General features: G+C 42.7%; 1 protein-coding gene across 4 annotated transcripts; it reads left to right on the forward strand.

Moving 5' to 3' along the window:
* Positions 1–1,019: 1,019 nt before the first annotated feature.
* KPNA6 (karyopherin subunit alpha 6) lies at positions 1,020–59,901 on the forward strand. 4 transcript variants are annotated; one of them, XM_059136403.1, is made up of 15 exons: positions 26,406–26,466; positions 34,465–34,550; positions 42,844–42,977; positions 44,031–44,123; positions 44,534–44,633; positions 45,504–45,598; positions 46,798–46,929; positions 48,499–48,587; positions 49,535–49,634; positions 49,956–50,119; positions 50,263–50,341; positions 52,068–52,193; positions 52,741–52,868; positions 53,895–54,073; positions 54,670–59,901. In XM_059136403.1, the coding sequence occupies exons 3-15, from the start codon at positions 42,849–42,851 to the stop codon at positions 54,855–54,857; spliced, it is 1,602 nt and encodes a 533-aa protein (XP_058992386.1). In that variant the 5' UTR covers positions 26,406–26,466; positions 34,465–34,550; positions 42,844–42,848; the 3' UTR covers positions 54,858–59,901. The 4 variants fall into 4 exon arrangements, with proteins under 4 accessions (XP_058992385.1, XP_058992384.1, XP_058992383.1 ...); XM_059136402.1 differs by lacking the exons at positions 26,406–26,466; positions 34,465–34,550 and adding an exon at positions 1,020–1,153; XM_059136401.1 differs by lacking the exons at positions 26,406–26,466; positions 34,465–34,550 and adding an exon at positions 2,030–2,078.
* The last annotated feature ends 1,047 nt before the right edge of the window (positions 59,902–60,948 follow it).

Consider the following 60,948-nt stretch of genomic DNA (forward strand, 5'->3'; position numbering starts at 1 on the left):
ACCACTGAAGAGCAGGCAAAATAGACCCAAGAGAAAAGAAAGAGGTCTGATCTTGAGCAGGGGTAGTAGGAAGAGAAAGATAATGCTCCCTTTCCTGACCCTGAGTTCCAAAGTTGACTTTTTGAATTGTTTCCCTCGATGGACCAGGCACAGGCCAGACACACTAGAGAAGGCAATTTGTTCCAACAGAACCTGGAAACCCAGGTCCCTCATTTTGCTTCCAAAAGACAATTCCCTGTCTGACCAGTGACTTGAAGACATACCCCACTCCTGTTTGTTGAGGTGGGGGACCAGGACTGGCTTGTCATTATGCAAAAAGCGAGGTCTGATATGCACCAGCCATAAATTCCATGGTTACAGAAGGCACATGAACGCTTAGCCTCAATTTCCTCATCTCTAAAAAGGGAGATCATTCCTCAATCTCTGGAAGTCACAGGCCTATTCGTTTGTTGCTTATTCACTAAACAGTTACTTTTTTGGCACATATCATGTGCCAGATCCTGTGCAAGGTCCTGTAGATGTGGTGATGGTCATACAGAACCCACCCCTGCCCTCAGCTTTCTAGGGGTGGGGGTGGAGGACGAAATCGCTCTGTCAGCTATAAAGCCTTGCACCAGTCTGGTCATTTTTCCACTTCTTATCTCCCAATAAGGTTGTAATCGGGTTAACTCTTAGCTTCTTTATTTCCTTATCTCCATATCCTTAAGCAAATCTCTTCCCCCTCTCGAGAGGATTCCTTATTCCCTATATCCAGCTCAGGGTCTATGATTGGCTTTAACTACGAAAGGAAGAAAATTTTCTAGGGGAGGAGACCTCACTATAAAAGAGGAAATAGGAGCAGAAAAAGCTGAGAACTCCTCAGCACACTTGACTTTCTTTAGTAAGTATCCCCTCCTCATCTCTCTTCGCTACTCCTCTTATATTTCACCCCTATTCCCCGCCTTCAGTAGCTGCGGTCTCTTTAAATGCGCTCCTCCCTATAAAATGGGCTGTGGGGCGGAGAGCGCGTTTCTTCCCCGGGTTGAACGTTAAGTTGTTTGACCGTTTCGGGCTGCCGTCCTGCAGATCCGCCATATTGTCTGCTGAAGCTACCGCTGAAGCTGCCGCCGCTGCCGCTGCCGCCGCCAAGTAGGAGCGAGCGGAGCCGCGATGGGTGAGTAAGGACGCCAGGCAATTGGGGACTCGAGCTGAGGCGGTCCTGGGGTTTGGGGTCTAGCAGGAGCCTGTCTTCGGTCTGCAGGAGATGTCTGAGGTCCTCTCCACATAGGTTTGAGGGGAGAAGCCAGGCCGGCGGAGACGCTCAGGCCAGTTTGGGGCCGGGCTAGGGCCCTGGCGGGAGCAGTCTTCGAGAGCTGGTTCCGGGAGCACCTTTGCCACGCCTGGAGCCCCCACGTGGTGTCCCAGGGCCGGAGCCCACGCGTTCCCGAGGGCCCTGCGCCGAGACCGGGGCTGGGGGCGAGCTCCCGGCGGCAGGCCGGGGCGGCGTTGAGGGAGCCCTCTCCAGGCGTGTGTTTGACCGACGCGCATCTTGACTGGATTCTGGGGCTCCTCTGAACTCAAGGGAGATCCTGCCTGCGTCGCAAGTAGACTCCTCTGGTGAGGGAACGCCACGCGAGCCGGCTCCAGGCCCGTAACCAGGGGCAGCCATGCCGTAAGCAGCCCGGGCCGCTGAAGGCCGGCAGAACTTGCCGAGCCCCGGCCGGAAATGGGGTGGTTCGGTTGGACTCAGAGTGACAGCCTCGTAGTAGAAAACCACAGGCCAAGACCTGGGGGCCATATGTAGAAGATTGGGGATTTCGGGTGTGGGCTTGGCCCGGGTTAGGAGAAAAGGAGCGACCTGTTGCTCTCTGAAGGGACTCCCCTGGCAAGGCCTGTGCGCGGAGAGAAACGATGGCGAAGTCTTTGGACTTGGCGGCAGAACCATCATCAGCGAAGAGCTCTTTCCTCTTAAGCATTAAAAACTATCCATTGCTAAGCTGTTCCTACGCGTGGGCATTGTTCTGGCTGCTTTTCATGTCACGTTTTATTTAATATGCACAACTTAATGAGACAGATACAACTGTTACCCCATTTTACAGGTAAGGAAACTGAGACTTAGAGGTAAAGTAACTTACCCAAGGTCACACAGTTAGTGGCTAAACCAGGGTGATCCCTCCAAAGCCCTAGTGTAAAGCTGCAGTTCTTTATAGCTTGGCCACCTAGTGGTTGGGCTGGAAAGGGGGAAAGAACGCTTTTGACCCTAGGCAAAGTTGTAAAGGTGTTTTTTTGTGCTTGTGGGCCCACTTTAAAATCTTTAGTCTGAATGAAACTGAAAAACTCCAAAGTGAGTTGCTAACCCCAACAGTTGTATGCGGAGGGGTGAGCTAAATGAGATTCTGGGATTGAGTTTTGTTAAGAACCGTGATCCTGAGGAAACGTAAATTATTCCCTGGAGCTGCAAGGCAGTAGCTTTAGAATCAGATCTGGTATTGCAATCCTGTCACTTTCTAGGACTCTCATCCAGAGAAGTCAACGTAAATATCAAATGCAAATATCAAATGCGGTAGAAGGCATCTAGCACAGTCCACAGAAAATGTTATTTTCCTTTCCGGTTCTTTCTTTTCCTCATCATTTTCCCCTAGGAGGGGAAAGGGAATGTTATCAAGATGTTTGAGGACTGAGATAACAGTGTTCAGAGCCTACTGAGGGCTCCATAGGCGTCGGAACAGGTTCTTTTCTACCTTCGGTAGCATTCCTTTCCCTTAACGACTCTGGTTTCCAGAATCTATTGTCAAGCCTGATAGGCTTATCTTTCTTTGTAACTGCAGCTTTATGTTATCAATGGAATTTTTAGGGTACTTTTCTCTTATAAATTTTTCTGTTGGCTTTCAATTTTAGGAACACTGGTTCCTCAAATGGAAGGAGCTAATGTTAAGTTTATTCAGCTCAGTGAAATAAGTTTATAGATTGGGAGCCACCTCAGGAAGATAACATAGCTAGTAAGCAGCACAGCCAGAAATGAGATCCTTACCCATTTTGCTGTACACAAGCCTTTTAGAAGAGTTAAGATGTGAAGTAAAATTAGTTCTTTTCTGGTAGACTTTGAGATGAAGGTTCTTACATGGAGCAACAAAGCCTTAGCAGGGTCCTGACGGGGATTTTTAGTCTAGAGTCAGGTGGCCGTCCTTTCTCTCTCCAGCTCCATTTTAGATACCTCTCCCCTGTCCCATTTGGTCTTTCTGAATGTCCAGCTATTGGTGTTTGTGGTTTTTGCCTGATCCTTATACATATGATGTGAGTGAAACTAGGATACATTTAATCCTAACATGGAATCAGAGGTAGTTTGAGTTATCTGCATTCATAAATGAGTAAACTGAGACTTTAAGAAGGTTAGGTGACTCATCCAAGGCTGATGATTTAGGCCCTTTGTGTTCTGGGAACACTAATACAGCCCTCACCACACCTCCATAAATCTAGAACCTCCTGTATTTCTCTGCGCTCTCAGGTGTGCTCTACTCAAGGCCTGGCCTAATTCGTATACTGTTTGTCATGTGCCAAACTTCATTAGCTTTAACAGACTTTTGTAGTGATTTCACTGCTATTAGGATCCTGTAAGGGTGATGCTTGCCGGCTCTGGAAATTACTTACTCTGACCCTCCTTAGCAGAGACCAAGGTCTCTTAAGACTAAGCCTTGGCAGATGCTGGTTGTTTTATCACCCATTCCTGCCATCTTGCTAACCAGGAATCTGGCAGCCCCTCCCCAGCCCCAGGGATAGGTCTTGATTAATATAAACTATAAACCAATCATTGTAATTCTATCTCCCGAGGCAGTGATTGATTTAGGCTTGGGTGTATGAGGCAGCTCTGGCTAAGTAGACAGGAAGGGGAAGCCTGGGGGACTTCTGGAAAAGACTTCCTTATTTAAAAGAGATTTGCCAGGTTTTATTTTATTTTATTTTTTGCCAGCTTCTATTTTAACTTGGGTATCACCAAAGTATGAGAGAATAAATAAATAAATAAAGATGGGCAAGCTGTAATAATAGCCAGCTCTTAAATAGAACTTGCTATGTGCTAGGTACTAAGTACTAGAATATTAACTCCTTTACTTCTCAGATTCTCAGGTTCTGGTTAAGGAAACTGAAGCATAGAGAAGTTTAGTAACTTGTGCAAGGTCAGAGCTACTAAAACTTACTCGGGTAGTATGGGTCTAACCAGCATATGGGCTATTAAGGGCTGTGTTCTGCCTCTGGAAAGGAAACAGCCCTTTTCTGACTCTGAAATTGGTTTTAGTAGTGCTGGGGTCCTGAGGCAGAATTTATAAATAAGAGGAAGCAGTTCTGAGGGTGAGAGTAGAGAAGATGGGAAGAATCTGATGTTTTCTTGATGTTTTTGAGCCACTGAATTAGGCAGCTTTGGAGCCACTGAATTAGGCAGCTTTGGAAGTGTCCTATCTCTTGGTTTAACTAGATACTGAAGGCCACTTCTAGTTTGGTTTTTGGCTGCAAATAACAAAACCTTTCTAACTGAAATACTTCCTGGTCAAGAAGTAATTTAGCCCATTTCTTCTTTTAGTTTCCCTCCAAAGTTGCCCACCCACTCGTGTGTGACAGCTACTTGCAGAGCTGCCACCTAATCATCAGTCACCACCTAAGTGTCCCACAAGCCTCACACTTACTCCCCTTTTCTGGCCTACTTTTCCTGCATTTTTTAAATACTAGAGCCATTAGCCCAGACACTGGGGCATCTATCCATCTTTGGTTGCTCACTCTTTTCTTCCCTTTCTGTATTGGCAGTTGTTAAAGACGGTGATCATATTTACTTCTGAATTGCTTTGTGTAGGTTTTTCTCACAGCAGAGACCCACAAAGAGTAGTAATTCTGTGCTCTTTAACCTTACCTAATCTCAGGCTCCTTAAAGTGGAAATGTGGATGGGGATGTCTGGGTGGCACATTTGTTTGGATGTCCGACTCTTGGTTTTGGCTCAGGTCATGATCTTGAGGTTAACGAATCAGGCTTTGCATCAGGCTTCACACTGAAGTTTAACACACACACCCCCCCGCCCACCTGCACATGCTTTCGCTTTCTCAAAATGATAGATAAATCTTTAAAAAGTGAAAATACGGGTAAACACTATTAGTATTAATGAAGATTTCGTGAAGTACGAGATATCAAAAAGAGTGTAAATTGTAAAGGTATTATTTTAGAAGTCCTCCAGATCTCTTCTGTAGCTTCCTGTACCACTGCTCTAATTCTTTCCTATAGCAGTTTTGCTAAAACACCCATTCGATCTTGTCACTCTGCGCCTTAGTTTAGGAACGTTCATGGACTTAGTATCTACAAGATAAAATCATAACCCATACAGTTTGGTATTCAAAGCCTTCCTAATGATTTTACTAATCTTACTCTATTTAAAGATTTACCTACATATCTTGCACTCCACTCAGACTACCTCCTTTGTATGTTAGCATCACTAGCAATAAAGTAACAATCCCTTCCTTACCTGTCTTTTCCTGTGGGAATCTTGCCTGGTTTTCAAGGTCTAATTTAAATGCTACCTCCTTTCTGAACTCTTGAATACTTCATACCTCCCAAACTGGAAGTGAACGCTCCTCTGAATTCTGTAGCACTTTGCTCTTGCCTTTCATACAGCCCATTTCGTATTCTTTCTTGTGTTACAGTTACTTAATCTGTAATACAGGGGCATCTGGGTGGCAAAGTAGGTTAATGGTCTGCCTTCAGCTACTGTCATGATCCCGGAGTCCCAGGATCAAGCTCAGCGTTGGCTCCCCGCTCAGCAGGAAGTCTGCTTCTCCCTCTGACCCTTCCTGCTCTCAGTTCTCTCACTGTCTCTCAAATAAATAAAATCTTAAAAGAAAAATCTGTAATATAATTTGTTCTTCAATCAGTAACTTCATCTCCACAGCCTTTATAGTTCTCATCTCTAATATAGGGATAATATCTACATCAGAGGAGTGTTAGGCAGATTCAGTGTGCAAATGCATGTAAACCATTTTAGCATGGTGTTTATTATCATCTGAATAATTACAGTAATTGCTTTTAGTCCCTTAGTGAATAAATGAAGGACTTACTATGTTTCAGGCCCTATGCTAAAAATAGATTAATAGATTAAATAATTTGTCTTTGAGGGGAAGGCAGTAACACATTATGAAAACTTGTCAGAAACATACTTTTAGGGGCCAGGCAGGCAATGGATATTCACCAGTTTTAGCAAATGTTTATTGAATACATAGTATGTGCAGTGACGGTTCTGCTCTAGGCCCTGGAAATACAGTGGTGAACAAAACAGACAAAAATCTGTCTTTCTAGTGAAATTTCAGAGTTTATATTCCTTTTTTTTTTTTTTTTTGACAGAGATCACAAGTAGAGTGGCAAGCAGAGAGAGAGGGAGAGGAGGAAGCAGCCAAGCAGAGAGCCCGATGTGGGACTCGATCCCAGGACCCTGAGATCATGACCTGAGCCAAAGGCAGAGGCTTAACCCTCTGAGCCACCCAGGCGTCCCTCAGAGTTTATATTCTAATGGGTAATCAACCACATGGAAACTGGCAGGCCCGCTACAGAGCTCCATGTGGTCTATGCAGCTCTAGCCAATTTTTGCCAAGGGGACTGGAAGTCTAGCATTGCCTAATTTCCCATTGCTTTTCACAGTTCCTCTCCCCTTGAAGTTAGAAATCCAGATTTTCATGATATTATTGGATTAAACATTTGTAAATGTTACAAGTTAACTCAAAAGCTAAAAAGCTGGAGCACCTGAGTGGCTCAGTAGTTAAGCCTTCGTCTTGATCAGGTCTCACTCAATCTCATCATCCTGAGTTAAGGCCCCCGTATTGGGCTCTATGCTGGGCATGGAGACTACTTTAAAAAAAAAATTTTTTTTTTTAACCTTAAGCTAACCAAACATCTGGATATTTGAGGCCAAGTATAGTCCAAGAATTGCGTGACTTATAAAATAGTGGAAAATAATATTCTATATATTTTATAAGCTATTTCTTCATCTGTGTATTTTTATTTTTTATTTTAAAAAAAATTACTTATTTATTTATTTATTTGACAGATTACAAGTAGGCAGAGAGGCAGGCAGATAGAGAGAGAGGAGGAAGCAGGCTCCCTGCTGAGCAGGGAGCCCGATGCGGGGCTCCATCCCAGGACCCTGGGACCATGACCTGAGCCGAAGGCAGCGGCTTTAACCCACTGAGCCACCCAGGTGCCCCATCTCTGTATTTTTATTAAAAATTTTTTTTTGAAAGGATGAAGACAGGCTCCTAGATGGTGTGATCAGTTGGATATCTGACTCTCAGTTTTGGCTCAGGTCATGGTCTCAGGGTTATGAGATTGAGTCCCATGTCTCAGACTCTGTGCCAAGCATGGGAGCATAGGATTCTCTTTCCCTCTGCCCCTTCCACCTGAGCACTTGTGCTCACTTGCTCACTCTCTCTCAAAATAAATAAATCTTTTAAAAAAAGAATGCTGCGGTGCCTGGGTGGCTCAGTCCTTAAGCGTCTGCCTTTGACTCAGGTCATGATCCCAGGGTCCTGGGATGAAGACCCGCATCAGGCTCCCTGCTCAGTGGGAAGCCTGCTTCTCTCTCTCCCACTCCCCCTGCTTGTGTTCTCTTGCTGTGTCTCTCTCTGTCAAAAAAGTAAATAAAATCTTAAAATAAAATAAAAAAGGATGACGACAGACATTTTTAAAGTCTTGCTGATTACAATAGCATTATGTATTTAGTAGGTTTTCTTTTTTTTTTTTAAGATTTTTTTTTATTTGTCAGAAACAAAGAGACAAGCAGGGGGAACAGCAGGCAGAGGGAAAACTAATACATATATTAGTATATTAGCATATATACATATACTTTTTTTCTTACCTCCTAGTTAATCTTGTGTACCACACTTTGGAGACCAGTGAAAATGGTAAATATTTGGATGAGGCAGACCAGAATGCTGTGGACCCATATAGTAAGGGGGTACACCCTAGCCCAGGGAATCAGGGAAGGCCTTTAAACTAAGTGAGATCTGACCTATGGAATAAGAATTGTCAGTGGCAGGGTGGGAATGATTATTTCAGAACCAAAAGTTTGGTAGACTAAGTGGATTAGTAGCATGTAGGGAATGATATTTGGACTTTATCCTGATGATAGTGAAATGCTGTTGAAGGGTTTTAATCTCAGAAGTGATCAAATTTATTTATTTATATCACTTGGACAGCTCTAGGAGGATGAATTTGGCTTTAATAAGATTGCAGAAAGAACTGACTAGGAGGTTCTTTAAGTGGTTGGTTCTTAAGAAGTGCAGGAGTCCTGGCAAGAGGTGATGATGGCGTATGAGGTGGTAATAGTAGGGAAAAAGAGAGTTAGGAATTTGAAAGAGCAGGACTTGGTTATTAATTTCACATGGAGGCTGATGGGGCCAGTGAGGGAATTAAGCATGACTCCTAGACCTCTTGCCTTAAGCAGCAGAGTGTATAGTGATGCTGTTAACTGAGATGAGTTTAAATTTTGACATTTTGAGGTGTCTCTCTGACCTCTAGAGGAAGATGTTCAAAAAGCAGTTGGGGGGCACCTGGGTGGTTCAGTGGGTTAAAAAGCCTTTGCCTTCGGCTCAGGCCATGATCTCAGGGTCCTGGGATCGAGCCCCGCATCGGGCTCTCTGCTCAGCAGGAAACCTGCTGCCCCCTCTCTCTCTGCCTGTTTCTCTGCCTACTTGTGATCCCTTTTTTTTTTTTTTTTTTTTTTAAAAAAAAAAAGTAATTGGATAGAGAAGTGTGAAGCTCCAGGAGTGAGGTCTGGGGATGGAGATAGATGTTTGATCATCTCTTGATCTGTATATGGAAACTAAAACCATGGAATCACTGATGTATCATGGGAGATAGGCTGAAAAGAGAACCCCAAGGTGCATCAGCCATAATATGCAAGAAGGGGATAAGCAGCCAGAATTGGAAGAAAACTGATTGTCTCAAAAACCAAAGAAAAAGAGTCTTTCTTGCCTTCTGTTTTTTTTTTTTTTTTTTAAGATTTTATTTATTTGACAGAGAGACAGAGAGGGAACACAAACATCGGGAGTGGGAGAAGGAAAAGCAGGCTTCTTGCTGAGCAGGGAGTCCAATGCAGGGCTCGATCCCAGGATAATCCCAGGACTCTGGGATCATGACCTGATCTGAAGGCAGACTCTTGATAACTAAACCATCCAGGTGCCCCGAAAAAGAATATTTCAAGAAGGAAATGGTCAGGGTTGAGTGCTGCAAAGAGGACCAGCAAAACATGGTCTAAAAAGATTGGTTGAATTTAACATCATACACCTGATCAGTTGCTTTTACAAAAACAGTTTTGATGGCATGCAAGCAAATTGGAGTGGGCTAAGGAATGAATGAGGAGAGGCAAACTGTTTCAAGAAGTTTGGAGTATATGGAGAAAGAAGAGGTTAATGAGGCTCTTACAAAGTCTACCGAGAAATCATGATGACCTGAGTTAGGGCAGTTGGCAGTAGGAATGGAAAAAGAGAGTGCAAAAATAATTAGGAAATAAAACTGGTATTTCTTATTAGTTGGATGTTGGGTAAGGGGAAAGTTGTCAAGAGTAACTCCTAAGATTTTGGCTTGAAAAGCTGAGAGAGATGTTGGTGCAGACTGCCTAATTCCTTGTATCGGTATTTTCTCAACCTTTTCTTTAATTATCACCCTCCTAAAGAAGGAGGAATTTAGAAAAATTAAATTAGGAATTTAGAAAAAATTTTAAAGATTTTTTTTTTTTTTTTTTTTTTTTATTTTGAGAGAGAGACAGTGAGAGAGAGCATGAACGAGGAGAAGGTCAGAGAGAGAAGCAGACTCCCCATGGAGCTGGGAGTCCGATGCGGGACTCGATCCTGGGACTCCAGGATCATGACCTGAGCCGAAGGCAGTCGTCCAACCAACTGAGCCACCCAGGCGTCCCAGGAATTTAGAAAAAATTTTAAAAGGAATTTATTTTCTAAATAAATTCTACTAATAATTAATAAATTAGAATACATAATTCTAATAATAAAAAAAATTTCTAAAGTTTTTTTTCCCAAAGCATCCCTCCTGTGAAATTTTCACACAAAGATACACTTTTTATTTTTTTTATTTTTTTAAGATTTTATTTACTTTTTTGACAGAGAGAAATCACAAGTAGATGGAGAGGCAGGCAGAGAGAGGGAAGCAGGCTCCCTGCTGAGCAGAGAGCCTGACTCGGGACTCGATCCCAGGACCCTGAGATCATGACCTGAGCCGAAGGCAGCGGCTTAACTCACTGAGCCACCCAGGCGCCCCCAGATACACTTTTTTATGTACAGTAGTGTATCTGTGCTTTATACATAAAAAGAGTAGACATAAAGCTTGGCTTATTCAATATAAGATTAAGAATGATGAAACAAAAATTTTAGTTTGCATTTAAGTTTTGTAGCCATATTTACTGAATAACTTTTTTTTTTTTTTTAAGATTTTTATTTATTTATAAGACACACAGAGATCACAAGTAGGCAGAGAGGCAGGCAGAGAGAGAGAGAAGGAAGCAGGCTCCCCGCTGAGCAGAGAGCCTGATGCGGGACTCGATCCCAGGACCCTGAGATCACGACCTGAGCTGAAGGCAGCGGCTTAACCCACTGAGCCACCCAGGCGCCCTGGACCTTTGTTTTTATACCTAACCAAACTGTTCTTGTTCCTCAAACCAACCGTGGGCTTTCTGATCACCTAACCCTTGCTTCTGGTGAACTGCTCTCCCCATCTCTTAAATTACCTTCAGAAATAGATTTTTTTAAGATTGTGTTTATTTGACACAGAGAGAGACAGCAAGAGGGAATACAAGCAGGGGAAGTGGGAGAGGGAGAAGCGGGCTTCCCAGTGAGCAGGGAGCCTGATGCAGCACTGGATCCCAGGACTCTGGGATCCTGACCTGAGCTGAAGGCAGATGCTTAATGACTGAGCCACCCAGGCTCCCCAACCTTCAGAAATATTAACCATCTAATGGGGTACCTTGTTGGCTCAGTTGGTTAATGGTCTTGCACACTTGCTCTTTCTCTCTCTCTCTCTAGTATGCTCTCTCTCTAATAGATAAATATATTTAAAGAGAAAGGAAGGAAGGGAGGAAGGAAGGAGGGAATGAACAAACAAATGAACGAACGAATATTAACCATCTAGCCTTCAAAGACCCCTGTAGAGCTTATACTCAGCACAGATAGTTCTCACTCCCACCTTCTGAACTCATTGATCACCTAGATTTATGGCTTTTATATTTTCTATTAACATATAATGTATTATTAGCCTCAGGAGTACAGGTTTGTGAATTGTCAGGCTTACACACTTCACAGCACTCACCATAGCACATACCCTCCCCACTTAGGGCTTTAATGTTCTTGATGCTATGAGAGTAAAGTAAGTTGTAAAACTTCCTAAAGGCAGAAACCTTTACACAGTACCTGGCACACACATTTTTTAAAATGAGTAATAAATCACTTGTCTATTTGAGTTAGTTTAGAGATGATTATTTGGAATATATAATTTTTTAAAGATTTTGTTTATTTTAAATTCACTTAATTAACATAATGTATTATTGGTTTCAGAGGTAGAGTTCAGTGATTCATCAGTGTGATAAGATTTTATTTATTTGGGGGTGCCTGGGTGGCTCAGTCGGTTAAGTGGGCTGCCTTTGGCTCAGGTCATGATTCCAGGGTCCAGGGATCAAGTCCCGCATTGGGCTCACTGCTCAGCGGGGAGTCTGCTTCTCCCTCTCCCTCTGCCTGCCACTCTGCCTACTTGTGTTCTCTCTCTCTCTGTGTCAAATAAATAAATAAATAATCTTAAAAAAAAAAGATTTTGTTTACTTGGCCGCCTGGGTGGCTCAGTTAAGCCTCAGGTCATAATCTCAGGGTCCTGGGATCGAGTCCCGCATCAGGCTCTCTGCTCAGCGGGGAGCCTGTTTCCCTCTCTCTCTCTTTCTCTGCCTGCCTCTCTGTCAATAAATAAAATTTAAAATTAATTAATTAATTAATTTAAAAAAAAAACAAGCAGGGGGAACAGCATGGAGAGAGGGAAAAGCAGGCTCCCAGCAGGGAGCCCAGTTTGGGGATGGAACCCAATGTTGGGCTCCATCCCAGGACCCTGGGATCATGACCCAAACCAAAGGCAGACGCTTAACCGACTGAGCCACCCAGGCACCACAAGATATTATTTTAAAGTAATCTGTGCATCCAATATGGGGCTCGAACTTAGAACCTCAAGATCAAGAGTTGCACACTTTACGGACTGAACCAGCCAAGTGCTCCTATTTTTTTCTTGATTTCCTTGAACACTGTGAGTGGTTAGAAGATATTCAGTGAATATTTTGGGGCTGGCCTAAATGGAAGTTGAGCTCTTTGATTACTCTACTTTAATTCATCTTAGTTCCTTGTAGCACCTAGTGGCAGTGGCAATAAATTGTCCCGAAGAAGTTGAGAGCTGCCAGATTCTGTACAGTCTACAAAGGATAGTTGAAAATTTTCTTCTGGAGAAGCTGAAACTGTAGCTATCCTAGTCCTGTTCTGTGTTTCTCACTACCCCTTATTTCCCATCCCTGGGTCTGACCATTACACTTACATACAGACTCAAGGGCCAAAAGGACTAGTAAATCTACGGGAGAATTAGGATTAGAGAGCTAGTCTTTGGGGCTATCAGCATCTGATTGAGTTAGTACCTCAGTGTGCCATACTTAACTTAGACCTTGAGCTTTGAATACATAGTTGTGTATGCAGATATTTTGTCACATGGTCTTTTAGCCAAACCACCTAGTTATAGATTTAGCTTTGTTTCCTAGAGTGATCACTGCTCAGCCCAGTCCCGTGAGGATCTGCCAGATTAGGAGTAGCCTTAATATGGCCCCATTGTGGACGGACCCACTTGTCCCCTAGAAGAGCCTCTCCCATTGTCTTGATGACTAGCATTTCTGACAGGCTGGCAGATAACACCCTGAGAGCCTCATGCTGTCATACCTGTTTATATACTGTTTTGTTTGCAGTATTTTCCTGGTCATGAAGCTAGGGGAGAAATTCCAGAAGTTTGAAAAGCTATTATTACCAAACCTAATCCAAAAGTACTTTTGTGGATATTCTCATTTATCTTCATAACTCTGAGGTATGAGACAGGGCAAGGGTAGGAAAATCAAGATACAGATAAATGACACCCACGGTTGTGCATTTATTGAATAGCAAGACCAAAACTCAGGTTGTCTAGCCTTGTAGTTCCTTTCACCAGTACCACACTGTTCCTAGCATGCCTTTTTGTGGTTCATCTAGCACAACTGCCTTCTCTCAGCCTAGCTATTTCTAATACAAACCCTTGAAGATACTCTGTCCATTTATATAATGTTGAACTTTTAAAAAACATTTATTTGTTTTATTTTTTAAGATTGAGAGAGCAGGGAGAGGAGCAGAGGGAGAACAGTGGACTCCCAACTGAGCATGGTGCCCAGCGGTGGGCTCTATCTCACTACCTGAGGTTATGACCTGAGCTGAAATCAAGAGTCAGATGTTTAACTGAGCCAACCAGGCACCCCCATAATGCTGAACTTTTTAAAAACCATTTTCAAGCCCTACACCAGAGTTCAGTGACATTTATGTCAGCTCATGGTATTTCCCTCATCTTGATATCATCAGTGTCCCTGCCGCCACCTGTCAGTCCCTACATTTTTCTACTTCTGTTGCTATCAGTGTTATTGTCATCTAATATTTGTATTCCCCATTCCTGGCAAGAATTGGATCATACCTCATTGAGGGATGAATCAGGCAATGGTTAGGGTAGTAGAAGGAACATTGTTGACTCTCCTTCCAGAAAATAAGAAGGGAGTCCCCATGTGGCTAGTATGCTTTAAGTAAGGTATATGTAATGGAGAGAGCATTGGTTTTTAGAAATACCTGGATTAGACCCATTTAATTGAGTGGGTCCTTCTGCAAGTTATGCCTTCGTTTCCATACCTCTAAAATGGGGGTTCTTTTTTTCTTTTTTAAGATTTTATTTATTTGAGGGCGCCTGGGTGGCTCAGTGGGTTAAGCCGCTGCCTTCGGCTCAGGTCATGATCTCAGGGTGCTGGGATCGAGTCCCACGTCGGGCTCTCTGCTCAGCAGGGAGCCTGCTTCCTCCTCTCTCTCTGCCTGCCTCTCTGCCTGCTTGTGATCTCTCTCTGTCAAATAAATAAATAAAATCTTTAAAAAAAAAAAAGATTTTATTTATTTGAGAGAGTATGAGCGAGAGAGCAGAAGCAAGAGGAGCAGCAGAGGCAGAGGGAGAACCAGGTTCCCCACTGAGCAGGGAGCCCAATGTGGGGCTCAGATCCCAGGACCCTGGGATCATGACCTGAGCCGACTGCAGTCACTTAATGGACTGAGCCACCCTGGTGCTCCTAAAATGGGGGTTCTGTACGAGTTGTGCCTTAAAAGCTAAGCAAATCATTACTTAATTATTACCATTCAAATTTGAATTTTCCTTGGGAATATCCCCTCACAGAGGTTAGACACTGACTTTGGGATATTTCAAAGATCTTTCAAAAGGGGTATTTTAGGGCTTTTACTCTGGATTTAGATAAAACCTTTTGACCATGGCTAGAGACTTTGGAAAGCATTCTGGACTAAACTCGAAGACTGTTTCACACCTAGCAGTAAAGACACAGATGTGTGATTTTTCTTGGCAGGAGCATCATGATTCTTGCCTTCTTTGGAGCCTGACAGAGGTCTCCTAGAAAGACACAGAACTAAGAAGCCTGAACTAAACCAGAACTAAGAAACTTGATAGAGGAGAGGCACTTGCTGTATACTGCAGCAGTTTTTTGGTTTATAGACTGGTTTAATCAGAAAAACTATTACTTTGAAGGCATCACAACTAAAAATAAATTCATTAAGAAAGGACTTCTGGGGATCACTGGTTTGTTTTGTTTTCCTCATGTGCTAGGTATTATATGTAATACCTAAAATGAATAGGTATCCATTTACAAAAGAATGAAGTTGGATATTCCCACCCATCCCCCCGCTCGACCTTACAGTATATACAAAATTAACTCAGTGGATCAAAGACAAATATGAAAGGCTAAAACTATAAAACTCAAGAAAACAGTAGATCTTCATCACCTTGGATTAGACAATAGTTTCTTAGATACAACAAATCAGCACAAGCAACCAAAAAGGAAAAACATAAAATGGACTTAGTCAAAATTTAAAACTTTGGGGTGCCTGGGTGGCTCAGTGAGTTAAGCCTCTGCCTTCGACTCAGCTCATGATCTCAGGGTCCTGGGATCAAGCCCCGCATCAGGCTCTCTATTCCGCAGGAAGCCTGCTTTCCCTCCCACCTCCACCTGCCTCTTTGCCTACTTGTGATCTCTGTCAAATAAATAAATAGAATCTTTAAAAAAACTTTTTTAAACTTTTGTGCTTCAAAAGGCACTATCATAGGGATGCCTGGGTGGCTCAGTTGATTGGGTGTCTAACTCTTTATTTTGGCTCAGGTCATGATCTAGGGGTCTTGGGAGTGAGCTCCAAGCTCAGTGAGGAGTCTGCTTGATATTCTCTCTCTCAACTAAATGACTCTTTTATTAGAAAAGGCACTGTCATGCATAATGAAAATTATGTAAGTGTTCACTCATTGCATTGTTGGCTACCAGACAGCTAACATGACAAAATGCAACTCAATTTTTTTTTTCAGCTTTCATTTATTTGAGAGAGCACACATGCGGAACCAAGCACAAGTGGTTGGGAGGGAGAGGTAGGGGACCCCCCACAACTGAGCAGGGAGCCTGGTATGGAGCTTGATCCCTGGGCCCTAGGTCAGCCTGAGCCGAAGGTAGATGCTTAACGAGCTGAGCCACCCAATTGCCCCAAAACGCAACTTGGTTTTAATAATTGATTCTTAGCCTGCTATCTATATATATTTTTTCCCCTGTTTTCTTTTTTAAGATTTTATTTGTTTATTTGAGATTGAGAGAGTGTGAGCAGAAGGGGGCTGAGGAGCAGAGGGACAGGGACAAGCAGATCACACTGAGCATGGAGCCCAGTGTGGGGCTCCATCTCATGACCCTGAGATCATGACCTGAGCCAGAATCAAGAGTCAGATTCTCAACCAGTGGAGCCATTTAGTTGCCCCTTATCTTTCCCTGTCTTATATACAAATTGGTATATTCCTATTCCAGATTTTTTGTTTTGTATTTTTATTTTTATTTTATTTTTAAAAGCTTTTATTTATTTATTCATGAGAGAATGAGTGAGAGAGAGCATGAGAGAGGAGAAGGTCAGAGGGAGAATCAGACTCCCCAAAGAGCTGGGAGCCCGATGTGGGACTCGATCCTGGAAGTCCGGGATCATGACCTGAGCCGAAGGCAGTCATTCAACTAACTGAGCCACCCAGGCGCCCCTGTATTTTTATTTCGTTGAGTTTGTTGTTAACTGCTTTGAATCCTTTGGGAAACTTAAGTTTAAAATGTTGGATGGAACATTTGAGAGCACGTGTGTGATGTGCACTGTGCCATTGATTCCTGCTCTCAAAGATTTAATGGCTTAGAAGTGAGAGGAATGAGTTATAAATTAAAACTGTCATTGCAGGTTGTCAGTGGGAACAAATTTGGGTAACAAATCAGAGATAAAGTGGCCACTAATTAAAATGACAAGGACAGATTTTAATGGATAATATACTATTATAACAGGGAAAAGTGTGCACTGAATTCAACTTCGATTTCTGTAGGGTTAACTGGGCATTTTAAAGGGAGGATAGAAGAATGGGGGGACAGAGAACAGGGACTTAGAAGAGTCAGGGAAGTGAAAAATTACAAAATGTGAGAAAGGAGGATTAGTTCATCTGAAACCCACCTGGGTTTGCTTACTGGTGCTTATTGACCTTAGGCTCCTACCCTGCCACAAAGCCTGGGAAATGGGGTCCTATTTTCATGTATTGGTGGAACAAACTGTAAACTCTTCTGCAGTCTTGAGATTTTCTCAAACGGAACTATGTTACTGTTTTGTTCAAAGGTTTATAGGCCGTCGTTGAGGCCTAGTTGAGAAAAGGCTCAGAGGAAGCTGGATAGACTTGGGTTAAAGAGAGACTGGCACAGGTAGAAATCAGTTTATCAATCTGTTAAAGTTTGGGGAGGAGGAAGTTCATGGCTGACTCTAAGGCCAAGTGTATGGTAATAGCATTAACTGAACAAGGGAAGAAACAGGCAGGAGGCAGTAGTAACAGTAGAGATTTGGTACTTGACATAGAAGTGGAGGTTGAGGGCACCTGCGTGGCTCTGTGGGTTAAAGCCTCTGCCTTCGGCTCAGGTCATGATCCCAGGGTCCTGGAATTGAGCCCCACATCGTGCTCTCTGCTCAGCAGGGAGCCTGCTTCCCCCATCTCTGCCTACTTGTGATCTCTGTCTGTCAAATAAATAAACAGAATCTTTAAAAAAAAAAGTGGAGGTTGAAGAAAGGGTGATTGTCCACACTGACAGTGAGAGATGGGCACTGAAGAGAACACAGTATGAAACCTGAGGAGTGGCAGGAAAGGTAGAAGTGGGAGAAGGTGGCACTGTCAGAATCATGGGTAGAGTTTCAAGAAGGCAAAGGTGATCATAGGTGATGAATTAGGAAGTCTAATAGAATCAAGGCAGACAAGGTCACTGGGTTTAGTAGGCTAAAACGTATTCTTCTGAAGCACTTGTGTGTCCTGATTTACAGCTTGTTTTTTATTCAGTTTTCATACCAATTCTGGAAGAAATCTATGGTTTCAGGTTTCTAGGAAGAAACCCTTCTAAAATCTGCCTTTGGAAGTTGTGCTCCACTGCAGTCACAGGAAGATTTCTTTGTTGTACACTTTTTTTAAAAATTTTTTATTTTTAGATTTTTATTTATTTATTTGGCAAGCAGAGAGGCAGGCAGAGAGACATCAATGTGGGGCTTGATCCCAGGCTACCCTGGGATCAGGACCTGAGCTGAAGGCAGAGGCTTTAACCCACTGAGCCACCCAGGCACCCCTGCTGTACACTTCTTCTGTGACTTACACTTCCTGGGAAATGTGTATTATGCAGCTATTACAGCTAGGCCTTGTGTCTGAGGCAGTGTAGGTGTTCAGTAAATATTGAATAAATACTTGAACAGCGATTCATTAATAAATACTTGTATATCTATGATACTGTAGATGCTGGAGATATAAAAAAGGTCTGCCTTTGCAGAACTTAAAACATCCTATGGAAGAGAATAGACACAAACTGTAAAATAGTGTAATGAAGGAAGTAAAACAGGTGTTCTGACAAAAATAAGAGTAGTTTACTTTGGATTAAGGTAATGAGGAAAGGACCTAGCGATTCTAAGAGCTAGGGAAGAGCACTGTGGACAGAGAGAAAACAGGAAGTATGAAGACTGCAACCAGAAATAGCCTCCAAATAGTGATGGGGCCATTGTGACAGGGACATATAATGATGAAGATACAGAGTTGAATGAGATGAGATGAATATATAGGCAGGACCTTGAATTTGGAAGAGGTTTTTATTCTACATGGGAGTAGTGGTGTCTCTGGTTTTGTTGTGTGGTGGATGGGGGGCGTAGGGGAAGAGAGGAAGAGGTAGGCTCTTTAGTAGCCAGGTGAGATAGTAGTGACTTGAACGGTATGGGGATCAGGAATTAAGACATGTAAATACAATCAAGACATATTCGGAGATAAAACTGAGACAGGTTTGGGCAGTAGATTAGATGAAAGTGGAGACAGAGGGAATCAGGAATGGCTTTTTCCTTAGGTTTTGACTTGACTAACTTGTAAATGTTGTTGGTGTTGCTTTTGAGGGGGGAAGAATTTGAGTTAGTTTTGGATATCCCAGATAAGGATTTTGATAGGTAGTTGAATATATGGATCTGGAGCTCAAGGGAGAAGGTTTGGCTTAGGACATAAATTTGGAAGTTATCATGGGAATGGATAAAATCACCTTGTAAGAGAATGTAGAAACCAGTATGTAGGGGTGCCTGGATGGCTGAGTCAGTTAAGCAGCTGCCTTTAGCTCAGGTCATGAACCCAGGGTGCTAGAATCGAGCTCCGCATTGGGCTTCCTGCTCTGCTGAGAGCCTGCTTCCCCCTCTCCCTCTGCCTGCCGCTCTACTTGTGCTATCTCTCTGTCAAATAAATAAAATCTTAAAAAGAAAAAAAGATAGAAACCAGTATGTAGATGTAGGGAGGAGGAGCCATTAAGAGGACTGAGAAAACTGGATGAGGTTGAGAGTGGTGCCAAGACAGCAGTGTTTCTGAGAGAATAGGGGGATTAGTAATTACTCTGAGAGTTGAAGAAGGGGACAAATTCCTCTCCATTAGATATGGCAACAGGGAGGTTGCTGGTGACCTTGATAAAAGCAGTTTTCTGTGGAACAGAAGAAATAGAAGTCAATTTGAAGAGGTAGAAGAGTGAACAGAGCACCCAGAGATTCAACAATAGTGGTAGTGCCTATTTTTAAAAGTTGGTCATTTTACCGTGCGTTATATCTTACACATATAATATGTAATATTCAAGAAACATGTCACAAGAAAATTAAAGTGGAGACTTAGGGTATGTAGATGACTTTCAAGAGAGATTGCCATCATTATCAAATTTATTATCATTTGGACAGCCTACCATTATATGCCTCTTGATGGGGTAAGTATGAAATGCACAGCATCGCCTTAACGTATTATTGCCAGAAACATATCGTGAACCCAGAAGGCCTGGGTGGCTTAGTCGGTTAAGTTTCTGCCTTTGGTTCAGGTCATGATCCCAGAATCCAGGGATTGAGCCTCGTGTCAGGCTCTCTGCTCAGTGGGGAGCCTGCTTCTCCCTCTGTCTGCCCCACCCCGATGTTTGCTCGCACAATCTTTCTTTCTCAAATAAAATCTTTTTTAAAAAAATACTGTGAACCTGAATCTACTCTAGCCTCAAGACCTAACTTCCGTTTTATAGGAAATACAAGAGATAAGCATGTAAATTAATGACAAAAAAATGAGATGCAGGGCATTCATTAAGACAACTGACCTAGTCTTTTCAGAAAGTCAGTATCATGAGTAAAGGGATGGGGCAGGGATTTTATAGATTAAAAATGACCAGAAGTTGGGAAAATTATGTTGTAATTTTTTTTTTTTTAAGATTTTATTTATTTATTTGACAGAGAGAGATCACAAGTAGGCAGAGAGGCAGGCGTAGAGAGAGAGGAGGAAGCAGGCTCTCCCCTTGAGCAAAGAGCCCGATGCAGGACTCGATCCCAGGACCCTGAGATCATGACCTGAGCCGAAGGCAGCGGCCTAACCCACTGAGCCACCCCAGGCACCCGATGTTGTAATTTTTAAAGATTTTATTTATTTATTTGACAGAGACCACAAGTAGGCAGAGAGGCAGGCAGAGAGAGAGGAAGGGAAGCAGGCTCCCTGCCAAGCAGAGAGCCCGATGTGGGGCTCAATCCCAGTACCCTGGGATCATGACCCAAGCTGAAGGCAGAGGCTTTAACCCACTGAGCCACCCAGGCGCCCCATAAAGTTTTTAATTGTTTGAAGCTATATACCTAAAAATATGTATAGGTGAATGTCAGGAATTTGCTTAAGGATCACTTGGTTGATGGAAATATAGATGAATGGCTACTAGTTGATTATTGACTCAATGATTGCATTGAGATTATTCTGTCTGCTTTTGTATATAATTGAAATTTTCCACAATAAAATGTTAAAAGACTAATACAGTGGGTGAACCTTGACTAGGTTCTGGCTTGGGGTGGGGAAAACAAAAAGCCCAACGAACTATGACAACCATTTTGAAAGAAGAAAATTTGAGTATGGACAAGATAATAGGTGTTTCATTAATTTTCTTAAGTTTGAAATTGTGCTTATGTAAGAAGGCCCTTATTAGGAGGCACATACTAAAGTAATAAGGTAAAGTGCAAGGTATAACGTTGACAACTTTAAAATGTTTAGTTTAGGGGTGCCTGGGTGGTTCAGTGGGTTAAAGCCTCTGCCTACAGCTCAGGTCATGATCCCAGGGTCCTGGGATTGAGCCCTACATTGGGCTCTCTGCTCAGCAGGAAGCCTGCTTCCTCCTCTCTCTCTGCCTGCCTCTCTGCCTACTTGTGATCTCTGTCTGTCAAATAAATAAATAAAAACTATATATTTTTTAATAAAGATTTTATTTTTATTTATTTATTTATTTAATAAAGATTTATTTATTTGACAGAGACAGCAGAGAGGGAATGTAAGCAGGGGGGAGTGGGAGAGGGGGAAATGGGCTTCCCGCTGAGCAGGGAGTCCAGTCTGGGGCTCGATCCCAGGACCCCGGGACCAGGACCCAAGCCGAAGGCAGACACCCAATGACTGAGCCACCCAGGCGCCAATAAAATTTTTTTTTTTTTTAATGTTCAGTTAAAATATAAATATAAAATATCCCTTCCTCTCTCTCTGCCTGCCTCTCTGCCTACTTGTGATCTCTGTCAAATAAATAAATAAAAATCTAAAAAAAAAAAAATTTGTTGAATCTTGGGGCACCTGAGTGGCTCAGTTGGTTAAGGACTCTTGATTTCAGTCCAGGTGTTGATCTCAGGGTCATGAGTTAAGCCCCATGTTTTGTTTTGTTTTGTTTTTGATCAGTTTATAGATGTTTGTTATGCTATTTCAGTTTTTCAGTGTTTAAATAATTCATGGGGCACCTGGGTGGTTCAGTCAGTTAAGAATTGGACTCTTGATTTTGGCTCAGGTCATGACCTCAGGGTCATGAGATTGAGCCCCACATGGGGCTTTGTGCAGAATGTGGAGTCTGTTTAAGATTATCTCTCTCAGGGCACCTGGGTGTCTCAGTGGGTTAAGGCCTGTGCCTTACGGCTCAGGTCATAATCCCAGGGTCCTGGGATTGAGCTCTCTGCTCAATCTGAGCAGAGAGTCATCGGGCTCTCTGCTCAGTTGGGAGCCTGCTTCCTCCTCTCTCTGCCTGCTTGTGATCTCTGTCAAATAAGTCAACAAAATCTTTTTTTTTTTTTTTTTTTAAAGATTTTATTTATTTATTTGACAGAGAGATCACAGTAGGAGAGAGGAAGGGAAGAGATCACAGAGAGAGAGGAAGGGAAGCAGGCCCCCTGCTGAGCAGAGAGCCCGATGTGGGACTCGATCCCAGGACCCTGAGATCATGACCTGGGCCGAAGGCAGCGGCTTAACCCACTGAGCCACCCAGGCGCCCATAAGTCAACAAAATCTTAAAAAAAAAAAAAAAAAAAGATAATCTCTCTCCCTCTCCCCCACTGATTGCAAATGCTCTCTTGCTCTCTCTAAAAATAAATATTTTTAAAATAATTCTTAATAAAAAGGACACAAAAGTTTTTTTGCTCTCCATGACATGAGAACGGAGAAATGGGACAGTAGCTTGGATAGGGTGGTGAATGGAAAAATATACAAGTGACTGATTTTTAGGATAAAGGATTTCAGGCGGTAGGGGCGCCTGGCTGGCTCAGTCAGTGGAGCATGTGATTGTTGATCTCAGAGTTGTGATTTGAGCTCCATGTTGGGTGTAGAAGCTTTTGCTAAGCAGAGAACCTGATGCGGGGCTCAATCCCAGGACCCTGAGATCATGACCTGAGCCGAAGGCAGAGACTCTACCCACTGAGCCACCCAGGTGCCCCAAAAATAAATCTTTTTTTTTTTTTTTTTAAGATTTTATTTATTTATTTGACAGAGAGATCACAAGTAGGCAGAGAGGCAGGCAGAGAGAGAGAGAGGGAAGCAGGCTCCTTGCTGAGCAGAGAGCCCGATGCGGGACTCGATCCCAGGACCCTGAGATCATGACCTGAGCCGAAGGCAGCGGCTTAACTCACTGAGCCACCCAGGCGCCCCCCAAAAATAAATCTTAAAAGAAAAAAAAATTCAGGTGGTGAGATTCCTGGAACTATTCCTATGGTGCTAATTTTAGCTAGCACCATTAATATCAAAACTTTACCATCGACTGTCTGTGCATTCATAGTAATTATCTATTAGGTAGACCAGCAAGAAGACAGGCAAAATTTAAACCAGTCTATGTTGTGTTTGATAAGAAACTGAACCCAGGTGAGTTTTGGAAGAACATCTTTGAAAATGTTCAGATTTACCTCTGTCACTTGTGTTGTGTGTTGTCTTCCCACTCTTCCAATCCCATCATGGCTGGCTCTATCTGTTTCGGAAGAATTTTGATTTAGTTAATTTCTGGTTGTTCACACAGCAATCAGATGTACTTTAGGTTTGTTTGGTTGGATTTATGGTCTAGGGAGAGAAGTCACTGCAAAGAAAAACCTATACTGTGAAAATGAGTTCCTAAAAAGCGGATACAGTGGGTAGAGAGTGAAACTCCTAGGCAGATATCTTGGCAAAGTTTTCACTTGCTCCCTGTCATATGCACTAATTAGAGAATTGATTGCCAGTAACTCTCAAGGTAAAATAACTGAATAATACATGGGGTGCCTGGGTGTCTCAGTTAAGCCTCTGCCTTCGGCTCAGGTCATGATCCCAGTTTCCTGGGATCGAGTCCCACATCAGGCTCTTTGCTCAGCGGAGATCCTGCTTCCCCCCCTCTCTCTGCCTGCCTCTCTGCCTACTTGTGATCTCTGTGTGTCAAAGAAATAAATAAAATCTTAAAAAAAAAAAAGACAATACATAGATCAGTCTAGACAGAACCTAGTTCAAGGGCAGGAGCCAAATTGAACAGAATTATGTGTGTTGGGGGGATGGAAAGAAGTAATTCTCAGAGGTTGGATGAAAGTAGAGGCCTTTAGAGATTTAGATCCCAGCCCCAGCGTCACAGTTTAATAGCTGAATGATCTTGTGTAAGTCATAATGCTACTGAACCTGGTTCTTTAGCTGTTAATTGCTGTTTAGGTAGTGTCCAAGGGCTTAAAACACTTGATTTCACCACAGCCTCTGTCGAATCTTGTTTGGCTGGCACAGTGTTGTAAAAACGGAGTATGAGTGCAATCCCTGATGTAATATTATGACCTGCTAAACATCGTTCACCTCTTTACCTTTTAAGGCATTTGAGTTTGTGTTTAACTGAAATTCTGGGATGTGACCACATTGGTTTCTTTATCAGTGATGGAATAGCTTCCAACCCAGAATTCTGATAGATTTGCTGTTACCAATAGCTTTCCTTTTCAGGAAATGAGAAGAGACTGGAGTTTGGGACCAAATAGGTCAGGGTTGATATTAGCTTCCTCACTTGTTCACTTACCCTCTGAGTCTCTCTCTCTTTTTTTTTTAAAGATTTTATTTATTTTATTTGACAGGCAGAGATTACAAGTAGGCAGAAAAGCCGGCAGAGAGAGAGGGGAGGAAGCAGGCTTCCTGCTGAACAGAGAGCCCGATGCGGGGCTCAATCCCAGGACCCTGGGGTCATGACCTGAGCCGAAGGCAGAGGCTTTAACCCACTGAGCCACCCAGGCGCCCCGAGTCTCATTTTTGTCATCTGTTGAATGGATTCTCAATATTGTTGTGAAGATTAGAGATAAACCGACAAAGATTGGCACATTAGCAAATGTTACTAGCCTGTCAAGGCTTATGGGCTGTCTATCCTGATACCCTCTTACCCTTTCTTTTCAGTTAATAGTCATATGGCCATAGAGCTTTAACCCAGGAATCTTAATGCTGATACATATTTGCTAGAGAATTCCTAGTGAAAGGTATGAGAGGCCAATTGAAAAAAAAAAAATTTCAACCTGGGAGGAATTACTTTCTTGAAGGAAGAGGCCTTATATTGAGGAGTAACCATTCCTCTTTTATCTCTCTTCCCAGTGCCATTAAGAAACCTTTAATGCATCATTGAGTTGTAAAGCTTCTTACTGTAGTATATGCCAAATAGTCTGTGTGATTTAAAGCGTTAGCTTATTCTCAGTACCTGGGCAGCTACAATAACATTTCTTTAGAAAGCCTCCCTCTGCTGAGGAGCGCCCCCTCAGAACCAGAACAAGGGAAATCATTTGAAAAGACTGACTGCTTCATAGCATTCCATGTCCCAGCTCCTTTGAAGATTGTCAGGTCATTGCCTAGAAAATAATGCTAGTTCCCTTATCTCCTAAATATAGCTCCTTTGGGTTCTTCCAGGCAAGATGCCTTGAATCAAGTGATTGCTTGGTAGCTTTTTGAAGTACAGACCATGAACATAAGGCTTTGATTTGGAAAGCCCTAGAGCCAGCAGGTGTATGGGATGTGAGCTTGAAGGTGTAGTAGTATCATTTCCATCCCACACACAGGACAGCTGGCTATGCGTAGTACGCCTTTTTCTGAGAACATGTGCAAAATTTTAAAGTTTTATGAGTCTCAAAATTTTAAACATGAGTGATTAAATGGAGTACTGCAGTAACCTTGCTACTCAGTGTGTGACTTAAGACTCAGGTTCTTTATCAGTTAGAGCTTACATTAAATTGCTAGGGCTGCCATGAAAAGTACCACAGCCTGTCTGGTTTAAACAAAGGAATTTATATTCTCCCAGTTCTGGAGGCTAGAATTCCAGGATCAGTCATGAGGGTTGGCTTTTTCTGAGTCCTTTCTCTCTCTGGTTTATCAGTGGCTGTCTTCATGTTTACATGGTATTCTCCCTCTGTGTACATCTGTATCTTAATCTTCTCCTTTTTATAAGGATACTAGTCATAGTGGGTTAGGGCCTTACCCCAGTATCCCCATCTCTTTAGAGACCCTGTTTCCATATAGTCCTATTTGGAGAGACTAGGCACCAGGCCTTCAACATAGAAGTTGGAAGCAGGGCAGAATTCAGGTCTTAACAGGGTCTTTGCCTATCTTGTATTATTATTACTGGTCCCTTGGTTCTAAAAGTTTACAGAGTGCATGGTAACATTAGCCATTTATTTCCCAAATGGGTTGTATAACTTCAGAGATGTATTCACTTTGAGAGAGTTCCTTGTCTTAAGAAAACCCAAAGGCTGTCTCAGACAGTCAGATGCTAGAAAAGGTATATTTGTATCATGGATTTCTTTCTTTCTTTTTTAAGATTTTTGAAAATGAATTTTAGCTAGAGAGGGAGCATAAGGTGGTGGGGGGAGGGGGCAGAGGTAGAGGGAGAAGCAGGCTCTTCACTAATCAGGGAGCCCAACTTGGGACTTGATCCCAGGACCCCAGGATCATGACCTGAGCCAAAGGCAAATGCTTAACCAACTGAGGCACCCAGGCATCTTGTATCATTGATTTCTTGATCCAGCCCCAGCAAGTAGAGTAGTGCATGATAGAAAAAGCCCCTCTGCCTGCTGGTCCCTAAATGAGAGTCCAGCATTCCTTTGGTTGCTGATTCCAGATGTGCTTCTGCAGTTGTTCCTTCTTCCAGTCTAACCTCCCCTGCCTGGCTTCTCCAGTGAAGTCATAAGCAAATATTTGTGATAGTTTCTTGTCACCATGGTGACTAAAGAAGCACATGCTGCTTCTCCTTCCAGCTTTGCTGTCAGCTCTGCCCAAAGGAGGGGACAGTCCTCTGGGAGAGCCCAGACTTAGAGTCATGAAAAACCATGTGTCAGGTAATGGGGGACAGCAATCCATAGCGCTGCCTTTAGGAATTTGCCCTTGCCTCTTAGTCTCCAGGCACAGGAGTAATCAGGAACCCCAAGGGAGGCCTCTGCAATCCCCTAGAATTTTTTTTTTTTAATAGTAAATTCACTTAGGGACACCTGGGTGGCTCAGTTGGTTAGGCTGTCTATCTGTCCTTGGTCAGGTCATAACCCCAGAGTCCTGGGATCAAGTCCTGCATCGGGCTCCTCGCTCAGCGGGAAGCCGCCTCCCTCTGCCTGCTGTTCCCCCTACTTGTGCTCTCTTTCTCTCTCTGACAAATAAAATCTTTAAAAATAAAATAACAAATTCACTTGGGATTTGCCAAGTGATGTGTATGTGGACACTCGCACATTCTAAGACCCACTGCTGCGATTGGTTCACTAGGCTACTTTCCGGAATGACTAAGGCACCATCTCTGAAGTTTCATTTCTTTAGTTTCTCTAGCTCCAGAATTCAACTCTTTTCTTTTCTTTTTTTTTTTTTTTAAAGATTTTATTTATTTATTTGACAGAGAGAGATTACATGTAGGCAGAGAGGCAGGCAGAGAGAGAGAGGAGGAAGCAAGCTCCCTGCTGAGCAGAGAGCCCGATGTGGGACTCGATCCCAGAACTCTGGGATCATGACCTGAGCTGAAGGTAGCGGCTTAACCCACTGAGCCACCCAGGCGCCCTCAACTCTTTTCAATGTCCATTTTCATCTCTCTTTCACTCAGTTTCTCTTAGAAGACTCTACTCTGCCCCTCTCCCATGTATGGGTATATGGGTGTTTCAACCCCCAATATTTCCTGGTTGAAGAACCAGCCCAAATCTTAATCTTGGAAGATTTCTTTTTAAACTCTCATTGCTGGGGCATCTGGGTGGCTCAGTTGGACAAGCATCTGCCTTCAACTCAGGTCATAATCCCAGGATCCTGAGATTGAGCTCCCTGCTGAGCAGAGAGCCTGCTTCCCCTTCTCTCTCTGCCTGCTGCTCTGCCTACTTGCAATCTCTCTCTCTCTCTCTGTGTCAAATAAATAAAATCTTAAAAAAAAAAAAAAGTTGTTTGTTATGGTCCCAGGTCAGAGAGGGAGCCACTGCATGCATATAGGGTCACAGAAGGAGGCAGAAGGGACGGGGCAAGCATCTTAGGATTTTTTATTTATTTGACAGGCAGAGAGGCAGGCAGAGAGGGGAAGGGAGGGAACGGAGGGGAAAGGAAACAGACCCCCTGCTGAGCAGAGAGCCCTATGTGGGGCTCAATCCCAGGACCCTGAGATCATGACCTGAGTCGAAGGCAGAGACTTAACACACTGAGCCACCCAGGTGCCCCAGGGGTAAGCTTCTTTAGGCCAGAGCCTTTACTGAGGTTTCTGAGGGAAAGTGAAGGCAGGGAGAGTAAACAGTTTAGGGTTGGCTAGTTTTGGGGTTTTTTGTTTTTTGTTTTTGTTTTAAGATTCATTTATTTGACAGCAAGAGAGCACAAGCAGGGGGATGTGGCATAGGGAGAGGGAGAACTAGGCTACCTGCTGAGCAGAGAGCCCAACGTGGGGCTCAACCTGGGATCATGACCTGAGCCAAAGTCAGACGCTAAACCAACTGAGCCACCTAGGTGCTCCCCCCATGTATTATTCTAAGCATTTTATGGTCTTAGCTTGTATTTAGGTTGCTGATCAATTTTTTAAAATATTTTATTTATTTATATGACAGAGAGAGAGATCACAGTAGACAGAGAGGCAGGCAGAGAGAGTGAGAGAAGGAAGCAGGTTCCCCGCTGAGCAGAGAGCCCCATGCGGGACTCGATCCCAGAATGCTGAGATCATGACCCGAGCTGGCAGTGTGACCCACTGAGCCATCCAGGCACCCGGTTGCTGATAAATTTTGAGTCACTTTTTGTATATGGTGTAAGCTAGGTGTCCAACTTCATTCCTTTAGATCTGGAAATCTAATTGTCCCTGCACTGTTTTTTTTTTTTTTTTTGAAGAGACTATTCATACTCCCTTGACACCCTTATTAAAGTTATTTAGCTGGCCATAGATGTGTGAATTTATTTTTACACTCTGAATTTTAATCCATTGATCTGTAAACACCCTATGCCAGTACCACACTTTTCTTTTTTTTTTTTTTTTTTTTTTTTTAAGATTTTATTTATTTATTTGTCAGGGATAGAGGGAGAGAGAGCGAGTGAGCATAGGCAGACAAAGAGGCAGGCAGAGGGAGAAGCAGGCTCCCTGCCAAGCAAGGAGCCCGATGTGGGACTCGATCCCAGGACACTGGGATCATGACCTGAGCCGAAGGCAGCTGCTTAACCAACTGAGCCACCCAGGCGTCCCAGTACCACACTTTTCTGATTACTATAGCTTTGTAGTAAGTTAGAAAATGAGGAAGTTCCAGTCTTCCAACTTTATTATTTAAGAATGTGTTGTTAGTTTCCACCCACCTATTTGTGAATTTCTCTCTTCATTCTGTGTGCTCAGAGAAGATACTTTGTCTGATTTCAGTCTTTGAGAATTCACTGAGACTCTTTGTTGACTCCAAGATCTGTCCTGGAGAATATTCCATGTATACCTGAGAAGGCATATTCTTTTGTTGGGTAGAATGTTCTATACGTCTTTTTAGGTCTAGCTCATTCATAATGTTGAAAATTTCTGTTTCCTAATTAATCTATTAAGCGTTCATTTTATTTAAAAGATTTATTTATTTGAAAGAGAGCATGCATGAGCCCGGGGAGGTGCAGAGGAAGAGGGGGAGAGAGAATTGGTTGTTCTGAGCTTCAAGACCTGAGGTTATGAGCCAGGACCAAGAGTCAGCCACTTAGCCTGCTGAGCAACACAGGCACCCTGGTGCCTTTATGTTTTATAATTGCTCTTATCTTTTTGATGAATTGACCCTTTTACCAATATATGATATCCTTTATCATTTAAACAGTTTCTGACTTGAAGTTTTTTATCTGTTATTAGTATAGCTATCCCAGCTCTCTTTTGATTACCATAAGGATGTAATATCTTTTCTCATCCATTTACTTTAAACTTGTTCCTGTTTTTAGGTATGTAGTAAGTCTTTTGCAGACAATGTATAGTGATTGGAGAGCTTAGTCTATTTACATATAATATATTACTGATAACGAAGGACTTCTGGCATTTTACTCATTGCTTTCTTTGTCTTACACCTTTACCTTTTTTGCCCCTCTCTTCCTCCATTACTGCCTTCTGTGTTTAGTTGTTTTTTGTTAGTGAATTCCCTTCTCATTTCCTTTTGTGTTTATGGGTTTGTTTGTTTTTTAAGATTTTATTTATTCATTTGACAGAGATCACAAGTAGGCAGAGAGGCAGGCAGAGAGAGAGAGGAGGAAGCAGGCTCCCTGCCTAACAGAGAGCCCGATGCGGGGCTCGATTCCAGGACCCTGGGATCATGACCTGAGCCGAAGGCAGAGGCTTTAACCCATTGAGCCACCCAGGCGCCCCTGTGTGTATGTTTTTAATGTCTATTTTGTGTGTGTATTTTTTTCTTAGATATTGTGGTTACCATGGGGATTACATTTAACATTCTAAGTTTATAGCAATCTAGGTTGAATTGGTACCAACTTAACTTTAAAAAGTCTGTTTCTGTACAGTTCCAGTTCCTTTTATGTTGTTGCCATCACAAATTACATCTTACACATCATATGCCTGGTAACACAGATTTATAATTTATATGTTTGTCCTTTAAATCATCTAAGAAATAAAAAGTGAAGTTACAAACCAAAAATACAGTAATACTGAGTTTTATAACTACCCATGTAGTGACCGTTACTGGGTTCAAGTTATTGTGGAGTCCTCCTCTCATTTCCTTTCATTTTCAGTTTGAAGGACTCCTTTAGTATTTCTTGTTTACAGCAGGTCTAGGGGTAACTTACTTCTTCGGCTTTTGTTTATCAGAAATGTCTTAATTTCTCCCTTGTTTTTTTTTTTTTTTTTTTAAAGATTTTATTTATTTATTTGACAGAGGGAGATCACAAGTAGGCAGAGAGGCAGGCAGAGAGAGAGAGGAGGAAGCAGGCTCCCCGCTGAGCAGAGAGCCCGATGCGGGACTCGATCCCAGGACCCTGAGATCACGACCTGAGCCGAAGGCAGCGGCTTAACCCACTGAGCCACCCAGGCGCCCCTCTCCCTTGTTTTTGAAGCACAGTTCGGTCAGATGTAGGATTCTTTGACAGTTATTGTTGTTTTTTTCCCCCTTTTTTGTATCTTTAAATTTGTCATTCCAGTGCCTTCTTGCCTTTATGGTTTCTAATGAGAAATTGGCTTGTATGTGATGAATTGCTTCTCCTTCACTGCTTCCAAAATTCTTTTGTCTTTGGCTCTCAGCAGTTTGTCTAGATGTGGAGTTTATCTTCCTTGGGATTCAGGGATACATGTAGATTCATGACTTAAATTGAATTTGGGAGGTTTTCTGCCATTATTTCTTAAATTCTTTCTGTCCCTTTTTCTGTTTCTTTGACTCCCATATTGCTTGTTGGAATTTGACGGATCTTCTAGGCTGTTACTTTTCAGTCTTCTTCCTTAAGCTCATCTCTGCTGCTTCTGTCGTCTGCCATTAAACCCCACTAGTGAATTTTTCATTTCAGTTACTGTACTTTTCAACTCCAGAACTTTTTTCTTTCTTTTTTTTTTTTTAAGTTCATTTATTTAAGTAATCTCTACATCCAGCATGGGGCTAACATTCACAAACCCAAAATCAAGGGTCCCATGATCCCAACTGAGACAGCCAGGCACCCCTCAGTGCCAGAACTTCTGTTTTTCTTCTTCTGTTTGGTCATTTTTCTGTTTGTTGATACTCATTTTGTTCATTGTTTTCCTGATTTCCTTTTGTTTGTTTATTTGTTTATATTTAGCTCTTTTGGGTGTTTTGTTTGAAAGTCTTTGTCTAGTATGTCAAGTGCCTTAGTTTTTTCAGGGAAAGTTTGTATCAGTTAATTTTGTCCTTTAGGCTGTATTTCTCTGTTTCTTTATATGCCTTGTGATTTTTTTTTTTTATTAAAATTGGAAATTTGAATATTATATTGTAAGTCTGGAAATCAGTTTGTTTTCTATTTGTCATGTGTTCTTGGCCCTTTTTTCTTCTGAATAATTCCATTTTATCTCCATTATTGGCTTATTTTTTAAAAATGTTTTCAATGGAAAAAAGTTATTTTAATATGTACCTATAAGTTTACGATTTCTAGTATCCTTCCTTTTGTGACGATCTGAGTTATCACCTGGTAATATTTTCCTTCTACTTAAAGAACTGACGTTTGTTTTTGTTTTAGAACTGTAGTTTTTTTTTTTTTTTTAAGATTTTATTTATTTATTTGACAGAGAGAAATCACAAGTAGATGGAGAGGCAGGCAGAGAGAGAGAGAGAGAGAGGGAAGCAGGCTCCCTGCTGAGCAGAGAGCCCGATGCGGGACTCAATCCCAGGACCCTGGGATCATGACCTGAGCCGAAGGCAGCGGCTTAACCCACTGAGCCACCCAGGCACCCAAGAACTGTAGTATTTCTTTAGTACACATCTGCTAGAGACAAAAATCTCAGCTTTTGTTTGAAGAAGTTGATTTCTATTTCACTTCCATTTTTGAAAGTATTTTCATTGGGTATAGAATTCTAGTTTGACAGCTTTCCTTCAGTATATTAAGGATGGTATTTCAATGTCTTCTCACTCCTGTAGTTTTTGGCAAAAAGTCACGTCATTCTTATCTTTGGTTTTCTACATGTAATCAGTCATTCTAGCTGTTTTTCAGATTTTCTTTACCACTTTTTCAGAAATTTTGCTATGATGTGCCTTAATGTGATTTTCTTTGTTTTGTTTTTTAAAGATTTATTTGTTTGAGAGAGATAGTGTGCTCACATGTGTGTGCAAGGGTGGGCAGAGGGAGAGAATCCAGACTCCGTATTGAGCACAGAGCCCTACACAGGACTCAGTCTCACGACCCTGAGATCACCACCTGAGCTGAAGCCTAGAGTTGGACACTGAACTGACTGCACCACTCAGGTGTCCCTGATTTTCTTTGTGTTTTACCATGTTTTCTTGGGTATATGGAATCAGATTTGGAAATTTTTCAGTCTTTGTTTCTTAAGTTATTTTTTTCTGTCTCCCTCCTCCACCTTACTTCTTCCTTTGTGAATCCAGCCACAACAGGTGTATTGGGCCATTTGGTAACATTTGCACTGCAGGCAGCATCATTTTGGAGTCTGTCTCTGTTGATTGGTTTTTCTTCTGGCTGTGGGTCATACTTTCCTGCTTTTTGGCATATCTGTAAGTTTTTAATTGGATTTTTGATAAAATTTTGTTTTGTTTTTTAAAGGATGTAGAGTTTCATAGGCAGTTGTTACATTCTGCTCAGTTGATCTTGTTTTTAAAGTTTGTTGGTAGTCTTTTTAGGGATAGTTTAATGTCACTACTAAAGTGTATCCTTTTAGGGTCTTCACTGAATACCCTGAGTGATCAGTGAGGAATCTCCATTCTGATTCATCAAGTGCCTTCTCGCCCTTAGTCTCCAGCAAGGTTTTAAGGGAACCTTAAGCAGATTTCCTGAGTTTTTTTTTTTTCTGTGTAGCTCACTCTTCTCTGGAACTCTGCCTCACAGTTTCCAGCTGTCTCAGTCTCCTTAAACCCTCCAGTCTCTTTCCCCAACTAATAAGATTGCTATACTATTTGGTAACCCTCTCCCTGCTCAGTGGTCTAGAACATACTTCCAGGCAGAACGTCAAGGAGATAAGTAGGGCTTACACTCTTGGGGAATCACAGCTTTTCACTCCCTCGTGTCCAATATCTGAAACACTTTACAGCAGGAAGGTAAATCAGTCCCTGTTTTTCCACCATGACTGGAATGGAAATGATAGCTATGTTAATGTCTAACAAAGTAAGGAAAAAGCATTGTTAAGGAATAATTTGGCTGTTTACAATTTTTTAAAAATTCTTCAGGGACGCCTGGTTGGCTCAGTCAGTTAACCATCTACCTTTGTCTCTGGTCATGATCCCAGGGTTGATCCTAGGATCAAGTCCCGCACTGGGCTCCTTGCTCACTAGGGAGCTTGCTTCTCCCTCACGCTCTGCCTCCTGCTCCTCCTGCACAATTGTATATTCTCTCTGTCAAATAAATAAATAAAATATTTTTTAAAATTAAAAAATAATAAATTTTTTCAATATACCAGGAAGACAGGACTGTTCTAAATTTATGTACCTCTAATAACATTGTCATAGAATATACAAAGCAGAATAAAACTATAGGGTGAGGGGCTCCTGGGTGTCTCAGTGGGTTAAAGCCTCTGCCTTCGGCTCTGGTCATGATCTCAGAGTCCTGGGATCGAGCCCCATATCAAGCTCTCTGCTCAGCAAGGAACCTGCTTCCTCTCTCTCTCTCTCTGCCTGTCTCTCTGTCTACTTGTGATCTCTCTCTGTCAAATAAATAAATAAAATCTTAATTTAAAAGAAAAATTACAGGGTGAAATGGACACATTTAGTGTTGATAAGTCAAGAAAAAAAATTAGTAAAGCAGTGGGAAGAGTTGAGCAACATGGGGAACAACTTGATTTAATGGACATGGTATATAGAATGCTATGAATAGTTATTAAAGAATACAGGTTCTTTTTTTTTTTTTTAAGATTTTATTTGTTTGACAGAGATCACAAGTAGGCAGAGAGGCAGGCAGAGAGAGGGAGAAGCAGGCTCCCTGCTGAGCAGAGAGCCCAATGCGGGGCTCTATCCCAGGACCCCAAGACCATGACCTGAGCCAAAGGCCGAGGCCCACCCACTGCGCCACCCAGGCGCCCCAATAGAGGTTCTTCTTAAGCACACATGGGACACTTAGATAAATTGAATACATATTAAGCCAAAAAAGCAAATCTCCATTTTATTGATGGTTCCTGACTTAGGATGGCTTAACTTACAATTTTTCAACTTCACCATGGTGTGAAAGCAATATACATTCAATAGAAACATTACTTTGAATCTTGAATTTAAGTCTTTTTCCAGGCTGGTGATATGTGGTACAGTACTCTCTCCTGATGCTGACCAGCAGCAGTGAGTCCCAGCTCCCCGTCAGCCATGTGATCACAAGGGTAAACAACTCATACACTTATAACCATTCTGTGCCCCTATGGCCATTCCTTTTTTTCCCCCCCACTTTCAATATAGTATTCAGTAAGTTACATGAGATAGTAAGTATGTTAACTATAAAACAGGCTTTGTGTTAGATGAGTTTGCCCAACTATAGGCTAATATGAGTGTTCTGAGCACGTTTAAGGTAGGCTAGGCCAAGCTATGATATTCCGTAGGTTAGGCATATTAAATGCATTTTTTATTTTTTATTTTTTATTTTTTTTGGAGGGGACAGAGAGAGAAAAGCAGTGGGAGAAGCAGACTCCCTTCCGAGCAGAGACGCTGATGCATTCGGGGCTTGATCCCAGGACCTTGGGATCATGACCTGAGCTGAAAGCAGATGCTTATCTGACTGAGCCACCCAGGCGCCCCTTAAATGCATTTTGACTTACAGTGTATTGTTAGCTCAAGAGTGGGTTTATGAGGACATAGCCCAATCATAAGTCAAGGAAGATCTGTAAATTTAAAAGAATCTCTGAGACTCTAACTACAGTGTAATTATATTAGAAGTAAATGGTAGAAAAAGTAAGTCCCCAAATATCACTCATTTAAAAGAAAATTTCATGATCCAAATAAAACTGATGGAAGTCAGGTATTCAGAAGTGAATTACAATGAAAATATTAATTTGAAGGAAATCTAAAAGACTTAGGGAAGTTTATAAGTGAAATAAAAAGTCTGAACATAAATGACAGGTACATTAGAAATTTAGAAAAAAGTAGAAAAATACACTTAGGAAAAAACAGATGGGAGGGGCTCCTGGGTGGCTCAGTTGGTTGAGTGTATGCCTTCAGCTCAGGTCTGATCTCTGGGTCCTGGGATAGAGCCCCACATTGGGCTTCCTGCTAGGTGGGGAGTCTGCTTTTCTCTTTTCCTCTGACCGACCCCACCCCCCCATCCACTGCTCGTTTTCTCTTTCTCTCTCTCTCAAAAAAATAAAATGTTTTTTAAAAAATAAAATTACCCATTAAGTCCTGTAATAAGCCGCATGTGGTCAGGATGAATTAGTTTTTTACACATTGCTGGATATGATTGAATATTATTTAGAATTTTTGTATCCTTGGGGCATCTGGGTGGCTCATTCGTTAAGCATCTGCCTTCAGCTCAGGTCCTGATCCCCAGTGTCCTGGCATTGAGGTCATAGCATTGAGCTCCATATCAGACTCCCTGCTAAGCAGGGAGCCTGCTTCTCCCTCTCCAGCTCCCCCATGCTTGTGTTCCCTCTCGCTGTCTCTTTCTCTGTCGAAATAAACAATCCTAAAAATTTTTTTTTTGTATTCTTGTTCACAAATGACTTAAGAAAAGTATAGGACCTTCTCATATTACTCTTCTTTGATGGTGTTAGCAAAAGAAATGCTCCTCAGGGCTCCTTAGTTACTAGGTTAAGCATCAGCTTGTGGTTTCTGCTCAGGTCATGATCTCATAGGTCTTGGGATTGAGATCCAAGTCTTGCTTGGTGCCCAGTGGGGATTCTTCTCCTCCCCCCACTCACTGTCAAATAAATAAACCTTAAAAAAAAAAAGAAGAAGACATATGGGGCACCTGGGTGGTTCATTGGGTTAAAGCCGCTGCCTTCGGCTCAGGTCATGATTCCCAGATTTCTGGGATCGAGCCCCATATCGGGCTCTTTGCTTGGCAGGGAACCTGCTTCCTTCTGTCTCTGCCTACTTGTGATCTCTGTCAAATTAAATAAATAAAATCTTTTAAAAAAAAAAAAAAGACTTATCCCTTTTCCTATTTTCTGAAAGTGTTTGAGTAAAATAACTAATTTATTGAAAATCTGGCAGAACTCCTCTAAAAAACCACTTAGGCCTGGCATTTTCTTTCTTTTTCTTTCCTTTTTTTTTTTTTTTAAGATTTTATTTATTCATTTGTCAGAAGAGGGAGAGAAAAAGAGACTTGAGTACGAGCTGGGGGAGCAGCAGGCAGAGGGAGAAGCAGACTCAAGCAGACTTGCCACTAAGGACGAACCTCACCCCCCTCCCCGTCCCCACAGCACTCAGATCTCTATCCCAGGACCCTGGGGTCTTGACCTGAGCTGAAGGCTGACACTTAACGAGCTGAGCCACTATGGCACCCAGCCTGGCATTTTCTTTGTGGACTAGTCTTTATTGTTGATTCAGTATGTTCATGATTATAAGGCTAGTCAAACATTCTATGTAAGTCAATTGTAGTAACTTATGTTATTCTAGGTATTTCTTTTCAAAGGGGTTAATTAGTATAAAGTTAACATTCTTTTTAATTTCCTTAGTTACTTAATAGTTCTTTTTTTTTTTTTTTTTTTAATTTCTAATATTTGTGTCCTCCTTGGTTCTTTTAAAAACCTTACCAGATTTGAATTCTTTTAGTCTTCTGAAAGATGCAAGTTTTGCCTTTTTAAAAACTCTCTACTGTATGATTCTTCTGTGTTTACTTTTTTAAAAAAGATTTTATTTGAGTACGTGCACAAGAATGCATGTATGGCGGGGAGTGGAAGAAGAGTGAGAAGTAAACTCCCTGCTGACCTGCTGAGCAGGAAGCCTGCCCATGGGGAGTCCCTCCTGGGTAATTTTATATTAGAAAATCTATAGTTTAATTCATTCATTATTCCCTTTTTTTTTTTTTTTTTTAAAGATTTATTTATTTATTTATTTGGCAGAATCACAAGTAGGCAGAGAGGCAGGCAGGGAGAGAGCTCCACACTGAGCAGAAAGCCCGAGGTGAGGCTCGATCCCAGGACCCTGAGATCATGACCCGAGCTGAAGGCAGAGGCTTAACCCACTGAGCCACCCAGGCGCCCCATTAATTATCCCTTTTAAAGAGAAAACCCACATGTCATCTCAGTAGATGCAGAAAAAGGATTGGATAATAATCAACAGTTATGATTAAAAACGTGTAGAAAACTAGGAATACAGGATCTTTTTTAAACTGATAAAAGATGTATGCCAGGGCACCCGGATGGCTCAGTTGATGCCTTTGGCTCAGGTTATAATCCTAGGGTCCTGGGATTGAGCCCCACATTGGGCTCCCTGCTAAGCAGGGAGCCTGCTTCTCCTTCTCCCTCTGCCGCTCCTCCTGCTTATGTTCTCTCCCGCTCTCACTCTCAAATAAATAAAAACTTTTTTTAATTTAAATTCAATTAGCCAATGTATAGTACATCATTAGTTTTAGATGTAGAGTTCGGTAATTCATCAGTTGCATATAACACCCAGTGCTCATCACATCACATGCCTTCCTTAATGCCCATTGCCTTAAAGTCTTTCTTTCTTTCTTTTTTTTTTTAAAGATTGATTTTATTTATTTACTTGACAGATCACAAGTAAGCAGAGAGGGAGGCAGAGAGAGGGAAGCTGGCTCCCTGGTGAGCAGAGAGCCCAATGCGGGGCTCGATTCCAGAACCCTGGGATCGTGACCTGAGCCAAAGGCAGAGGCTTAACCCACTGAGCCACCCAGGCGGCCCACCCTAAAATCTTTTTTTAAAAAAATTTATGTTAGAGAGTGTGTGTGTGTGTGTGTGAGAGAGAGAGAGAGAGAGAGAGAGCAGGGGAGAGGCAGAGGGCAAAGTAGAGAAAGAATCTCAAGTGGACCCCAGTAGGGGGCTCAGTCCCATGACCCTGAGATCACCACCTGAGCCAAAAACAAGAGTCAGACACTTAATGGACTGAGCCACCCAAGTGCCCCCCTCCAATAAAATCTTTAAAAAAAAGAAAGAAAGAAAGAAAAAAAATACGATGTTGGAGCAAGAAAGAAATTGATCAATGTTAGAGATCCTATAACCAGACTTGGTCATAGAGGGAGATATGCTTGATTACTGAACACTTTCACTAATCCATGCTAAGACAATTATTTATCCACATGGAAAAAATGAAACTGAATCGCTATCTCATATACATAGTTAAATTTCAGATAGATGAAACACTTGCATACAAAAGGCAAGCTTTAAAATCTCTAGAAGACATAAGAAGCTTTATCTTTGTGATTTGGGGAGTATGAAAGGATTTATTAAACAAGACACGTAGGGGACACCTGGGTGGCTCCGGGGTTAATAAGCCTCTGCCTTTGGATCAGGTCATGATCGAAGAGTCCTGGGATTGAGCCCCCCATCGGGCTCTCTGCTCACCAAGGAGCCAGCTTCCCACTCTCTCTCTGCCTGCCTCTCTGTCTACTTGTGATCTCTCTTTGTCAAATAAATAAAATTTTTAAAACAAAATGAAACAAAACAAAAAGACATACAGAAAAAGCTAAGTATAAAAGAAAAATTAAGCTATATGATATATATTAAGAACTTCTTATTAAAGAACTCCATAAAGTATAAATTGAAAAAACTGAAAAGCTTCCAAGTGCAAGAAAATAGTTATAATACAGATAACCCACAAGTGATTAACAACTAGAGTTTTTTTTTTTTTTTTTAAGATTTTATTTATTTATTTGACAGAGACATAGCACAAGTAGGCAGAGCATCAGGCAGAGGGAGAAGGAGAAGAAAGCTCTCAACTGAGCAGGGAGCCCAATGCGGGGCTCGATCCCAGGGCCCTGGAATCATGACCTGAGCTGAAGCAGCCGCTGGACTGACCGAGCCACCCAGGTGCCCCAACAACTAGAATATCTAAAGAACTAAATATCAGTAAGAAAGGGGCAGATAATTCTGTAGAAAAATATTCAGAATATACAGATATTTCACAGAAGGGGAAACATGGCTAATAAACATAAAATCTAACCTCGTTAGTAATCTAGGATATGCAGTGAAATACCTTATACACAGTAGATTGGCAAAGGTGAAAATTTCAGGTAACATATGTATCAATGGGAACCTGTAGTGTATTGGTAAGGTAGTGTAAATTGGTATCACAGTGGAAGGCAACATGGTGCTAGTTGGTCAAGTTTAACATTTACCTGCGTACAGCCCAGCAGTTCGTTCCTTAGAGTTCTCAAAGGGATCTGCAGAGTATTTCAGAGGGCCTGGGAAATGAAGACTACGATGTTATTTGCTAGCTCAGAATGGATCAAAGGCTTAATTTGTGAGAACTGAAGCTATAGAACTCCTTGAAGAAAATATTGGAAAAAAGAGCTGGGACTTGGCAATGATTTTTTTGGATATGACAGCAAAAACATAAGCAACAAAGGCAAAAATACACAAGTGGGACTACATCAAACTAAGAAAACTTGAACTAAACTTAAAGACAGCTGTACATTGGGGCGCCTGGGTGGCTCAGTGGGTTAAATAAAGCCTCTGCCTTCGGCTCAGGTCATGATCCCAGGGTCCTGGGATTGAGCCCCGCATTGGGCTCTCTGCTTGGCGGGGAGCCTGCTTCCTCCTCTTTCTCTGCCTGCCTCTCTGCCTACTTGTGATCTCTGTCTGTCAAATAAATAAATCTTATAAGAAAAAAAAAAGCTGCTGTACAGCAAAAGAAACAGTTAACAAAATGAAAAGGCAGTTTATAGAATGGGAGAAAGTATTTGTCAACCATGTATCTGATAAGAAGTTAATATCCAAAATATATAAGGAGCTCATCAACTCAACATCAGAACCCAAATATTCCAATTAAAAATGGGCAAAGGACCCGAATAGACATTTTCCCCAGACATATGAGTGGCCAATAGGTATATGAAAAAAGTGCTTAACATTACCAGCCATCAGGGAAATGCAAATCAAAATCACAGTGAGGTATTACCTCACACCTGTTAGAAAGGCTATTATCAAGAAAAAACAGGTAAGGTGTGCCTGCCTGGCTTAGTTGGAAGAACGTGCAACTCTTGATGTTGGGGTACTGAGTTCAAGCCCCACCTTGGGTGTAGCGGTTACTTAACTGAATAAGTAAACAAAAACTTTAAAAACCCCAAGGGGTAACAAGTATTGGCAAGAATTTGGAGAAAAGGAAAGTTTGTACATGGCTGGTAAGAATGTAAGTAGGTAAGAGTGCCTGGCTGCCTAGTCAGTAGAGTATGCAACTCTTGATCTCAGGGTGGTGAGTTTAAGTCCCAAACTAGGTATAGAGTTTACTTTAAAATTTTAAAAATTAATAATAATGTAAATAATTATAGCTACTATGGAAAAGCGTATGGCACTACCTCAAAAATTTAAAAATATAACTACCTTATGATTTATCAATACCACTTCTGTGAAATGAAATCACTGTGTCAAAGACATATCTGTACCCTCGTGTCAGTTGCAGCAATATTTACAAGAGCCAAGACATGAAAACAACCTAAGTGTCCCATCAACAGATGAAGGGATAAGGAAAACATGAAGAATATATAAACAATGGGTTATTATTCGATATATAAACAATGGGTTATTAAAAAGAAAGGAATTCTGCCATTTGTGACAATGTGGATGAATCTTGAGGTCATTATGCTAAGTGAAATAAGTCAAAAAGAGAAAGATAAATATAAATCCACGTATGTGTAGAATCTGGAAAGACCAAACTCATAGAAACTGTAGATTGGTGGCTGCCGGTGTGGGGTGGGGGGATCAATGAATGTTGTCAACAAGTACAAACTTCACTTGTAATGTAATTCTGGGGATCTCATGTATAGCATGGTGACTCTAGTTAAGAGCACTGTATTATATACAGTTGCCAAGAGAATAGATCTTAAATGTTTTCACACACACACACACACACACGGTAACTGAGGTGATAGATGTGTCACCTAACCTCGTGTGGTAATCATCTTGCCGTATGATGCATAGATCATCACTTCGTGTGCTTTAAACTTAAACGATGTTATAAATTATATCTCAGTATAGCTGGAAAAAGTTTAAAGATATTTGCCATTTTTACTAATTTGATGTTCATATTGCAGAAGTAGTTCCAAAGCAATGATGGGTGAAATATCTGGTTCCTTAGCACAAATGAAGACAGTGGCACCAAACTGTACTAGTAGTCCCTGTATTTGCCACTGGCTCACTCGCTGTTGGGAAAAAATGTTCGCTAGTTTCACTTAAGAATGTCCTTGATGTGGGGTGCCTGGGTGGCTCAGTGGGTTAAGCTGCTGCCTTCGGCTCAGGTCATGATCTCAGGGTCCTGGGATCGAGTCCCACATCGGGCTCTCTGCTCAGCAGGGGGCCTGCTTCCCTTCCTCTCTCTGTGATCTCTTCCCTTCCTCTCTCCTACTGTGATCTCTCTCTCTGTCAAATAAATAAATAAAATCTTAAAAAAAAAAAAAAAGAATGTCCTTGATGACATAGTACAAGTAACCCAGTGTTTGAAAACATGTCTGGAGGAGAAGGAGAATCACTCATGGGTAATTAAGTTACTAGCTAAATTAGACACTTTAAATTGATACCATTTTTAAAGAAAAAGACGGACCAAAAAATAAACTATAGAGAACAAACTGGTGATACCATTTTTAAAGAAAAAGATGGACCAAAAAATAAACTATAGAGAACAAACTGGTGGTGCGGGTGGTTGGGAAAATAAGAGGTGATAGGGATTAAGAGGGTGCTTAGCTCAATGAGCACTGAGTAATACACAGTTGTTGAATCACCCTGTTGTACACCTGATACTAACATAACACGGTATATTAACTATACTTGAATATCTTTTAAAAGTTGACACTATTTTTATTTGAAAGAATGACCAGTTATTCAGACTTAGACACCAAGCAGACATTTTCTCAAAGTGAATGAAATTCGGGATAGCAGTTTTCTTTTGGCTGGAGTTGGAGGGGGGCTGGAGGAGCCCGGGGCAGGGTAAGGGTCCTCAACAAGACTCAGGCACATTGATAATGTTCTAGTTCTTAGATTTGGTGGTAGGTTTACAGATGATCATTGTATACCTTTTGTTTGGTAACTTAACATTATGTTTCTTTTTGTAGGTATCAAATATTACAGAATAAAGTTTAAATTTTAATTTGAAAAATAGATGGTGGGCATATTGAAGATAACATAATATTCCACCAAATTAGATATGCTGTCATGTATTTCACCTAGCTCGGTTAAATAATTCGGATTTATTGGGCAAGTCAAGTTTTCTCTTTTGTCGTAGAGGTGATCGTAACTTGTGAGCATTTACCAAACAGCCTAGCACTGTTCTAAGTAGTACTTCATAGGTATTAACCTATTTAATCCTTCTTACAACCCTATGAAGTAAGAAGTTATGTCCCTGTTTTAAAAATGAGATGTCAGGTGCTAAGTTACTGAAATTATCAGGCCTCCTTGAGGAGCTTCAGTCCCCCCAAACAAGGGAGGTTGGGAGGCTGGGAAGGTATAGAAGCCCAGTGAAAAGGAAATGCTGTCCTCTTAATAAGAGCTTTTGTATTATCTTTTTTTGTAGAGACCATGGCGAGCCCGGGGAAAGACAATTATCGAATGAAGAGCTATAAGAACAATGCCCTAAACCCTGAGGAAATGAGACGAAGAAGAGAAGAAGAGGGCATTCAGCTCCGGAAGCAAAAGCGGGAGCAACAAGTAGGTTAACCTGAGTGCTCAAACATCTGTTCAGGAATACAATTCAGCTCCCGTGGTTGGTCTCCACCTTTCATTGTCACCTTCCCTTTAGGAAAAGAGCTTAGCTCTATGGGCAACTCATCTAGTTTCCTTTATTGTAAAGAAATGTTGGAAGCTTTGAAAAAAGAGAACCAATCCCTTATTCCTTTTCCATAATTTAGAACAACTTATGGGGTGTCTGGTGACTGAGCAGGTTAAACATCTGATTCTTGATTTCAGCTCAGTCATGATTTTAGGGCTGTGAGATGGACCCCCCCCCCCAATCAGGTTCTGCGTGGGCGTGAAGCCTGCTTAAAATTCTCTCTCTCCCTCTCCAACTCGGCATGCACACATGCTCTCTCTCAATTAAAAAAAGAACAGTTTAGACATTATTTATGTCTTCAGTATAACATTCTAGTTCTCACGCCTTGTTGCCTTCTCTCTTCCTCACCCTGATTGCCAGTATTAGGCCTGGCTCCTTAAAGAGTTCATCAGCCGTTCTGGCTGCCTTTCTTCTATGTCTTCAGTCCATTCTTTGTAAGTCTCCCTAGGACTGGTCCTCTGTGTTCTGTAGTCAGTGTTCTGCCGTGAACCACCACCTGACTGGTGCCTTGCCCAGGTATGCAGACAGCTAACCTGCTTTTGCCCACCCTCTTGCTTTACTATTATTCCTTTCCTTCAAAGCCTTTTACACCCATCAACTTTATCTTTAAATGTTCTCTTAGGAGCACCTATCTGCCTTGGTCCATAGAACATGTGACTCTCAATCTGTGACTCTCAATCTCAGGGTCATGAATTCAAGCCCCACATTGGGCATAGAGCTTAGTTTAAAAAAAGGAAGAAGTGTTCTCTTAGATGCGAACAATTAGGTGTAACATAGTAAAGCAGTTGAATATCTTTCCATGTCAGTATATTAAGCTTGGCATTATTTCAACTATGCTAGCATTTCCTTAACTAACTGCCGTAATTTCACATGGACATTCTTTGTTTTCTTTATTACAGTGAATAGTTTTACCACTATCTCTCTTCTTTCAGCTTTTTAAACGGAGAAATGTGGAGCTGATTAATGAAGAAGCCGCCATGTTCGACAGTCTCCTCATGGACTCCTATGTGAGCTCTACCACTGGGGTAAGGCCCTTGTGTGTGCTTCAGGCAGGCCTGGGAAGTACCGGTGTCTGCAGAACAGAAATTGGGCAGTTCTCGTCATCTAATGGCTTTGCCAACAGCCATGCGAAGTTCTTTCTTCCATGGTCCAGTTTTGTAACTGGTCAGCATAAAGAATCAATAGGGTTGCATCTGTAGTGGAGACACCTGAGGAAACATTTAAGGGAAGCCATCATTTGGCTCAGAGGTTAGGAATTGTCCAAATGTCCCAACTTAAAGCAGCCGTAGGTTAAACAAATACCTTCTCCTGAGCCTGCTGTTATGCCATCCTCCTTCCTTCAAGTGTTTAGAAAGCAGGATGCCAAACAGAAGTGTGTATTCATATCTAGTTCTGGTGTTGGTTTGCAAAGTCTTCAATCTGCCTTATGTTCTAGGAGAGTGTGATCACACGGGAGATGGTGGAGATGCTCTTTTCTGATGATTCTGACCTGCAGTTAGCAACCACACAGAAATTCCGGAAACTTCTCTCCAAAGGTACAAAGCCTGGTCCTCCCCAGGGAGGCCCTATATGATTTAACCTCTTGTTTCCTCTCAACTGACTTCATTTTCTACTCCCCTTCACTCATTCTACTCTAGCCATACTGCTTTGGTATTCCTTGGACAAGACAGGCACATTCTTATCTATGCACTGGCTGTTCCCTCTGCCTGATACCCTCTGCTCACTGATAACTGTGTGACAACTCCCCACTTCTATGAGTATATTCTAGGTTCTCAGTAAGCCTACCCTGATGCCCTATCTAAAATTGCAAGTCCCCTCCACTCTCAGCGTTTTTACTCTTCTTACCCTGCCCTACTTCTTCTTTATTTCTTGTTACACTTACTAACATAATAGAATGTCTCTCCTCATTAGATACAAGCTCTGTGAGGGCAGAGACTTTTGACTTCATTTGTTGTTGTATCTTCAGTACCTAGAACTATGTCTGTCACATAGTTTGTACTCAATAAAAAATTTGATGTATGATAGGAGAAATACTTCTTGTCTGAGTATATCAAGCAATCCTCCCAAGGGGGGAAAAAAGTGCTCTTTTTAGTAAGAGAAATAGTTAGATTAGGGTTCCCCACCTCTTGGGCTTTCTTCTCTTCCTTAATTCCTAACTTCAGGAATTAAGTTTCCAGAAGCCACAGGTGAGTATACTTAATTTAGGATTGGTTTTCTCTTTAGCATGCCAGCTATATCACACATATCAAACATGACCAATTATTGTGAAAACTACCTCACCAAAAAGGAGTTTGTAAATGTCGATCAGGACAGTCGGGACTACCTAGGAAGGATGGTGGATTCACCCCAGTGAATACATTAGCCTAAACCTTTCCTGACTTTTCCTTCCTTTCTCCCTCTTCCAGAGCCTAGTCCTCCAATAGATGAAGTTATCAACACTCCAGGAGTGGTAGATCGTTTCGTGGAGTTTCTGAAGAGGAATGAGAATTGCACATTACAGGTGAGGCCTGGTGTAAAAGAGTACCAGATAAAAACCCTCTTCCTAAGAAATTGTGTTTCTGTAGACACATCTCTCAGGAAATAGACAAGTAATACAAAAAAGTATTTAAGAAATGCCTCAGAGGTCTTGGTCTCAAATAAGAGAGCCTAAATTTCTTCCCTAAAACAGTCTCAAAGGAAAGATACCAGAGGGGCGTTTGGGTGGTACAGTTGCTTAGGCTTCTGACTCTTGGGATTCAGCTCAGGTTGTGATCTCAGGGTTGTGAGGTTGAGCCCCAGGTTAGGTTCTGTGCTCAGCATGGTGTTTGCTTAAAACTCTCTAGCCATCTGTGCTGCCCCACCCCACCTCCGCTGTGTTCATTCACATGCTCTGGCTCACTCTCCAAATAAAATTAAATCTTAAAAAGGAGAAGAAAGAAAGAAAAATGCCTTAATATGACAGCTTGATTATTCAGTTATAAATTAAAGGTTCTAGGGGTGCCTGGCTGGCTGAGTCCGTAGTACAGTAGAGTGTGCAACTCTTGATCTTGGGGTCACGAGTTTGAGCCCCACATTGGGCGTAGAGTTTACTTAAAAGTACATACAAATGTTCTAGTCCAATTCTCTCTCTCCTTTTTTTTTTTTTTTAAGATTTTATTTATTTATTTGACAGATCACAGGTAGGTAGGCAGAGAGAGAAGGGAAGCAGGCTCCGTGCTGAGCAGGGAGCGTGCTTCCTCCTCTCTCACTGCCTGCCTCTCTGCCTATTTGTGCTCTTTGTCTGTCAAATAAATAAAATAAAATCCTTAAAAAATAAAATAAAGACTTTATTTGTAAGTAATCACTATACCCAACATGGGGCTTGAACTCAACAACACTGAGATCAGGAATTACGTGCTCCACTGACTGAGCCAGCTAGGTGCTCCCTGCTTTTTGTCTCTTAAAGGGGAAGAGGAGGAGGTTCCTGGGTTACTCTGGTGGTCAAGGGTCCAACTCTTGGTCTCAGCTCAGGTCTTGATCTCAGGGTCGTGAGTTCAAGCCTCACACTGAGCTCCATGCTGGCCTGGAACCTACTTAAAGATAAAAATAAAGGGGAAGAGGAGAAGGCTTATGTTTTAGTGTTTTAGTCAGGGGCAAGAGGCTTACTGCTCTCAGCCAGTTGGTAGGCATGGCTGCTCTGTCTGGAATGACCTCTCAGTCATGGTTTAATCTCACTTTCAGTTTGAAGCTGCCTGGGCTCTAACGAACATTGCCTCTGGAACCTCTCAGCAGACCAAAATTGTCATCGAAGCAGGGGCAGTCCCCATTTTCATAGAGCTGCTTAACTCGGACTTTGAGGATGTACAGGAACAGGTAATATACACATTTGGCTTGGTTCTTGATGGCATTTTTGTTTTCATAAAACACATATTGGATCTTTGTGATAAGAGTGTCTTTCATTATTTATAATGGAACACACCTATTGAGATGATTGGATGGGGCCCCTAGGTAGCCTCAAGTTGAGGAAGGTGGTCATCAGAGCCCCCAGCTCCTCCCATCCCTCCACCGCAACCTCCCCAGAGAACTGGGTTGGTGAGCCCATTGATGCCATGCCCTAGAGAGGGCATGGAAGTTCCATACCAGCCTGACTGCTTACCCCATACCTTGCCTTGTGCATCTCTTTCATTTAGCTCTTCCTGAGTTGTATCCATCACAATAAGCTAGTAAATGTAAGCAAAGTGTTTTCCCTGAGTTCTGTGAATCATTCTAGTGAATTATTGAACCTGAGGAGGGGATTATGTGAACTTTCGAATGTATGCCAGTTGGTTAGAAGTATGATGGCACCTGGGAGTTGCAGCTGGTGTCTAAAGTGGGGGCAGTCTTGTGGACCTGAGTCCTTAACCTGCGGAATCTCTGCTAACTCTGAGAGTTAGTGTCAACAAATGGTGTCGGATAATTGATTGCTGGTGTAGAGAAAACTTGGAATCAGAGGTGGTGTTGAAAAAAAGACAGCACATTATGCATTTTTCAATACCTACAGATCATAGAGATTAAGACACATCTTGCATTTCTTCCACTGGATTTCTACTGATTGTATAGAAAGTAGAAAGTGGTGCCTCCCTTTTCCTCCCTTAATACATACAGGGTAGATCCCGGAGCTGCAAGAATGCAACTCTCCAATCACTTCCTTTTTTTCTTTTTTCTTTTTTTTTTTTAGAGGTGTTAATCATGGCAACGAGTTTCTTGCAATTCACCTCTTTTTTTTTTTTTTTTTTAAGATTTTATTTATTGGGACGCCTGGGTGGCTCAGTTGGTTGGACGACTGCCTTCGGCTCAGGTCATGATCCTGGATTCCTGGGATCGAGTCCCGCATCAGGCTCCCAGCTCCATGGGGAGTCTGCTTCTCTCTCTGACCTTCTCCTCGCTCATGCTCTCTCTCACTGTCTCTCTCTCAAATAAATAAATTTAAAAAAAATATTAAAAAAAAAAAAAGATTTTATTTATTTATTTGGCAGACAGAGATCACAAGCAGGCAGAGAGGCAGGCGGAGAGAGAGAGAGGAGGAAGCAGGCTCCCCGCTGAGCAGAGAGCCCGATGCGGGACTCCATCCCAGGACCCTGAGATCACAACCCGAGCCGAAGGCAGCAGCTTAACCCACTGAGCCACCCAGGCGCCCACTTCCTTTTTTTCTAAGGAGTGAGCATAGAGTGGTCTTGGTTTGGCTTCTTTGGCAGCAGTACAGATGTCAGCCTGTCTTCCCCCACTAAATCAGGAACTCTGAGAGGAAAGGCCCTCAGAGCGAATGCTCAGTAAGGAGGTTGGCAAGGAGGGTATCTTCATACGGTTTTTGTCCCAAGTTGCTGGTGGGTACTCACTCTGGTATAAAATATTGACAGAAGCCACTGGAGTTTGTGAGTGACGGTTCCATTATCCCCTTTTCAGGCAGTCTGGGCACTGGGAAACATAGCTGGAGACAGCTCCGTTTGCCGAGATTACGTCTTGAATTGTTCCATCCTTAATCCTTTGTTAACGTGAGTAATTATGATTGTCTGCACCTGGGGCATCTGTAAGGTAGCCACATGGCAGATCTCTCAGGGGCAGCTTACCTTAAGGTGTTGAGTCAGTGCAAAACTACTAAAAGTTTAAAAAAAAAAAAAACTAAAACTATGTTGATTGCCAAAGTAAAAGATGGAGATAGATTTTGAGAGTACGAAGATTGTAAGATTGTGTCTGTGCCAAGGAGAATCTTCTGTTTGCTTACTTCGTGGCACTATAGATTCTCATGTTGGTCATACCTGCCTCATTGTTGAGCCAGGAGAGAGAGGCAAGACTAAAGACTAGCCCATCTGGAAAAATCCAAACTTCTCATTGGAATGCATTGATTTGCTATTTTATGCATAAGTACATTGGAGAGCTATGTTGTAAACCACAGATTAAAGACCCCATGAAGGATTATAGGGATCCTTTACCAATCCTTCCTTCCCATATCCTTCAAACAGAGCTTCATCTAAATTAAAATAGATGGATGGGTTGTACTTCGGAGACCATAATTTCATAGACTACCACTACAGCTCTTTCTTGGGTCCCTCGACAGAAAATCATTCCTTACCTCAGACTAGATCTTCCGTTTTCATTTCCAAAGAGAACAATACTCCTTGTTTAGATCTTGTGGCCAGAGTTAGGAGCACAGTATGTCCTATCTTAAAAGGCTTGCAGGTTTACTCAAATTCCAGCCCTTTGTATGTCCTTACTAGCTATGATCTTAACAAGCCACAGCTGGCCCTAATCCTCTGTGAAGATGTAGCTTGGCCACCTGGCCCAAGCAAGCTCAGTGAACTTAGGTCTATGGGTAGGAAGACAAGTGCAGCTGTTAGAGTCTTAGGAGTCTAATGGGATTTGCTCCTGGGGTTCTTAGGTGAAGCCCTGTGCCAACAGCATCATTGCTCAGGATCTGTCTGTGCTTTACTGTTTCCTTCAGACTCCTCACCAAGTCCACACGATTGACAATGACACGGAATGCAGTCTGGGCTCTATCAAATCTCTGCCGAGGAAAGAACCCACCCCCAGAGTTTGCAAAGGTGAGAGAGCTTCTTACCAGTGCCTGAGTGAAAGCAGTTCCCTTCACGTGCAGGCATTCTGATATAGGAGTTTTCAAGTCTTTGGGGGACCCCTTAGGGTCTCAGTCCATGAGAAACTGAAAGAGGCAATTGTCAATAAAGTAGGTGATCTTTTATGTCTTGGATAGCAAAGTGAGAAAGGTAGTCCTGATGGTTTAATGTAGCAGAAATCTCTAGGGCTTGGATGTCCTTGTAGAGGGGGATACAGCGATGTTAGGGGTAGTGGTAGAGCTGATGTAAGCCCTGTCCCCTCACAAGTGCCTCTCACTCTGCTTCCAACAGGTCTCCCCTTGTTTGCCTGTGCTGTCTCGCCTACTCTTCAGCAGTGACTCAGACTTGCTGGCAGATGCTTGCTGGGCCCTTTCTTATCTGTCTGATGGCCCCAATGAAAAGATCCAGGCAGTCATAGACTCTGGAGTCTGCCGAAGATTGGTAGAGCTTCTAATGTGAGTGGGTAGAAATAGATTCCCTAAAGTTCTCCATGCTCCAACTAAAGAGCTGCAGTAAGCAGTCTTGCCACTCTGTGCAGAGGTCTGGAGCCGTGACAGTGCTGCTGGCCCTCTGCTGATCAAGTCTCCCTCCTCTGTAGGCACAATGACTACAAAGTGGCCTCTCCTGCCCTGAGAGCAGTGGGTAACATCGTCACCGGGGATGACATCCAAACCCAGGTAAGGAAGAAACTATTTAGGGACAAAAGCCCTAACCAAGAGTTTGGGTCCTGTTGGGGGACAGCATGGTCCAGGAGCATGGACTTGGGTGAAAAATTCCAGCTTTGCCACTTTCTGTATGATTAACTTGATTGCCTTAATTTCTTTTATAAGTTGGAAATCATTGTCCATTGGGTGCTTTTGAAGGAAAACTAAATGGAAGAGAGTAATTAACTGGGACACTGTAGGATAATTCTTAAGTTTTTGAGTCATGGTCTCCTTGAGACACAAAGCTGTGGGAACCTTACCCCTACTTCCTATGCCCTCAGAATCCAACAGATCCTTCCTCATGTTAGTAAGACCTCCAGTGAGGGCACAGTAAAAAGGCTTCTTTTGTTGAAATGCTAGAGATCAGAGTATTCTTTTGGTCTCGAGTAGTTGGCATAATTCTGTGGGATTCTTGACAGATTTCTAACAGGTGAATGATCTCACTCAAACCCACATTCCTTTCCTAGGTCACTGTGTGTGTGTGTGTGTGTGTGCATATATGTGTGAATTTTCATAACATGTACTGCTTTTACCACTCAGTGTACACCTCAGTGGCATTCAGTCCACTCAAGTTATTTGTCATCACCACCCATTCCCACAATGTTTCATCATCCCCTCACTCCCTTCTCAGTGCCCCTCACTTCTCTGTGTCTATTAAATAATAACTCCCCATTTCCTCTTCCCTGGGCCTCAGTCCTGGTAGGCATCCCAACAGTTTATCTTAGGAGTTGATTACTCTAGGTCCCTCATATAAGTGGAACTATATATAGTTGTCCTTCTGTGTCAGCAAATTACACTTAGCCTAATGTCTTCAAGGTTCATTCATTCGTAGGATGTGGCATGCCTTCATTCCTTTTTATGGCTGAATAGTAGTCCATTATATGCATATATCACATTTTATTTATCCATTTGTCTTGTTGAAAGATATTTGGGGTTGTTTTCACCTTTTGGGTATTAACGAATAAGGCTACATTGAACAGTGATGTATAAGTATCTGTCCCTGCTTTCAGTTCTTTTAGGTAAATACCCAGAAGTGGAATTACGGAATCATACACTGATTTTATGTTTAAGATTCTGAGGGCCTGCCTGCTGTTTTGCACAGTGGCTTCACTGTTTTATATCTCTACCAGGAACGTACTAGGTTATGATTTCTCTAGATCCTTACCAACACTTATATTGTCTGAGGTTTTTGATAATAGCCATCCTAATAAGTGTGAAATGGTATCTTATTTTAGTTTGTTGGTTTTTTGTTTTGCTTGTTTTTTAAGTAGGCGCCAAACTCACTGTGGGGCTTGAACTCACAACCCTGAGATCAAGAGTCAGATGTTAGACCAACTGAGCCGGCCAAGTGCCCCCTTATTGCAGTTTTGATTTGTATTTCCCTGATGATTAGTGATGTTTGGCGGCTTTTCATATGCTCATTGGCCATCTGTGTTTCTTTGCAGAAATGTCTGTTCAAGCCCTTTCAACATTTTTTAAATTAGGTTCCTCAGGGTTGTTTTTTTTTTTTGTTAGTTGTAAGAGTTCTTTATTCTGGATATTAATTCCTATCAGATAATGGTTTGCATATATTTTCTCCCATTCTGTGGTTTGCCTGTTCCCTCTGTTGATGATGTCTTTGGTGCACAAAAGTTTTTAATTTGGATTAAGTCCTGTTTACCTGATTTTTCTTTTGTTTCCTGTGCTTTTGGTGTTCTAGGTCATTCTTAACTGTTCCGCCCTCCCTTGCCTCCTCCACTTGCTGAGCAGCCCCAAGGAGTCAATCCGGAAGGAAGCTTGCTGGACCATTTCAAATATCACTGCTGGCAACAGGGCTCAAATACAGGTGAAACAAGTAGAAGGGAAGGGGCCAGGGCAGAAGCAGGTGGGAAGGCAAGGGAACACGAGAGGTTGTGGGATATTTGGATCTAGAAGAAACAGTTTGTTTCCCTTTAGAAATTGGGGTCTGGGGTGCCTGGGTGGCTCAGTGGGTTGAGGCCTCTGCCTTCGGCTCGGGTCATGGTCCCGGGGTTCTGGGATCAAGCCCCGCGTCGGGCTCTCTGCTCCACAGGGAACCTGCTTTCTCCCCTCTCTCTCTCTGCCTGCCTCTTTGCCTACTTGTGATTTCTCTCTCTGTGAAATAAATAAAATCTTTAAAAAAAAAAAAAGAAAGAAAGAAATTGGGGTCTGTGTGCTGTTGAAGATTTATAAGGAGCCAGGTTCCTCTGTAGCCTCTTGCTTCTATGGGAAGAACAAAGGACCCCCAGGAAGAGAGAGATGTCTGAATCTTAGCTAATTTTGTAGGCTAGATTTGCTTAATCTTCTTAAAGTGACTTTCTCTGTGTGTGTCTTTCCCCCACTCCTACCTCCTCCGCCCCGCCATCCTCTCTCAGGCTGTCATAGATGCAAATATCTTCCCCGTGTTGATTGAAATTCTTCAGAAAGCAGAGTTCCGTACAAGGAAAGAGGCAGCCTGGGCCATCACCAATGCCACATCAGGAGGAACCCCTGAGCAGATCAGGTATCCATTCGTTTTTCATTGTCTTGAGTGATCTGTGTACTCTTATTCTTGGTTCATGGTCTACAAAAACCACTAAACTGCTCTTCCTGGGATAGGTCTACACCGGTCCAAAAGCACCAGGTTTAAGTGGTAAGCTGCTAGATTGGCTTTGGAATCTGGAATAGATTCCTCTAAAGCATGTACCTCTTTCCTTCTTAGAGAATAGAAACCTAGGACACAGACATCCATCTCTCCTTTCTTTCTACCTTCCAGAGAATTTAAATCTATATAATTGTCAGTTATTCATACAAATGAAGGAGGAACCATGCTGTGATTCATTCATAGCAACTTTTTTGGGAAATCATTTTGGGGAGGGGTGACACTCGAGAGAAGCAAATAGAAAGCCATTGTGTGTATGGTTTTTGATTTTGGTTTCCATCATCAACATGAGTAGGAGTGATGGGAACTGGACAAGTGTTTTCCCCTCAGCTTGGGGCCCAGGAAGAGGAGTAGGAATATAGTTAGCATGTTTAAACCCTTGGGAGAAAAGGGATAATCTTGAGTTAAGCTTTTTTGAAGGACTCAGGGTTGTAAAAGCCCTTTGGACAAGTGAAAACATGAGTAAAGGTACAAGAATCAGAAACCTAGAGATGTTTACTTTATGCCCTTTGAAGGGAATGATGGGAGATGATGCTAAAAAGGAGGTTAGGAACCTAACTGTAGAGGGCCTGTTTTGTCAGGCCTGTAGAGCTTGGACCGAACATTTTAAACAGGGAAGTAATATGTTCAATGTGGTAACATTACAGTAAGGAGGGAGAGTTGAGACAGGGAGGAGCAGTCTATGGCAGCCTTCCCCATGGAAATGACTAGACCCAGAGCACTGGAAGAGTGGAGAGACTGAGATGAAGAAGTGATTATGAAGACTCAGCAAGGAGGGGTTGCCACGAGTGTTGATATGTGTGAAGGAGACCCACAGGCCCTACAGCACCTGCCTCGTACCTCTCTTGCCCTGCATTAATTTAGAACTTCCCTGGTCTCTGCCCCTAGGTACCTCGTCTCACTCGGCTGCATCAAACCCCTGTGCGACTTGCTGACTGTGATGGATTCAAAGATTGTGCAGGTGGCCCTCAATGGGTTAGAGAACATCCTTCGGCTTGGAGAGCAAGAAGGCAAGCGCAGTGGCTCAGGGGTCAACCCGTACTGTGGCCTCATTGAGGAAGCCTATGGTATGTGTCCTGTCTTCCAGCCTCACCTCTGCCTTAACTAGAGAGGTTCCAGGTCAGGACCCAGGGACTGTGGGCCCCCAAAGTAGTCTACATGTAAAGCTATGGGATTTGGGGGGGGTCATCATTGAACAAGGTTTTATCGCATCGTTTCCTTCTCCCTCTGAGGGGCAATAGATCCTTCTCTTTTGATAAGTAAGCATGGCACAGATGCAGAAATAGAGCTCCAGAACTGATGAGAGAAACGGGCATGGGAAGGTAGGTTTTTCAGCTCACCTAGCAAGTTCCAGTAAAAGTGCTCATCACTTATCTCTGAGAGCTTCAGAGAAGTTCATATTTGCCCAGGCCACATAGGTAGTTAAAGCAAAATCAGGATTAGAGCTTCTGATTTAGAACTGACATTTTGGTCTTATTCCTTTGGGGCTATGTAGTTTTGGTAGAGTCTTGGCTCTCCTTTCTTGCCAAAGACAGATCTGATCGTATTACTTAGTTGATAAACACTAACGTACCTCAGGGAAGGGAAAACATAAATGTTTCATGGCCCCATAGAAGAGCAGTCACAGTTTACTCTTGTCCCTCCTTCCTTCTTGCCACCATAGGCTTGGATAAAATTGAGTTTCTCCAGAGCCATGAGAACCAGGAAATCTACCAGAAGGCCTTCGACCTCATTGAGCACTACTTCGGTGTAGAAGATGATGACAGCAGCCTGGCTCCCCAGGTGGATGAGACACAACAGCAGTTCATCTTCCAGCAGCCTGAGGCCCCTATGGAGGGCTTCCAGCTATAATGTCTGCCTCCGGGGAGGGGAGGGGATGGGAAGCACCACCAACCAGCGGAAAAGCAGCCCTCTGGTGGGCGGGAAACCAGCCCCCCCATCATCAGCCACCACACACCTCTGCTGCCCTGGAAACTGTGCTCTTGACCTGCTCCGCCCCCTTCCCTGGAGGGAGCACCCTCTGGACAGACAGAACCATCTGAGGCTCACATTTGGGTTTTCTGACAAGAAGGGGACGTGTTGGGTTTTTTTTCCTTACACTATATTTTGGCTGCACATATGTCTTTAACCCAGGAGCCCAGGGGTAGACAAAGGAGGACTGAGGTAATCAATTTTGCACCTTTTAATTTTTTTTTGTTTTTTGTTTTTTTGTTTTTTTTCCTTTAGTGGTGACTTCCTTCCCTTTTATCTTCCTTCATCCTTCCCAGTTCTCTGCCCTGATCTGTGTAACTCTTATCTTGGGTACTTGAGCAGATGGAATATTCCAGAGGTGGGGGGTGGGAGGGGAGGGGAGAAATTCAAAACAAAGTGTTCTTGCTCTGACAGAATATTAATCTTGTATGCTTGGATTGAGTTATTTAATTTTTTTTTTCTTTTGCACATTTTTCTTGTATTAAGATTGCTCTTTCCAAGAGCCATGAGTTCCTGGTTTTAGGAATCCCAGCTGCCAGCATGGTCTGGGACTGGAGGCTGAGGGGGAGGTCACTATGAGAAAAAGGTTCCTTCCTCCCTCTAGCCCCTTCCCAGACTCTTTTTAGTCTGGGAGAACTCCTTCCCTCCAGGGGCAAGTACACCAGTGGGAGCGGAGGGGAGGAGCACAGGCCTTCAGATGGGGCTTCCTATATGTCGCTACTGATCCCATGTTTCCTATCCACCTTCCAATGGTGCGACCCAACTTCATTTGTTTACTTGAAAATTCCCCTCGGAGTTGAATGAACCTCTGAGGTAGCTGTATTTTCTCCTAAGCACGAGACAGGGGGCAGTGTTCCTTCCTCTCTCCTGAGGAGAAAGTCCTTGCTCTGGTGACCCATAAGTTGCAGAGGAGGTGGAGTGAGAGTGTCATGTATTGGGATAGCCAGGGATCCCTGCCTTTGGCCTTTCTTCTTCCTCCTCTTCTTCCATAGTTGGATCATGTATATTTTACTTCCAAAGGAGAGAATGTCAAAAAGTTCTGTATTTTTTTATATTCTATATATTAGGTAGGTCAGTCTTAATTGGTCTCAAGAGGAAGAACTGTCTGTAATTTCTATAAGTAGGATACTGTGAGGAAGACCAAAAAGAGAGGGGGAAGCCGCTTCGCTCAGGGAGCCTGAGCTTGGTCCTTTTCCTCTCTGTTTAGGTTCTGGGCCACCACCTGGGACCAACCCTTAGCTCTGGAACCTTTATATAGCAGGTCAGCCTGGTCTGATAGTCCCAGTACCTGAAGGGAGCAAGGATGGCCCTGGGGCCCGGAGAAGTCTACCATTCTAGTCCTTATTGCTAAGCATCCTGCTTATATCAGGAAACCCAGAAAGCAGTCTGCCTTCTCAGATTCAGTCTTAAAGGCCCTGGCCATGTAAGGTATCACACAAGGCTGCCTCTCCAGTGGTCACAGAAACTTAGCAGCCTTGGGACTTTTGTGAGAGTTATTGCTATCTTTCCTGTTTGGGATCCTTGGACCTGGTTTGGGTTTTTCCCATCCTTGTGACAGTTAAAATCCTAATGCCTTTCCTCTTTGAGTAAAGCTAGTACAATGCCTCAGTGGCTTGCCTACGCTTCGGTGGATTACATGAGAGTAAAGTCCAGTTGTTGGGGAGAGGAGTGGAGAAAGTTGCTGCCTAAGTGTAGACCAACTGTGGAGCTGTGGGCACAGTCTGCCCTGCCCCTGCTTCCCCACCGTGGTCAGTCCCGTGCCTACGCTGAGCTGTAGTTGCCCTTCCCCAGAGACAGTGCCATTCTTACTCCCATTCCTGCACATCCCTTCTGGCTCAGGTTAAATCCCTACCCCTCTGCTTACAGATCTAAAGTTCAGGTGCTCACTATCGGCCATTGGTCTCGAATTTGCCCTCTCCTAGTGTTGAGATCCAACTCCAGAACCATTTGCTGAGGAAGGTGGTGTGGGGCTTGCGGTTATCCCTGAAAAGTCACACCAGTGCTGTGCCACCTTAGTACATCAGACCTTAGTACCCTGACCTTAGTACATCAGATGCTATTGTTCAGCTTAGGAATGACAAATACTGGCTCACAAGGAGGCAAGGGGAGGGACCTCTGTCACTTGGCCCACTGACTCCATTAAAAAATTTTCCCCTTCAGTTCAAAGAAAAGCCACCTGCCCCTACCCCCTTGTCCTTATCCCAAGGGCAAAGCACTTTAGTAGGACCTATTTTGTACATCTCAAGCAATAGTTGAGTCCCTGTCGTTGGGGCCAGATTTTTATTGTGAGACATACACACCCTGCTTTTCACAGCTACTCCTCTAAAATCTTGCACTTCAGATCTGGGGCCTATACCAGATGGAAGACTCTTTTTTGATCGTCTGGCTGCTGCTTAGAGCCAGTTTTCTCCAAGGACCTGAAACACTGAAGTCTCCCAGGGTGCAGCATGAGGACAGATTTCTCATAAAGTGGCCTCTAGGAGCATTCCTTCGTTGACGTCTTCCTCAGACTATATTTTTTCCCACTATTTCCTTCGACCCCTCTTTCAGTCCACAGGTGAGGTTCTTCCAGCCCCCAGGGGCAATAACATTACCTTCAGTGTCTCCTCCTCCTCTCCTTTGGTTCTTTTGGAAACCAAAACATTATTTCTGTAGCTCAACCTTGACAGCCACTCTTCATGGGCAGCCCCCATCTGGGCATCAGACCCTGGCCTCAGTGAGGTCAAAGTCTGCTTTCCAGTAGATTTCTGAAGGGATGAAGGGGCTCCGCAGCCTCTTTTAGGGAATAGCTTGAAAAGACATGTTTTTGGAATCTTCACATGCTGGCACATGGCTGCTATATCAGTTTAAGATCTCTGTTGGAGCTGGAGGTATCTAGGTGTGGATTCGAGGATAAGGAGCCTCTTTCTTAGCTGAAGTGTTCAAGGACTGTTGGAACGGTGCCAGCCATTCTTTATTGCCAGCCCCTCTGGTTATCCCACCCCCAACATCTTCTCTAGTACTAATAGAGTCTCTGGTGTTACAAGTCTGCCTTCAATTCTGAGCTGTTCCCAGGTAACTATGTGGTCTTGGCGTTGGCTGCCACCTTCCAGTGAGACCTCACAGGTTCCACTTTGAGCTGGCCAGTCTGGTTACATGGGGCAGTGCGGACAAATGACCTTTCTGAGGAGCAGGCACTGATGACCTCAGCTTTCGGGGACCCTTGCTCTTACCCACCCCCTTACCTAGAACCCTTAGATCTCTTTCTACTCTTTTCCCTGGAAGCCACTTTCCAAGAGCCCTATTTTTTAGAGCTAAACTGCACAGATCATAGCTGCTACTGTACTTGGTCAAGGACAAGTGAAAGAAAGGTCTCAGGCACACTTTTCTAATTCAAGTCACACTAGTTTAAAATGAAAACCATCTGGCAGAAAGAACTATATTTCCATGTTCTCACATCTACATGTTTCCCTCTATGCCCTTAGAGCTACTTGTTTCTAACAAACTAAAAGGGAAGGAGATGAATGCCTAACAGTGCTTCCCTCTTCTCCCTGAGACTCACTCAGCTTGGTTTCCTCATCTGGGATTCTTCAGTAGATTCGTCTGTGAGCTCAGATTCTGGATTTTCAGTTGAAGGCGGGGAGCCATAGGGAGGATGGGCAGGCTGGAGGCCTCCCTGGCAGGCTGGGGAAAGGTGTGAGGCTTTGCACTGAACCATAGGAAGTACTCATTACCAGTAGCAACATCTTCTAGGTAGGACTTTCCTAGAAATTGCTAGAAGTCCTAGAAACTGTCCTAGAAGTGAGTGAGTGTGAGACTGCAAAATTGCTCATAGTAGGTTTCTTCCACAGCCGTTTAGGATTGCACATTCTAGACCAATCTTTTCCAGTATTTTTTCTGTGTCTTTCGAAGACTTTTGTTAAGCCAACCAGCTGAGAATTTGGCCCTGAGGGGATCCATGTAGTAGGCACTAGCTGCTCTTTGGCCAAGGCCTTTGTAAATGATTCAGTCATCCCACTGTCTACCCCCTAGCCCCATCCCCACTTTAAGACCATGACAAGGGAAGAATTTGAAGTTAATACCAATCAAGTCTGTGAATTAAAGCTGTTATTTTCCTCTGAGAGAGCATTTTGCATCAGACCTGGGGTATGTGCAGAACCAAAACTGGGTGTGGGAGGCAACATTAAATTTTGGGCCCAGAACACCCAGGAAAAAGGTCTCTCCAGTGGGTTTGGGCCTACCTTGCTATTTCTTGGTCAGCCTGACTGCTGATGTCCTTGTTGGCACATACCTAAACCCCTTTCCTAACACTAGCCCTGCTCCCCTGTGTAAGTTAGATTTTCAGCTCCTGGTTTGGGGAGAGAGAACTGCCATGCCCTGGGGCCAGTGAAGGAAGTCAAAGCTCAGATCCTGAAACTGGCTGGGAACCTCTTGACTCAGGATGTCATTCAAGAGTTCCACCTCTACCAGAACCCTCAGACCCTAGAGTCAGGTATTGTCTCCTATAGCCAGCTTCCATGGGATCTGCCTTTGAGTGATGACTAAAGAAGCTAAGGAGGGGTGAAGGGTGGGTATGAGGTCCCAGCCACCGAGGTCAGACTGGATGTCCTTCAAAAACAGCTTGGGTTCCCAGCTAAAGACCCTAGGAAGGTGAATCAAAACTTTTTCCTCATTGGTTTATTCTTTCCAAGTCCATTTGCTTTTAGTTTTCTAAGAACTATAAACTCTGGCTATTTTCCATGTTCTCAGGGCCCCTGGGTAGACAGAAAAGCTTGATGATTTCAGAGCAGACATAGGCCAAGAAACCGTGGCATTGAGTGTGCTGAGTCCAGACAAATGATATTTATATACACATCCAAATTTGAAGAGAAAATGTATTTCTTTAGGTTTCAAACACTGTACTAGATATAAAGCAAAAATAAAAAACCTGTTGCAAAGTTCTAAATCGTCTCTTTTCAAATCATCCTAACTTGATTTTTTTGGAAGCGAATAAGGTAAGAGTGTTTAAACGTGTGGCCTAACAGTGGAATTAGGATTGCAGCAGCCTGCTCCTGCTTATATTTTTTAACATTTTATTTACTCATTTAAGAGACAGAGTGTGCAAATGAGCTGCAGGGAGGAACAGAAGCAGATTCCCCAGTGAGCAGGGAGCTCAACACCTGGCCACTCCCAAGACCTTGATCATGACCTGAGTCAACACAGATGCTTAACCAACTGACCCATCCAGGCAGCCCAAGAATTTTAAGTAGGCTCCACCACAACACAGGGCTCAAATTCACAATCCTAAAATCAAGACCTGAGCTGAACTCAAGATTTGGACGCTTAGCTAACAGGCTCTCAAGCACCCCAAGAATTTCTTTTACTCCGCTTTATTGAAATATAATCAAGATACAGTAAATGGCACATATTTAAAACGTACAGTTTCGTAAGTTTCGACATATCCACCCATGAAACCATCACGACAGTCAAGATAGTGAACATACCCATCACTTCCAGAAGTTTTACGTGCCCCTGTGGAGTCCCTCCTTCCCTCTAAACCCCCAGCATCCACTGATACATGTTCTGTCACATTGTTTAGTTTGCATTTTCTAGAGTATCTCTGCAGGATTTTGACATCATTTTATCAGTTTCAGCCACTGGGGTCATAACAAAACTACTCTGTTTAGGTCAATTCCTAAATCAAGAGATTACAAACAACCAGCCAAAAGGTGGTTCAACCTAAAAGGAAGGTTTGGGCTGGCTGATAGAGTATTCATTGCCAACATTTTTTAAAAGATCTAACTTGAAAAATCTCTGGCACTATTGGACCTAAGTTTCTGCTTGAAAACAATCTGCAAAAGAGCTCTATTTTATCACAATCCCCACCCTTCTCAGTGATCTCCCCAACTGACTAGAAAATGTTAATATTGTTGCAATTTTCTTTTACAGTAGAGGAGAAAACCTTTAACCCATGTTTCTCAAATTTTCTCTGCCATGCCCCTGTAGGCCACTG

This window comes from Mustela lutreola, chromosome 10 (genome assembly GCF_030435805.1).
Source record: "Mustela lutreola isolate mMusLut2 chromosome 10, mMusLut2.pri, whole genome shotgun sequence".
NCBI classification, from domain to species: domain Eukaryota; kingdom Metazoa; phylum Chordata; class Mammalia; order Carnivora; family Mustelidae; genus Mustela; species Mustela lutreola.

What these genes read in the sequence shown, in the direction of transcription:
- KPNA6 (XM_059136401.1), top strand. Translation starts at nt 2,033, where the DNA reads ATGCACAACTTAATGAGACAGATACAACTGTTACCCCATTTTACAG. An exon ending in ATGTGAGCTCTACCACTGGG is followed by an intron (nt 44,124 to 44,533) that starts GTAAGGCCCTTG and finishes CTTATGTTCTAG; the next exon opens with GAGAGTGTGATCACACGGGA. An exon ending in ATCCTTAATCCTTTGTTAAC is followed by an intron (nt 48,588 to 49,534) that starts GTGAGTAATTAT and finishes TGTTTCCTTCAG; the next exon opens with ACTCCTCACCAAGTCCACAC.